Raw genomic sequence first — 71,941 nt, 5'->3', positions numbered from 1 at the left:
CCCACAACGGCAAAGATCCAGGCGTCTTGGATGTTCTTAGTTGTGGGCCCTTGTTTCGCCTGGGTCGTCTAGGCCATGTCGGGGTCCAAGGGTCTAGTGTCAAAAGGCTACTGCTGTGATGTGATGAGGAGGGTGTGCTTCGAGAAGAGCAGTTTAGAAGAGATTTTTTTTATATGTTTACAAAAATCAACAAGTGCTCGCAAATATGACGTCTGGATGCTTTAATAGGGTTGATCAGGCCGAGATGTCTAGCAAGAGATTATCGCTACATTTTAAAATTCCAATCAATTGGTCAGTCATTATTTTTGGCAAGCCGCCCACCCCACAAGGCGGCAGTGTTGTAGTCTGGCTGCTCTTCCGGTGGCGAGGGTACGCTCTTCCTTTAACAATATCGATATGTCGCAGCCTCTCAGTAACACCGCTGGTGATGGAGATGAAGGACTATAGATAGCATGGACTAGTCGCATTGGTCATTGACTAGTGTTTACTAGAAATGCCTCAAGTCGAAGGATCATGAAGATTCATGACGCGGTGCCTCAAGTTGAAGGAAGGGGATTGAGACCATCGTTAGCCACTTCAGTCAGGAGGGTCGGTTGGTTTCCAGAAACGTCGCCGACTTCAGACCCCAGAACACGGTGGGGAAGTTCCCTTTCTTACGTCGCAGCCGCCGTTCCGCCCTGGGGAAAACGTTCTTTCTCAAATGCTTGGTTATCTAAACGTGGTAGCGCAACGCAGCGTCTGGCTGACCAAAGTGATTCGTTGGCGAACCATTTCTACAGTAAATATAGGAAGATATCTCCGCGGCGACACCGCACTGACGGCTTTTAGAGTGGAGTCTGCTGGCAGCGCAAGGGAGGCCTCGCGTGAAAATTCCTCTTCACTTGGTTGTCTCCGTTCTGAACAATGCGCACGCCTATAGGTTGGTAAATGTTAAATTGCTGCAATCGGGTTTCGCACTCCTAGATGCTAAATCGCGGAGTCTTCGATGAAAGGTTTCAATGGTAACATTTTTGGCTTAGAATATTCAAGAATTTTAAGTAATAATTCTGTGTTTTATCTGTAAATAGTGCCAAGGGGATCACATTTTGTATCGGTGTAATACAATTTGCATTATGTTTTTCTTAAAAAACAAATAGAAAGACAGTTCCTACAGCCTGCTATAATTGAATGGAGTAGCTTTGACCAAATCACTACCAACTACTCGTTATTATGTCCCTCTGCAGCCCTCGTAGAAATCCTGTTACGTATGAAATAATGAAACAATAGCCTTCGAGTGTTCTGGGAAATGAGCACATCTTCCAGACAGCTAGACATGATGTTCATTGTCAGCATATATTTATACCAGGGCACCTCTTCCCGACTTTGTTGTATTCTATTGCACTCATGTTGTTGACTATGCTGAGTCCTTGACATCCAGTGTTTGTTTTCTGTTCCTCACTTGCTTTTTTATTAGAATTGTTCAACTTATGCTCTTCCTGTTGTAATCTCCTATGAGATTGACAGTATATACAAATTAATTGATATACAACTCACCAATATACAGAGTTATATAGGCGCATAAAGGGCAAACAGCTGCAACAGGCCAGAAAGGAAGTATATTTTCTCTGTTTCCCGACGTCAAATAGCCTCCACCTATGCTGCAGGGTCAAATCAGATAAATGAAGCGTAATTTTACCTCCTCCCGACCCGCAGCACGACCGAGTGTTTTCAGACGGAGAAATGCCGGCAGGCTTCATTCCAACTACGGGTCTCTGTACGGGACTCTGCAATTAAATTCCGAATAGCTCAAGGCGTGTGCGCAGCAGCTAGCTTTCATGAACTTTGGGTAGCGACCGTGCGCGAACACCTTCTCACACCCCCTGCCACGTGAGCAGTAAACACCGTATCGGGTAAAGTGAAATAATCCACGAAACTCTCAGCCATAATTGCAGCATGTCTTTCTTTCCACCGCGCATCTGTTCGCTGGCAGAAAATTAGACAGTATAGAGCTGTGTTGAGTTTGGTGGCACATGAGCGGTGGGATATCATGCGGGTGGAAAGCTTCTAACTTGTCGCATGTGAATACGTTTCCTATCAAAATTACATTTTCATTCTTAATTTCATGCACATTTCCTCTTCTTTTAAAAGAAGGCTGTGATGTGGGATGCAATTACTGGATGTCAATAAGAGTGAAAATGAGTTTGACTCTCCTTTGAGTTGAAGGGAGGCTGGATTTTAATTACGCACGATCGAGTGTTTTGAGACAAAGACACACATTTAGCCATTATTGAAACTGCCGCGTGTTTGTCGCGGGACTCTGTAATTGAGCGCCGACAGCATGAACGCGTTACCGCCAGAGTAAGCACGCATGAACGTCCGGTAGGGAGAGTGGCAGACCAAAGTCCCAGCACTGCTGTCTCGTCAGCCCTAAATGCAGTGGCAGATAAATTCGAACACTGTACGAAATTAATCCTCAGCCAGAATTACAGCGTTGCTTGTGTTGCACAGAGGAAGCGTTCGCTGGCAGACAACTATGAAGTGGAAGGTGTCTATTTAAAGCGCTAAAATGAGTTTCCGCTCGTAATTTTAGTTTCTGATTGTAGCAAGAGTATATTACGTTGAATCGACCCTAATGCTTCGAACTAAAGCTAAGCTATAGAATGTAATTAGGGAAGATTCATAGAACTGAAGAATGAGCCGCAGTCGCCTCGATTAAGCAGGACGGCCGACTTTTAATTAAATAGTGCACGGAATTTCGTACACCGCCAGGAGTAAGTGTACCTTTAATTAACGTGTGTCTCTGCTTAAATATTCTGCATTAGCGCTGCGACAGAACCGCGGCCGTTCACAGGGTCGGTGAGTTAACCCGACAGGCACACAGAAAACACGTGTATGATATTTGCGAGTTTACAAGATGGTAAAATATTACCCCGGAAGTAACTAGTATGAGCGAGACAATCTCTATAGATATGGACACGAGGGCTCCGCTGTGCACTCCAAGCAAGGGCAGTTGCAAGAGTTTCGTGTGTAAGCAAACAAAAGCTGATGGCAGCTTAACGACGGTAACCATGACACAATAAAAATAAAACTTATTCTCAAGTTAACCCGCATTTATCGCATGATGCAGACTTACTGTGTATTTCCCACTCGTTCTAGGGAGCTACTCATGATAATTTTTTTCTTGTGGGCTACGAATAAAGTGAAACGAAACAGGTACGAAAAAAAAGAACCAGAGGATAAAACTAGCAGGAAGGCTCTAGTCTTGCCTGCATGATTTAGAGTGAAGAATTGGGGTGTTTCCTAACAAGCAGAATAAATGCGTTTGGGGAGTATCTGAAAGGAATACCGCAGAATGTCCGCCAGAGCAAGACCCGCAGCAAGGCCTGCCAGAAATAACGGAGGAAGACCCTGCATTAAAGTGGCAAGAAGCGACAGTGCAAATATGAAGCCAGGAAGATGACGATTAGTAAATACAACTAATCCTGAGTCCGCTTTGATCGCGTGTCTACTCTTGTGGCTACCCACTACACACCCAAAGAAATCATTTGCATTGCCTTGTCGGCGTTTACTTCCGTCTATGTGCAAAGCGAATTTCTGCTCTTAATACCTTTCCCACGTGTATACTTACTCCATTCAAAGGAATAGTTTGGATTAGTTAGGACAATAACCAAATAGCGTACTCTTTCCCGACCATCCTCGAGCCAATCGTCATGAGGGATTGAAAAAGAATCATGTTCTCTGCATTCCAAATTAAAGTGTTTGTTTCACGTCGTCTTCAACCACTCAACTGAAAAAGGATATATCATGATGTGAAATATCTGTGAGCGAAAGAGTAACGATAGTTCCCCGACAAGAATTTGGAAATAGAAGGTAGCGTTTCAGCGTTTCGACTGCTTTAGAATATGTTGAAGAAAAAAGAGATAAAGGTTTTTTCTCAGAGCGAGTGGTTTTGTGCTATAAACGCTCCTCGAAAATGGTTCTTTCCGTAGTGAAGCAGAAACGTCCTTCACCCTGCAATACATCAATTCTGGGCACGCCGGTAACCTCTACTTCTCTATGTTGCGCTCACCGACAAGTGGCTTTACTGTGGCGCTTCACCCGACATTCGTGGTGTGGGAGATGTCATGCACAGGTGCCCAGTGACGGCTTTTGAGGGAAATACTCCTGCGGTGGAAGCGCAAATGTTTGTATGAAAAGTGTATCTCGCACAATCGCTGCATGCGCAACCTTTGCGGCAACCACATTAAGTCAGTTAAATAGAATTCAGCGCAAAATAAACACGGACAAGGGACGAAGTAAGGGACACAGAGACGTTCACGAGCGTTTAGCGCTCGTGAACGTCTCTGTGTCCCTTACTTCGTCCCTTGTCCGTCTTTTTTGCGCTGAATTCTATTTAACATGCTTCACCAACTAGCCCTGCAGCTTGCTCTCCTGAACATTAAGTCAGGCCTTCATTTCATCTATTTCCTACCAACTACCTCTTCTTCCTGCAATCTCTTCATTATTGCTGAACCTATGCCTCGTGGCCCATTTCGCGAAAAACAAAGTATGTGCCTCTTAGTGCCCTCACATCCTCTGTCGTGCTCACGTGCGCAACACACATAGCGCGAAAATTTGCGAGAAACAAGGATGACGCAGTGCTTAGAAGGCTATGAAGAACGTTTGTTTTTGTTTCAGAATTAAATGTGATCCAAGCGCATCCAGAACCACCTCTTTGAAAACATTCATTATTGGATGCACGGGTCATGTGCTCCAAAATATTGATAGCTGCGAAGTAAGATTCTTCAACTTGGCAGTTGGAACACAGATTTCAGGCTTACAGTTCTCATGTATGCTTGGCACTCTAAGTCGTACTTCAAATCTTTTAGCTTCCGTAATATTGACCAACATACCAACACAGGAACCACCTTCTAAAACTCCTGTTCAGTAATGTGGGCTTACTCGGTTTTGGCGCGCCTTTCTAGGCACTTGTCATCTCTTACATATAAAGCACAGAGGACGATGTTCTTTTATTCTTTAGATCGCAGCAGATCTAGCACGCTGTTTGAGCGCTTCACACTGATAGCGCATTCAGCCAGAATATTGCTTGTTAGACCAGCTACGCACAAGAGAGCGTTAATTACTTTTCTTAGAAGATTTTCGCGTCAGCGCCGCAGCGGCATCATTAGCTACATTTCAGATGGAGAAAGAATGTGAAATGACTTTAAATGAATAATTAGTTGTGAGGCAAAGTAAACTTTTTCTGGAAGATTCGCAAATTTGTGTCACCTGGCTTTCTTTGTCGTTCTGCTACTTGTGTTGTTGACTTTTAAAAGGCGAATTTGCTCTAAATAGGGCAATTTTGTCCGTGCACGGAGCTGAAACGCATCAATTTGTGAGGCCTGCAGCAGCACCTCTTGGCCGGCTGTGTTTTGTTGGAGTCACAAGTGCGACCATAGTGGCATTCTCACAGAGAAAATTACATTAGAAGAGAAGAAAAGGTTACTAATTGTCGTATGTTTTCCTGATGACGCAAGAAAAAACGTGTAATCATTTTACATACAAGTAATTTAAAAGAACGCTGATGAAAGAATGCCGATTAATGCCCCATGTAATGCGTGGGAGCGGAATCAAAGACATTGGCTTATCGCGTACCTTGCTGCGTCGTCTGAGGTGCCGTAATGAATACTAACAAAGCAGTGGGACTATATCTAAGGCGGCTGTGAGGAGTCATTTCACCCCCGAGCCTCGTAACGTATCTTTCAGCAGCATAAATTGTTGAATTCTTGATACCGACACAGCTACAGGTTGAAAATATTTTCCTCTTGAACCACATCGACAAGTTCTGAACCATTTTTTTAATTGCCCTTTTATATTCTTGACATTTTATTGCAAACAAAGGTCTGCTAAGCATTGTAAAATGTTGAGCAGAATTTAGTAATGCATAGCTTGCAATCATTAGGACTTTGACCACGAACTTCAAAACATGCGAATAATTTGATTTAAATATATTTATTTTATACGTAGATTTTAGTATCCGTTATTCCCGACAAATTATTTCACTCTGCGCTAAGACGTACTTCGGCGTCGGACAGAGTTGCGTACGGTATGATACCTCTAGTCTACCGCAAAAAATGACCTCCTCTCGAAGAAGAGCAAACGAAGAATAACTACTGCCGACTAGCCATATCTATATGCTTGGACTCAGCAACATAAAAATAAAATGCAAAAGCAGTGTTTATTACCAGAAAGAAAATGAAATATGTTAATCCTCACCAGGATCATTGCGCAACAGTTGGCGCGAAATCACATTTCATACTAGTGTTCGTGCAAATTTCTGATATCAATGTCTCACAAAACTACAAGAAAAAGCTGAAAAGCTTCTCTTGTGAAAATGGACTGGTGAAATATTTGATACGCGCGTTCAAAAATCTTAATCATCTTGCGGATTGTATTTTATGAACGTCAGATAAGCTTGGCGAGTTGTTCAAAAGCCGGAGAAATGGTTATCCGAAGCTTGTCCTGAGGGACTTCATTCGTAAGGACGGCAAGGCAAGGAAATTGGAGAGGAGGCGTTGTTTCAAAGATAACTTCTTTCCTTGCGTTCTGGCTGTTTTCGTGCTCGTGATAAATTCCTGCCTTTGTTTACCCTTTGAAACAGAGCTTATGAGCCTACAGTACGTGATATGTATACTGTCATTATTGATATCACTTAACCTTGGCCCTTTCCGAGGCATGCCACCCGAAGCGCATGCCCGGCCTCTGGTTCTATACGAGATTCCGCCTCCTGCAGTACAGTCACGTTCAGTGATCAAGGCACCAGTCTGGCGCACGAGAAGTACGGACAATAAGCTGCGTCTTAGCGGCTGTTTACGACATTGCCTGGCTTTCAGAGGCACAGCAAAAGGAGTGATAGTCCTTGGTAGCATCACCATGCTCTCATTTGGTCAACCAGAAAAAACTGCGAGGCCGGAACTGATCTTCGGCTATAGGGAACTCTAAAGTTCAACCGATAAGCAAGATTTGCGTACTCGAACCACCTACATACCACTAGAGTTCACTGAGGAAAAAAAGAATGTAGTGAGTGGGAAAACTCTGCGTTCCACATTTTTCACGATGGACGGGTGCATTAGGGACACTGTGAAAACTAGGCTTTTCATGAACTAATATTCTCTGCTTGGATGCGCAGGGTTTTGCGGAAGCACCGAGATGTTCATTGCTGCATTAACGCAGAGATGTAAGTCTTTGCTTACTCTCTGTAGTGTCTGGTTCATAAGGCGGTCACACGTCGAACCTGGCTAGGAAATATTAAATGTGACGTATTACGCATGGTTTTACAACGAACAATCACACTTTGGTGTTTTACAATTTCTGAGGGGAGTGGAGTCGGTCCAGCAGATAGATGTTAAGAACGCTTTACCTGATCTTGAAACGTTGCTTCCTATCATTTTATTATAACTGCATGCTTCTTCGCTGCTGCCACTCATATCCGAGGGACCGAGCACAGCTTTATGAACTTCGTGTTACTTCCCCGAGGTATATGATTTGAATAGTTGCCTGCTTTCGTTTCGCCTCTTTTCGTCATTTCTTATTTTATTGTGGTCATAACTCTTGATAACATATTTCACCCGCTTTAATAATATATTTAGCTACTTATGCAGGGTAGCCTCAAAAGAAAGAACATAACTATCTCTTCCTTGGAGAACCTGCAACAATGTATGCACCAGCTCCAAGGCGTGCCTCTGTCTTTGCTCGTACCGTACTAATTTTTTAGCAGTTATCACCTATCTTCTAAACAATCGCGCATTCTGCAGTGGGATGCGCTTCTTAGCTTGGCGGTTCTGGGCACCTTTTGCTGAACACACAGTCACTTACTTATTGGTCATTAGTGCTTTTATACCAGTATATATTGCTGTAACTCATGCTGCTTCTATTCCACTGCTGGTTCGGACCTTAGTATTTCTTAGACTAACACACTCTTTCCTTCAATCCTTTTAATCTTTTTCATACGTAAAACAGAGGGTTCTACAATCTCCGTAGTGCTTCGATGAGAGCCACACCACTCACATTTTTATTTTTGTGCTGTCACCGGATCCAGTATGGAGCACGCATTAGAGCTAAATGAAAAAAGTTCAAAGTCAAGACAAGACATAGGCGCGGCTGCGTTTCACGTTCGCTTACCGTTCGCTTACCGCAAATCCGAAACCATTGCCATCTGGGCATGCTGGAAGGACTGCATGAAAATGTAATGTCGGAAGAAAAGCACAAAATCAGCGCTGACTTGTAGCTGAATATTTTACAGAAAAGTGCAGAATAAACGTAACAAAACCATCGGAAAACAATCATTACTCGTTCACACTCGGGAGGTTATTTGGCTGGCGTCGAAAAACGTTTCCTCGATGTGTGTCTGCAGTGATGCCGTTGGAATGCCAGTTGTGACCACAACCGGTTTTTGTAGTGCAAACAGCTAGAAGAGGGGAATTTAGCATGCCACTGTATTTTTCAAAAGCGCTAGCTTTTAAACGGAGAGAGAACATGGTGGCAGGAACTGAAACTATCTGGACGAAATGCTTAGGCAGTTCCCGCTTTTGTCACGCGGCTGAGCTAATTGGCTAAGCCGATCTGTAGACATTTTCTATTTATACACTCTAAGATAAATGTTGTAGACATATTTTATTTCCAGCCATTATTGCATTCATTCAAAAATGCTTCGTTTGCCAAACAGGCAATGCGCTTTTTCTTTCTGGAAAATGTCCTCCTCATCCACCGATATGCGAGCGCTGTGGGGACGCTTTACATCAACTGTGCACTTACAGCCCTATGACATCCTACTTTTAAACCTTAATGCTAGAAATTGCTGAGACCATATTTTTCTTAGTCTCTTCAAGAATGCCAGCAATTCTGAAGGATTTTGAACCTTTTGAGTTTCTGAAAATATGTTGCTGAAAGCATTTCTTGCGTATGATTCGAACTAGGTATGTGCTATTGCGACCACCTTGGCCCACATGGCAGGAAGACTCGCCTCGAGGTGTAAAAAGTGCGGTTGCGCTTGCTCCCTCTCGTGTCATAAGAAAAGTGGAAGGGGATAAGCAACTGAAAAATTTTTGTGACAGCAAGAGTCGCCGCGGAAGATACAGAGGCGACCGAAAATGTCAAGGCGTGGTCGAAATGCCGCGTCAACTTTGTCCGTCTTGCGACCACCGGGTTTCACTTTTTTTTTTTGTGAAAAGCTGGCAAACAAAGAAATAAGAAAACACACAGAAAAATTCTACTCGGTATTCCATCGCCTTCACGTCTGGCCCCATTCCACTTTCCAATTGGATCAGCCTCCGGACACTCTGGATGTATTGTTTTTGGGGCGTCATACTTTCGCCGGTGCGACACGGAATAGATTAGGAGTTGCTATGAACGCCGATAACATTTGCATGCCCAGTTGGACAAGGTGAAAAAGATCCTGTGTTAAGTGTGACCCTTTTTACTGGCAAAGATTGCGTTCTATGTCAATAGCCAGCGGGGCTGAATGTACGATCATGTAAGGAAAGAGCTCAAGCAATGGCATTCGCTCGGCAGCTACAAAATCAAGCATGGAGTAAAACATTAGAGAATACCAGACCCATTTACAAGCAAGCACAGTGGGGGTGCTCTTACAATCAGTTTAGCATCCGTCAGCGCCGCAGAGCTGCTAAGGCAAGCACACAGCATTCAGTTCAATCAGTTTTCTCTCGCGTGAGGGTAACTTACGAAATATAACAGTTATTCTTTACAGATAAAAAGGTCCTGATGCTCTCCTGTTTAGCCTATAATTGTTTTAAAAAGGTAGCTGTGCCCGTACACTCAACTGCAGGCTCTAGGCTAAAAACCACGCCTGCGAATTGTGCGCTACGTGGAGAGCCATCTGCTTTCTCTCCTGTTTCCATTTCATTCTCTTCTTATTTCTTACTTTCTTTTCCGTCTTCTATGCCTCCTTGTTTCATTATTCGTCTCGATCTTTGCCCGAGATTTTATTTCTTTTTGCCTTCAATCTCGCATTGAAAGTTTCCTTTTGTCCTTCAATTTTTCTTTATTTTTTCGTTCTTTTTTCATATTTATCTTTGTTTCTTCTTTCGATCACTTCCGGTTTTATCCCTTCCTTCGCCTCCTTTCCCGTCTTTTAATTTGCCTCGGAATTGCTTAGATGTATTCATACCGTTTTTATTTCGCACAAAAATGCCATTCTTTTCCGATTCGCGAAGTGTTCCCTGACAGCGCACTTCGTCGCCTAACTTTTTATGCATTTTATAACGGGTCACCGCAAATCACTGTTTTTTGGGCTGCCTCCCTTATACAGAGCCTCTGTTGCTTTGTGCAAACTAATCGGACATACTACCATGACAGTACTTCACACCAAATGGAGGCCAAAATTCTGTCAACTTTCCACTGCATTTCTTGTGCTCGTACCTTCACCGTACCTGTGTCTAACTACCTACGGGCGTTGTTTTATTTCTATTGTAAGAAGCCACCAAAACTAATAACTAAGCTACAAGTGTTAGCTGTTTGTGAGGTGCTTATATAAACGCTTAGAGCTTTTGACATCTTTTTGCATAATCATTCGTCCTCGACGTGCATCAACTTTTGTTTTTCTTGCTCTTAGTGCCTCAACACTTTTCTGAGTGCAGTTTATATTATTGGGCACATCGTGAGCACAGTAGCTGAGATGATTGTTAGGTAGTCATTCGCCCGCGCACCAAGAACGGCTTAGAAAATTTGGATCGAAGCAGCCTGTGATGAATTTAACCTAAGCGAAGTCTTGCCTGTGGAAGTTAAATTTATTTTTGACCACACATGTCGGGCTTTCAAAGAATTGCGGTCCTCAGCGTAGCGATGCAAAAAAGAGCATCCAAAGAGAATTCACGAGCTGGATATCACCGGAAAAGTGGCCGTCGGCAAGGAAAAATTGTTAATTTTACACGTTCGGAGCAAAGAAGCTTTCGGGTGAACTGACACCGTTCGGCTCTCCAGGCAGCTTATTAGTCGGGCATGGGTAAGCTGTTAAGCGTTCCGAAAATTTATTTCACGCATCAAAGTCTAGCGCGTCGAAGCTGTACGTTGGTTGCGCCCTCGGTTTAGGGTCCGCGCTTTCATATTCGTCGCGGAGGCCAATGTCCAGCCAACCGTGCGTGTAACAAGTTTTAGCTCTGCTAGACTGCCTCCAGGCCAACATGCTGGCAAACACGAGGGTCGCTTTGTTTCGTTTTTAATAACAAAGCACTGGTAAATCAGGCAGCAGCGTTGCAAACTGATTCAAATAACAGCACTCCTAAAAAGAGCTAGAAGTGTATTGTAGGCAATCTTGTAGCGGCGTGATTTATGTGTTCTCATAAATGCTGCGCTGGTTAGTTTTACACGGACAAAGAAACTGGATAAACGCTGAGGTTAAGCGCAATCTACCAATTAAAGTTTTATTCCTTCAGTTGGTAGATTGCGCTTAACCTCAGCGTTTGTCTAGTTTCTTTGTCCGTGTACATCTAAGCAGGGCAGCATTTATGAGAAGATGTTCCAACTAGCCCAGTCGCAAGCACTTCTTGATTTATGTGTGTTTGTCTCACTGAGAACTTAAAGAGATCAGAAAAGTACAACCTTTTACGTAGGGATGGTGCAATTGCTATACCTCAAAACGCAGTGCTGGAAATATGAATCTAGTTGTTTTCTTGATCTGTTTATGCCATTATGTCAAAAAGCGAGAGTAAAACAGATTGCTTCGTCCTTTTCTCATTTTAGCCCCGCGTTTCCGAATAAATTATGTCTCTTCTTCAGGGGTGAGTGGTAGGAACGAAGCAGCTTCAAAAAGCGACATTCGCTCTCTCTTTAGTGTCACGTGGCAATGATCATTAACATACACGGAAAGGAGTGTTCGCCGAGTCTGTAAGCAGTTAAAAGGCGACTTCTGAGAGGATTCTGGGAACGCTTCCTTTGCGTATGTTACATGCAATAATAAGGTAAAAGGGAAGGCCGTTCCCTGCTGCTGCTTGCCCGGTCCTAAGTCACCCCTGAAGACAAAATCCAGCTGGTACCGGTGCGTTGGGCTGATATTAATCCGTTCTTGTATTTCTGAACTTTTAACGCAGTATGCTTCCGCCTAATTGAGCTCCAATTTGAGCCTCGCGTAAACGTGCACGCCCAAATGCATCGGTGTGCTAATCAACTAAAGTGGCAGAGTTAGACAAGAGCAAGCATTTTTATCCTTTCCCCGAAGGGTTGACAACTATACCTGTGCCAAACCTCTCACCCTTCCCCCTTTCTGGTACTAGTGTGAGTCTGTTGTAGTAAGCGCTCTCCCGGACACTCGTAGTACAGTGCTGGTCAGTCCTTTTCATGTAGGTGGTTTTCCGTAGTAAGGCTGAAAACCCTAAGCTGCTGTTTTGGTTAATTTTTACATTTATGCGCGTACAGTTCGTCGCAAACAACCAATTTTTTTTCGAACATCATGTTGGTACAGTAATTAATTCTCATTAACACTGTTCATATATTTTTTTTTATTCTAGGCATTCAAGTGAGACGGGTTTATGTAGCCCGTGGCGCCGAGATGTGCGCTCAGCGAGAAACTTCTTCCCGTATAGTTGTTACCGCGTCATGTAGCACGCACTCCGCAGATGCTGCGCAAGATGCCAAAAGAACGTCACGAAAGGAAATGAGAGCTAGCTCGGCTTCATATTCGCTTCCGGGAAATTACGCGAAGCTGTTAATTTGGGGAGTACGCCGTCAATTCAGGTGAGTGCTCAAAGGATGGAGAACACTGGAATAGAAAAGCGCTTCAAACAAGGAGGCAGTATGGGCCGCTGCACGTGTCGGCTTTTCAATTAGAATGTGCTGAGATATTTTTTTCGCTCACTGTAACATCCGTTCTTAAAAAGAGTGCGTGCGTATAGAGGAGTATTGAGTCTCGCTTCTGACTCACTTTCAGGGAACTCAGATATCGCGGGAATGTTAGGAGAAACACGCTAAGCTTGGTTGAAATTGCAATCCAGTTCCAGGCTTGTCAGGTTAGCGTGCTACAGCATGATGGCACGTGGCTGGCATTCATGAACTTTGATCTTAAAATGTGGAAAACGAACGCTCGAAGCGACATCCTGTGCCGCTCTTGAACCTCAGTTGCTAAGCCCCATGCATGCTATTTCCGGTGTCTGTCAAGGGTTGCTGGCTAGATGAGAAATTTGTTTAGGAAAAACATGCGGTCTGCAGTTTCAACACACTTGAAGAATGCGAAATGAGTTCCATGGTAGTCAAACTTAAAAAGTGTCAAAAACATCGACTGAATGGTGTAACAACAGCGTGAAAGATGAGACGCCGAGAAGAAAGGTACAAGTTTTTTTAAGAAAGGCCTAAAGGGAACGCTCAGAGGAGAACCACCATCACTCCTTCATGCGCACGATATTAGTAAAGTCGCGTCGGCAAACGTTCTCTGTTCATGTCTCTGCAGTCATACAGCTAGGCTGTAGGTTGTGGTGAAGGCTACAGCTGGGAGCCTACGAATGGACGCTGCACCCGACGCCGCCGTGGTACTGAGACAGTTCGGGTATTTCACGCACAGAGGAGCTGATTGGCTGAATTGATCAGAACAAAACTACACCAGCAGGAACTTAACACATATATTTGCCTGGTATCTCTTTAACAACACTCAAGGATGGGTTCTCTGTTGAAAAAACACTTCATTGAAAACCTGCTCTGCACTAGCAAAGCGGTGAGTGCTGCCACGACACTATACAAAATATGTTCCTACACTGCCCTCATGCCACCCAACGCATATAAAGCTTATTGATTCAAAGTTGAGTCGTTTTGCGTTACAAACACATATCTACAGTTTGCAGTGATGTAAGCAGCATATTGTTCAGTCATGCATGCTAGGCTTTATATGTGAAAACAGTTATGGCCGAACAGCTAAAACCGTTATGAACGTGGTCGTTAAGGCATACGGGCTTAATAAAAACGTTCGCATAATGGTGCGAGAACCACAGAATGAGCGGGTAGTGACGTGAAAAGCGTAAAAACCATTAAAGACACTTTGGCGTACCTTGATATAAAAAATGAGGATGGTGCCAGGGTGTCACTGCTGCAGACATTAATGTTCCGCGTAGTGCGGCGAACTTTATATTCCGTTTCATTTCGCTCTTCATGAAGTGCAAGACAGTCTTACGAAACCATAACGATAAACTACCGAAAAGGTTTAACTTATTACTCAGTTCTAAGTAAAGCAAATTATTTGAGCCAAAAAGTTTGGTCACAACGAACTTCTTCTACGAACTGGATTTCGAATTTAAAAAACCCGAAGGCGGGCAACAGTTTCGTCCTAAGAGTGTAACGCGGTAGGGTTAATATGTAACTTGAGTGGCATAAAATCCTCTTCTCGTATCATTTTTCATAGGTTTCACCAACAGTCCAAATATGCGGAAATTGTTATTCGGTACTTTAAATTCATAGAATGCGAGGAGTCCTCATACCACTCCTGGCGCAGTGGTGCAGCCGTTAAGCGACGCCCAAGCAGCACTGGTAATGGGCCCAGTATTGGAAATGGGTGGCTTCCCTGTGATTCTATGTAGGACTCGCCTTTCCCAACACTACGTTTCCAAAATTGGGCTGATTACCGCTGCTGATTGGGCCGCCGCTCCCTCAGAAGGCGGTGGAGCTTGTGAGAGCCAGGTTGCCCTTAAAGAGCAACCTCTCGCGACAAATCATTAACTTCCACCTGTAAAGGTCGAAATCAAAACAAAAAAATGGGCTTGGGCAGGGCATGTAATGCGAAGGCAAGATAACCGCTGGTCCTTAAGGGTAACGGAGTGGATTCCAAGAGAACTTAAGCGTATCGGGGGTGCAGAAGAAAAGTGAGCGGATGAGGTCTGAGATCAAGAAGATCGTGAGGACATGTTTGAGGCAGCTGGCAAAGGACAGGGTTAATTGTAGAGGCATGGCAGAGGCCTTTCCCCTGCAGTGGGCGTAGTCAGGCTGCTGTTGCTGATGAAGATGATGCAATAATGTTCCATTTCCTAACAAACCGTTAAGCAGGCAGCCACCTGTCGGGATGGCCGCGTTTTGATGATATCATAGGGTCGCGTGACATAGGTGGAAAGATGCGTCAGTTACTTTTTCGGTCATAACTCCATCACACGAGATGATTTCGGATTTTGTGGAGGACGGGAGGCTTCATTCAATCGCGTTAACAAATTACTGCAAAAGGCATCTTTTGCGAGAACTTATTTTTGAATACCTATAAAATTCAGAGGGCGGCTATTTCACTCCCATCAGCACAGAGAAGAAATGAAGGTGCGGCTTAAATCATCACCAGAGTGTTCTTTCACTTCGCGTGGCCTCAATCGAAACTGGGCAATAAAGATAGTTCGTAGCTGGAAGCCGTTCTTTTCGACTTGGGCCGCCGACAACCATTCAGTAGAAACGTAGAGAAGCTGAAGCTTTGCAGAAGCTGAGTGGGTTCGGTGTTAATTCCCAGCAGTATATAGTCCCCCAAATTCATTAAAAAACGAAAAGACCATGCACGCTACAGTGGCGGTGACTGCCGCGCGTTCTGTGTTGAATTGCTTTTAAGTCTACCTCTTGGCTTTGTTTTATGAAGTCTCAACATTGATCGAACAGCATTTGTGTGTCCTCTCGTGTCAGCGAATCTACACAATTTCGATTCTAGTGGCTTTGTCGAAATACGCACTTTTCAAGTACTTTTTTTGCAATGCTTTGAGGGGATTGCGCTATTAAAAAAAATATCTATATCTGCCTAGCGAGCATCAACCACCCAAACTATTCTAAAGAAAATTGGCCTAGACGATAGAACGATGCCCGTTGAGGCGGTCAAAATTCGGTCATGCTCGGTTTCGGAACACTCGTCCGACAAGAATCGCAGAGAATGCTTTCAGTCGAAACTCTGATATGACAGCAAGGGACGCCTGGAGAGACATCCAAACGGTCGAAAATGTTACGGTCTGGCGAAAATGCAACGTCAACTTGTCGTCTTCCGACCACCCGGTTTCAAATTCGATGCCGATGTTCTTGAAAAATAAAAATGAACGCAAATCAATTCACCCCAGTATTCCGTCGCCTTCTTCCGTGGTGACATTCCGCCAACGACTTGGATCAGCCAGCGTGCATTCCTATCGTATTGCTTTTGGAGCTCCCTGCGTTCAACGGTGCGTATTCGAATCGAAGAAGGCTGAGTATGGCCGCCTAGAATGGGAGGGAAGGAGATGGGGGCGAGGGGCTTCTCTTCAGGCAAGGCAACGGCGTATCATCGAGTATATGCCTCTTTGCGGACGACTGCGTTCTTTATCGCCTCATTTCAACCAACTCTGACCAGTCTTTGCTCCAGCACGATTTAAGTCTCATTGAATCATGGTATTGAAAATGGCTCATGCAACTTAATGTTTCAAAGTGCAAGTATCTGCGTGTTTCTCGAAAGCAGCAAAACCTAAGCTACCCGTACTCTTTAAATTCGACAGCCCTCTCCGAAACCCCGTCCTTTATTTACCTCGGCGTCACTATCAACAACAAACAAACCTGGTCAGACAACATTCAAAAACGTAGTGCAGACGCTTGTAAATCATTCGGTTTCGTCAGAACATCCCTCTCCGCTTCCCCTGCTTTCGTTCGAAAACTCGCCTGTGAAACTCAACCGTACCAAACTCGAATACGCATCGGCAATCTGGAGCCCCTATCAAGCATATCTAATTAATACTTTGGAATCCATTCAGAATCATGCGGCCCGTTTGATCTCATCCCGGTACGACACTCGCCTCAGCATAACTAGTATCAAAGCCTCCCTTGATCTTCACCCACTGGAAATATTCACCCACTGGAAAAATTGCACAACTTTGTTTCACAAACTATACTATCATTTTCCCCATCGACCAAACTCTCTCTTACAGCCGCCGCCACGAAGTTCTCGCCGCCATTTTAATTCAATGAGTCTTCGGCGTCTGCATGGTCACACTGATGCTTGCAACAGGTCCTTTTTTTCCCAGCACAATTGCAGCATGGAATGAACTACCCGAATCAATAGCCTCCGAGCACGACGCACTTAAATTTAGGACTAAACTTGCTACCCATCTCAACAAATAACAACATCTGTTTGATTTTTGCGTGATTTCTTATTTTTGCAGTATTATGTGATTGTGGTCCGTGTTGCGTTTTTTTATAATATTGTACTTATACTCCTTTTAGGAGTTTTTGAATTTTGCTTAGTTACAATATATGGTATCCTTGCATTGTCATTGTATTAATGTATTGTAGCGCCTGTTCTCGCTTTTCTGTTACTGACCATTAATACATATGTTATCGATCCTCCCCCCCCCCCCCCGCCCCCCACTCATGTAATACCCCCCTTAGGTGCCGTTAAGGCATAATAAATGATGATAAATGATGATATCTAGAAAGTTTGTCGTCAGCTTCAAGTTCAGCATGCGTGAGAGCGGCGAGCATTCTCTTCGACGACCGCCGAGCTCGCTTGTTGGTATTGCCGGCACCATATCATGCAGTTTATTGTGGGCGCGACTCTGCTCAATAAACAGTTTCTTTAGGAAGCCGTTTTCACTGCCTTCCTGACAGCCGCAGTGCCATAACGCCTACGAGAGATTATAGCATTTACAGCCTCCAGCAGCCTCCCTGCGGGTTCGAACAGAAACTGCTTGTGATCGGCGTACGAAAAAAAAGGACCTTTTATGCACTGAAAGTGATAGATAATAAAGGACAAGGTGTATGCATGCTGTAGTGTTGAAGTCGTGCGATTAGGGGTTTTTCTCTGAATGCAGACTGTGTATTACTGACCTTCTTGACCTTTACGAAGTTGGTTCCTTCCTGTTCACCTCGACCTCGAAAGCGTACTGCTATATTGGCTTTAGGTCCTACGGTGCGTACTCCCTCTGCATTTGCACTCAGCTTGGTACTTCCGCTTTGACGTCGACTGCGGATAACTTATATATTCTTTTCTGCGGTCTTCCGGATGCCATTACTTAGGCTTTCAACACACAGAAAGAACAAAAGGCAATCACTCACGAGATCTTGACCTTTTAAGGACTACGCCTATCACGTATTAAGGAGCGACACTTTCCGTCAAGAAAAGAGCTTGTTTTGCTTAAGCTGCGGCGTTGACCTTTGAGTTTTTACGGAAAGAACCAGAAGCTGAGGAATATTAGAGAAAGCAATTGGCTTGTATTATCTGTTATTTTTTGTTTTCTGTTTCAATACCCTGATGTATTGTTTTCCATGGAATTTCCAAGTCACTTGGTCTTCCATGCACACAAAACATTAAAAAAAAGAATATTTAGTTCTCGATGTCGGCACACTCCGAGACACATTGTTATCTGCAGTTTACTTTATCATAACTTACAGAGAGGTTGTCTTTCTCCAGTCCCTTTAAAGGTCGTAAGTTTCAATAGGGTGGGTGTAAGAAGCCGGCCATTTTCGACCATTGTTTGCAGCTGAGAGTACCTAATGAAAACTATAAGTATTGAGTAAGCAGGAAGTTACCACTGTCCTTCAACGTCAACTAAAATTCATTATCGTGTAATGATCACTAAGCCAGAGTGTACTTTAACCGATTGCGTTCTCGGTACAAGCGACTCCGTTCCTCACAGCGCGTCGAACCGGAAACAAGCCGACTGGAACGCAGCTGTAGAAATTATTTAGCAATGCAGCCCGTCAAATTAGAGTACTCAAATTCATCTACAGGAAACGTCTATGCTGCAACAAAACGTCATTTGGAACAGGAAAACATGAGCATCGTTGGTCACCGTGGATAAAGGCTGCTACCGCTAAAACAGAACTGAGTCAAGCTGGAACTCCGTCGTACTTGGATCTCTTATAAGCAGAGGTCCCCTCACTGCCTGATCGTTTGGCGCCGAAAAAAGAACGGCAGTGTTTCAAGTTCGCATTCACTTTAGCAGCTTCTGTTGCGAAGTGACCAGTTCGTTAAACCTAGGACAGGTAAAAGGATTTGCCATACCTAACAGGGGTTAATTGAATTCATGTGGAAATATAATTGCTTCCAGGTTCTCCTGCAATAGAGAAGTGATTCGAGAAGAAGATGGCTTCTCTCCATGGAAGCCGCACCTTTCGTTTTGTATCGTTCCTTCGTGGCACCCAGACAGTGTAATTGGAGAACGTCAGGCTGCCAGTTTCCTGGCCTGCATGTAATAGTCTTTGGAGGTTTTCGAAAGATTGTAATAAACAAGACCATTTCAGGTAACTGCCACTAGAGGACGTGTGACCGGTGTTTTTCTAGTGCAATCTGCACCTGAAACCGTAGTACAGTTGGAGCTACACGTGTTAATTGCATGTTTTTCATTCCACTTGAATCTGCTGCCCACAATGTCTTTTTCTGTTATATCTGGTTATAATTTCTACTCGTTATCTGGTCAGGTAGAGCTCACTTCAGCTTGTTTTGCTGAGGGATGGGCCATCTGCCAACGTTACAGATCTTTTCTTTTCCACCGCTCGCTCACCCTTTTCTTACTTTGTATTCACGATTGGTTTTATCCCTAAAAACATCGGACTTCATTATTTGTACTGTTATACTATTCTAGGACTTGTAGGAATGCTTTATTAATACTATTATAAGGAGCCACAGCAGTTAATAAAGTGTTACTTGCTTCGTTGGACGGGTTTCTCCTAGTCGCCAGCGTCCGGCTGCATGTCAGTCACAAGCAGGCACACAGCACAGACGACCAAGCAAAGAGTAGTTGTTCGAAGAAGAGGGGGAGATGGGGAAGGAAGAAAGGGGGAGAGAACACCGGAAGGCGCATGTCGAGAGTGGTTGCTCGCGCGCGCGCCCGAGATACGGCGCTCCCGAGGTACTATGCTTGCTCATCCACCGGGTCCTGGTGCGGTGGCGCAACTACTGACTAGAAGCCTTGCCTGGGCGCATGCGCCGTATTGGCCGCCTAAGGGCTGATATAACCACTCTCGCTGGCGCGCCAAACCTCTTGCTTTCCGTAGATGCGTTTGATGCAGCCGTGCACGGGACACAGCAGCAGCAGGCGGGAGGACAAAGCATGGAAACGTGAGGTAGGTGGTGTAGATGAAGAACGCTCCGAGCGCTGGCCGTAAATTTGCTGCTTGGAAAGATTCTTAGGGCCGTAGCGGCGGATTTTTAAGACCAGAAAAACCACTAGAAAGATTCTCACGTACGTAGCGACGGATTTCTAAAACCGAACAGCACTGGCTGTAACGCTTCGCCGTATCTTTGCGCCTAGTGTCATAGGTCGCGAAGCCGCTAACGCTGATCACTAGCCCGACATTTGGGGCAAGCCCTTGTTAACGTTTGAATACCCTCTTTAAACTTCAGGAATAGAGAACGCAAAGGTTATTTAGAAAGAAGCATTAGTACGTAATTATTTCCGGCTGCCTAGCAATCGCAACCATGTAGGGGGTTTCAGCGCGCCAGATTCAGAATAAATGGGTGGTGAATGTTTGAGGAAATAAATACAATTTCTTAGCTGCCCGAATTACAGATCGTGCCTTGTAGTGGTCAGCTTGTCAGCATTGATGGAAATAAACGCAGGAAGCTGTGAATTCTGTATAATGCTACCACAGGAGCACGTGTGACAATCCTGAGTGAATAGAATCCTACTCTAGTACCCACTCCAACGACAGGGGACGCAACGCACTTTGAACCCTGGCATTAAAGCTTAATACAAAGCCTAGGCGTCTTACCGTAGACATTATATCTTCGAAAGAAAACAAAAGTAGTTTTGGAGAAGGTAATGAACCTGCTTGGTGAAACTAACTATCTCGCGGCTACCCGCCATCAGAGCAAGGCCAGAGTACTTACTGATTTTATTTGAATTTTTCAATCCGCGATTAGCCATTGGTTCAAGGTTCGCATGCTCTCCTTATAAGCCAGGTTAGCCACTTTGCTTGGAAGGCGACAAGGTTTAACTAGAATCAAATAAATATGCAATAATAGAGTTGTTGACAAGCATCTGCAGCCACCAAGGTGCTTTGTACACATTTTTATTAATGATATAGATAATATTAATAATATTAATCGTTTTATTTTCCATCGCCGTACGTTGATGAAGAGGGTGGGAGTACAGAACCTTATAATAAGGGAGTAATTACTCATTGGCATCCACCCGAGCGCAGCCATACGGCTACAAAGGAAAGCTATACAGCTTTCTCAGAAACTTCGCAGTTAAAGAAAAATTCGTCCTGGTCCGGGGTTCGAACCCAGGACCACCGCTACACCGGAGCAGTCGCTCTACCAATTGAGCTAACCAGGACGGCAAGCTCATGGTAGGGCGAGAGCTCTGAATACCCTCCATGAGCTTGCCGTCCTGGTTAGCTCAATTGGTAGAAGACTGCTCCGGTGTAGCGGTGGTCCTGGGTTCGAACCCCGGACCAGGACGAATTTTTCTTTAACTGCGAAGTTTCTGAGAAAGCTGTATAGCTTTCCTTTGTAGCCGTATGGCTGCGCTCGTGTGGATGCCAATGAGTAATAACTCCCTTATTACAAATCTACTCCACCTTGGGGGATTCCCCTAAACATTTGACCAGTACAGAACCTTGTAAACAAAGTAGTGGAGGTCTCTCACTGCAAAACGATTTCAGTAGCTTTTTTTCTAGACGTCCATGGAGGAATAAAGAGGAAATTGTTCCCATGGAAATCGTGGCTAGATGAGTAAATGAAGTGCAAGCTACGAAGCTACCTCTGTGCTAAGTGCATGTAGTAGTAAAAGATATTTGTCCTACTTACTACAGAAGCCGGTGATTACCGGTTTTATATTCCGAAACCAATTTGGCCATAGCGTCTAGGACGCTGGCGAAGAACAATGAAGCTTTATTAGACAATAAAGTGCCTCACCACGGTCAGCATTCAGAGAATTGTCAACAAAGTACTTGTCAAGCGAATCAAAGCGCAAGAAACACTTTAAATGCAGTCTTCACTTGGGGTCCTCACACGATGAGCTGTGTTGTTTCTGCTGGCTCTATATTCTAAAATTCGTTCGCAGAACTAGGGGACATAACAACTGAAGAATTTAATTTAACAATAACCTAATAGTTGATTTCAAACATCCTTATTTGGGAACACTAATGTTTACTTTCGTTCTCGTGCGAGCAGCTTCCTGCAATAAACCTAATTTGCATAAGCTGTTCCTCGACCGGCAGGACGCTAAAGTCTTGCTTGTGTTGCCAAAGACCAGAGGGCGATAAGCCTTGACGACTTAGGAGTCTGGCGCTTTGCTCTTCGGTGGTGGCCGCCCTCACAAGCTAAATATAAAATCGGCTGCTGGAAAGTGGGAAAACAAGACTTTTAGTTTTATTTTAATTCTCAGTCGCTTCTCGAAGGCCGGGATTAATTCCGGGCCTTGAAGACGGCTATAAACATGTTTTTTTTTTTTTCGGAAGGAACAGAAAAACCATTTGTTGCTCTCTTTTCTTTAGAAACTGAGCTCCTCCTTGAAACTTTTCACAACACGGAACTGTCTTGGCATTCTCAAGAAAAGCGGACGCTTGGAAAAAGCTTCATTCTTTGAGCAATAAATATTAAAATTCAAAATGGGAATAACTTCTCTTATTTGTTTTGCTGTTTTTCCTGAATGCGATGCTCTTCTGCAAGCTTTACTTTAAATCCGCGGGATTTTTGAAGTTAGTCTGTAAAGAAAAAGCCAGTAATCATTTTATGAGGGACGCTAAAATGCGATAAGATTTACACTTGAGGTTCACACATCGGAATCTTGTCAGCAAGTTTCTAAAAAAGGTTTTTGTTCATGACCGAGGCTACTGTGGGTCTGGCTTTTTAACGGAAAGGTGAAATAACCTCAACCGCTCATGGGCTTCCTATATTAGCCTTAAGTGTTGGTATATATGTATCAACAATATCAGCTGCCTAGAACGCGTGCTATTCGTGAGTTGTGGGATACTCAAAATGAGAAAAAAACTAATCCTTAACAGCTTCGAAAGGGCCGCCCATTGTCGTTTAATTGGTAAAAAGGCAGAGATACGAATTCCAGGCTGATAAAGGACCGGGTCTGTTTCCTCAGTGTAAGGAGATACCTTCTTGGAAATTGATATGGCTGGCGTTGAGTGGATCACAGCATAGGATTATAAACGGCCTGCAAGCCGTTTCGACATTCCAATTTGTAAAAGTTCGACGTCGAATAAACATAATGAGAAACACCAGAAATATTGTGACATCTTAGAACCAGTCTGCAACAGCCGCTGTCGGAAGCGCTCTTTACCGGTCACTCCCACATAGATGACCTGCTAGTGTACTACGAAGGTCCCGTCCCCAACGAATCGACTCTTCACACTAGGTAGGCGCATACGCCACATGAACCACAACCATCTATTGCCATAGTGACAAAGGTTTTCAATCATGCTACGAGGACGGAATTTCTCTGCGGATCGTCGCTCGAGCAGTCCTGAGCTGATCATTAGAGAGCGAAAATTTAACGTCGCGGAGACGTCGTGAACAGCAAATAAAGAAAGAATTCCACTGTGTGCCTTCCCCCTTGAAGAGTCAGTACTTACGACATTCTTGAATTTCTGCCAACGCCTGCCGCATTGCGCTATGAGTAGTCCATGGGAGTCCACAGCCATCGCCTCTCCTATAGATAAGCGATTCGAGACAGCGAATTGACCAGTTTAGCCGATCGAAAATGGGAACCGAGAAACAGTGAACTAAAATTAATGGTTTGTTCGTCGCACGACGCCCACTGAATTATCGCGAAGCGCAGGCAAGTTATATAGACGACTTGATTCAGTCTGCTAAGCAATGCAAATGCGGCCGACAGCCCAATAATCAGTCCAATATCGGAAATGAATGGCTTCACGGTGGTCTTTTGTAAGTGTGGCCTTTGCGAGTATGTTCCCAATATTGGGCCGATTACCTGTGCTGCTTTGGAAGTTAAGTCGTCATAATGTACTCAAGCTGTGGCCCAACGTAATTTCTGACAAGGGTTTTTAAAGCAATGCTTCGATCGTGTAGCACAATTCACATAAAACTAGCGCCAAGCACCAGTCCTATGCACATTCGACGGGCTGCACAGCACGGCTGTAAATCACTTTTTAGTCTGCTGATCGCATATATCGGCGCTTCCTGCAGGGTTTTTGCCGCATGTAAGCAAGTAAAACTGCAGCTGATGCGCATTACAAGAGGTTATTTCGCACAACTAAAGAAGAGCTTTATTGTGTTTCATTCCATGCAAACGAGTAATAGTTGTCTGCAAGCAGCTATGTAGAGAAGAGTATCACTGATCTGCAGTTGGGTGCAGCCGTCATCATCGCCGTTTTCTTGAAGACAATATCGCGCTGCTGCTATAAATACCGAATCTTGCAGTATAATATTTAGGCAAATATTTAAAGAATACAACTGAGTTTTCGTGAGCAAGTGCGAGAAAAAGTTAGCAGCCGGGATAGAAATAAGCGACCATGCAAATTCCAGGAGATTTTCTGTATCGTTATGGTTTTGGGGGGAGGCGCAGCGGACAGCGACGGCTATTTGTCGGAATCCCTGAAAAACTCAAATTCCGGTCGCGGCCTGTCTGAACGCTTCATTTGAGTCGCTATTGCTCTGCAGGGGATGAAATTTTGGTAAGGGATGAATGACTGGTTTTCCGTTCCGGCCTTCCGGTGCAAGGGGCACTGATATAGCCGTGACTATTTAAGTGAATTATTTGCGCTTTATGTTGGACTTCCAAGCTGACGATAGGTCATTAGGTCCATGCAGCGCGTGTGCAGGGGAAAGATATTGAAACAAACTGGAAGAAACTCGAAAGGGGTCATTGGTGGAAGTAACAAAACTAAGGATGTGAAATTAATGAACGGCTGGAAACGCCATGGCGATATATGAAACACTAATGTTAATGGGGAGGGGGGGGGATTGAAGTTAAGAATGCTCGAGGTACTAATATATATACGGAACTTTATAAGGCATACCACCAGCCGAAATTCCTGCAGCGCGTCTTCTCTTTCGTAAAGCCGGCGAACGTATACGAGGTCTGTTAGAAAAGTATCCGACTTTTGGCCGAAGAAAAAAAACGCATAACTGGAGCGTTGGAAACCTAATCACTTTCAAATTAGTCTCCTTGGGACTCTACACAAATCTCCCAGCGGTGCTGCCATGGTTGGAAGCATTCCCAAAAGCCCTCTCTCAGAATGGAGTTTAGCTCAGCTGTTCTTGCCGCCACAATGTCCTCTCTTGTCTGAATTCGAGCTCCTTTCAATGGCCTCTTGATTTTGAGAAACAGCCAAAAGTCGCAGGGGGCCATATCAGGGAAGTAAGGAGCCTGCTGAGCTACAGGAGTCTGTTTTTCCGCCAAAAAAGTCTGAATCAAGTGCGAGGAATGTGCAAGAGCATTGTGGTGATGGATGCACCAATTTCCTGTTGAATAAAACTCCGGTCTCTTGCGCCGCACAGCATCACGTAGGCGACGGAGGACATCCCTGTAGTGCTCTATGGTCATTGTTTGACCCTGTGGTGCGTACTCGTGGTGTACCACACAGCGGCAGTCAAAGAACGCAGTGAGCATAACTTTGACATTGCTGCGCACTTGGCAGGTCTTCTTTGGTCTTTGTGACGTGGAATGCTTCCACTGTGACGATTGGGATTTGGTTTCCGGATCGCACCCGTACACCCAAGACTCTGACCAGTGATCACCATATTCATGAAATCGGGGTCACTGTTTGTGGAATCCTTCATGTCCTGTGAGATTTCAACACGAAGCTGCTTTTGCTCCACCGTGAGCAGCTTCGGCACGAATTTCGCTGCAACTCACTTCATGGCCAAATCTTCGGTGATAATTGAGCCTGCAGAAGAAGTGCTGATGTCCACCTCTCCCGTAATTTCTCGGATAGTCACACGACGGTCCCGCATCACCACAGCGTTCACTTCGGCAGTGACCTGGACATTTCGTAATGTTGATGGCCTATCGAAGCATGGCTCGCTCTCCACCAATGCACGGCCATCTTTAAACCAGTTCTACTACTGCTTAATCTGTGTGCTGCTCATAGCATCGTCACCGAAAGCAGTCTGAACATTCCGAATGGTTTCCACTTGCCTGTGGCCCAGTTTCTAGCAAAATTTGATGCAGTACCGCTGCTCCAGTCGCTCCGCCATTTCCCTTGCAATAAAAACCGACGAGAGCACTGCGCACTACCCTACTCAAATGCTCCGTCCCAGCGACTGACGCTATCAGCAGGCAGCGAAAAATTGGTGCATGCGCACGAAGGTTCAAGGTCGGCAGATGCCAGCGCGCTTGCTTCATATCCATTAGGTGTTCGCAAAAAAAGTAAGGTCGGATACTTTTCTAACAGACCTCGTATACGAAAGGCCCCTGGATGGTTGAACAGGTAAGAGTTGCACACCTGAGTTTAAAGGTGCCATAAAGCAAAATTACACACTAATCCTGGCTTCCATTTTGTGCAGAGGTAAGGCCTTTGGAGCTCCGCAATCCGAAAAGCACGCTTTTGTACTTTCTCATAAACGTAAGGCGGAATGCAGAGAACCTATCTTATGGCCCTACAGAATTGTACTTCGGCCCTATGCGTTGCGTCTGGTGTTTTTGAAAAGTTAAAAAAAATTATTAGATGCAGACGGCACGCTAAAATTATATTTCTTTTGTGCGCACTTTTTCGCGCCGAAATAGTGAGGAGATGTCAACCGAAGCAAATAAACAGAAATTAAGTATTTGGCTCCAGCGCCATGTTGTCATGCGAAGCGCGACATACGACTCGATTACGCATGAAGCGAAAGCGCTGCTTCCACACTGAAACACAAGGATGCTGTCCGTATATAGCCTATGGATTCCCTCTACCATTTTCCCGGTAATACCCAGTTTGAACTTTTCTCACTACTTTCTGAACTCTGACTATCCCCTTTCCCCCAAATTATATGCAAACATTGTCCTCTCCTCGCCGGCTTGCAACTTGCCAGGATGCGCAGTGTCGTCTCTCGGAGGGTGAAACGGTGCGTACAGCCGGAAGATTTTCTGGCTGAAAACACCGAACTGCCATTCGCAGAACTGTGCGCATCTGTTCGAAGCCGGGACCTTGATTAAGGATGCGGAAATAATGCATGCGTTAGGCTACTGCTCATAGTGCAAGCTGCTTGCATACTGCTGAATCAGTTTACGACAAAGTAGTCGACTAAAAACAAGCGGCATAAAAATAGCGTCCGCTGAAAAGTCATTTTATGAACCAACCCTCTTGAACTAATATTTCAGGGATCTATGCCAGGGATCTATGAATCTCCATTACAAAACGACAAATTCTGCAAATATAGGCATAACACATTACGCTATCACGTGATGCACTTAAGGCGGAATTAAAATGTCCCCTGAAATTTTTTCCTTGCTTGGTTGATTTTTCTTTCTACCGTTGTTTCTTTCGGTTTTTCTTTCTCCCTTTCCTGTTCTCTCTTTCTCTCATTCTTTCTTCTTTTCCTACTTATTTTGTTCCTTTCTTTGCATTCTTTTTTTTACTTATTACCGGTACCCCTTTGCGTTAGGTGAAAAGTTTCTTAGGCGCTATACTAGCCCCAGACGGTGCTTGAACAAACATCGCCGTTAACTATCCTGTACCGCCTGCGGCACCTGCATTTGGCCTTCTCTACCGCGGTATCGAGATAGTCCACGCGACCATTTTACGTCATAACTGTAAACTTGCAACCAGGGTGCTCGCTTTCTTCCCGGTGGAGGGGTGGAGGTCAATTAGTGTAAGTTTTATGCGTCAACGTTAAGTTTGCCTGTTTATATTCATCATTATCCCCCGTCTAGGTCGCAAATGCCGTTCCTGCTGGAGGCAATAAAGCCTGCTCCGGGCGTTCTCATGTTCACAGTTCATACTCCCTGACAAAGTATGAGGCATTTCAGAGACGTGAGAACAGGTATGGAGTGAAAGATAAACGGTATCGCTGACTGTGGTTTCTCCTGCCACTTCTGCATTCGCTCCATTCCATTTTCCGCAAGACACGTTTGCTGCGTTGAGTGAGTACCCTGAATTGCCCTTTTTTCTTGTTCAGATAAATTCTGTAACTTGAAAACAAATGCTTATTCATCTGGAGAGGCAATAAATTCTATAATGCACGAACTCAAAATTTAACCAGCATAACAAGCTACCATGAAACTAAAGCAGCACGTCAATACCGCCTATTGGAGCTGCATTAGTAAACATTTTCATATAAAATTTCCTAACCAAGAACGAAGATAGTCCTTGGCATCTACTGTTCTTTTTCCAATGGTGCCGTGCTGCAAACCTGCTGTCATACCCGTAGCTGGCATTTAGCGCCTAATGGCAGTACTGCAGATTCAAAACCTGAGGTAGCTGATACTTGTTTTTACTACTCTTCCTGCCATTCTGTGTTCAGTTGGCTCTTTTATTTGTCAGGTATTAAGCTATTTTATTGATTTTACATGGGTTGAGATATACTCAAAACAGAAATCTATAATCATTTAGAGTAGTTTTACGGGTTGCAAGATGCGCGTCCATAAGGACTGCTTATGTGCTATCGTTAGTGGTATGCGGCCTTTCAGTGCGAATGAAAGTATCAGGACGCAAAGAAAGCAACATTAACGGTCTCTTAAAATGGGTAGCATATTTAATATATATATGTTTCCAATTTTTTTCATGCAAGTAAAGTTCAAATCTTTAAAAAAATAAATTCTATGGCTCTAAGTAAGTATACGTGAAAGGTGAAACAGAGCTGAACAAAGAATGATAGCATTGCGATGATCTTCATCGACTGAGACGGTGCGAGAGGAGGTAAATGAAATGCGTTCGCTGGGCTCAAAGGTGATTAACCAGCCGACTGGTCGACGTTATTGATTGATTGCTGAATTGAAAAATTGATAGAGATATTCCACTTCATAGAAGGTGACTACAGGTTGGGATGAAAGTCGCAATGGGTGGCTCATTTGGAACTCTCGCGGTACTTTTTGTGTGCCAAATTTTCAAAACACACGTATTTTTTCACTTTGGTACTCTTAAAATTTAGTCCTCAAGGTTGAGATGAGGCCGCACACGCCGCTCTGCACGGTACTGCAACTGTCACTTAGCCGACGCGAGATGTTCAGCTAAGCTAGATTGTGGATTTTCACCTTTTGATCTGTTTCTTATTTTATTTCTCTCAACGCAAGAAGTTATTTCTGAACAAGTTCACCGCCGGCGATTTTACAAAGATGCGGACGAAACTTCTATACTTGCGAACATGATTAACAATTGAGAAAGCCCACGTATGTTTGAACAGAAACACCGACTCTAACGCAATAAATGAATGATCTTAACTGAAGTAAACTCAAGCGCTCCGTGTTTTCGTTCTCCTAGTTCCTGTGCTTTGTCTCTTTATGCGCTGAATCCTGTGGGCTGTAGTGGACCCTCCTTGCGCTAAGCCAAAGCTCTCAATGAAAGTCATTGGCCTTAATTTATATTACATTAGTTGCAGCTGATCCCTGTCTTGCAGCGAGTGACTTCAGGAAGAAGGTAGGGATAACTTTATTATATTCTAATGATTTTTCTTATGGTTTTGGGGCATCGTCAGAGACTTCCTCTCTTTGGTTGTATCCCCAGGAGGTTTCCTGTAGACGTCGTCCACATCTAATCAAAGGTCGGTTGCCCTAAGTACAGGGCTCCACTAGCCACTGCCGCCCGTTGAGCTCGCTGTACCAGACCTCATTGGTCTTCAAAGCCATCACCGGTCAGAAAACCACGAAATGGTAGCTTTGATAACAAATACGGCACGTGGAGACACGAGTGAGCTACAGTAATGCACTCAATTATGCCCACAGAAAGCTCGAAAATCTTGCCTCTTTAGAGCACTCAAACTCACTATATACCACTGGTCTCCTTCGCGATTCTGAGCACGTTCGCACAAAAGCCTTTCTGATCAACAACATGGAAAAAATATTGAGGCTAAAAGAAGTAAGTTAACGTCTCCCTGACACAGCGATGTTTTCAGCTGCTGGAGCGCACGTCCAAGAAAACCTTTATTGCCAATAACTGAACTCAGACGGCTTGCGCAGTCATTCCGTATGATTCATTAAGGTGTCACTGAAAGTAACTTTGAATTTATTTACAAATTCATGGTTTCTTATAGTGCACAGACAGCTATTCGGGCCCGTGGATTGGAAGAGTTAAAATATACAAAATACGCTTGGCAATGAGAAAAGAAAGAAATGGTATCATGGAGTATGTCATGGTTTTCGACTCCAAAGACAGCCAAGAATATAAAAGATTAGACTCTGCTGTCAAAAAACCGTAGAGCTGAGATGAAACTGGAGACGGACATAGTAGTACGACGCAGCGAAGACAATGATTGGAACTAAGGAAATTACACCATGAAAAGCCCCTACGTGTTGTTTCACTAGTATAAAATACCTCTGTTCTTAAATACCACCACAGCAGCCAAGAATTTATCGTGTATAAAAGTCAAGGGGCACTTTACCAGTTTACCACCTTAATAATGTTTTATTAATCTCCATACATATAAATCCAACCGTCTGTAGTGTCCTTAACAATCTTACCTGGAGCGGTTACATCACATATATAAGCAGAAATGCTAACCTAATTTTTGGAATATTACGGTCGTGAAAACCACACCCTCAAAGAAACTGCTACTTTTGAAGAAATAGCGTATATATATTGGGGACCACGGTCATATACCTAATAGAGTAAGTAAAAATCGCGTCCATACCAATTACGCGCGATTTATCGTATCTTACTAAAGTACTACAGGAATCGTACTTATACAAGGTTAATCTAGCCTTTCCAACTCTTGCATTTAATTATAAACTCATTCGTTTTTGTTCTCTTCAAAAAATTCTTTACGTCATTCGCTGCGTCAGAAAGTTTTTACCTCTAGTGTATATTGCACCCCGAATAGCTCAACCTTTCAATGTTGGCATCCACACATGCAAATTAAATGGTATCTTGCAGCAGCTTTTATTTCAAGCACCCGTAGAGGGGAAGCGCCTTCCACCCAAATTGCTACAATTCGTGTCTAAAACGATTATAAAAACATTGTAACTCTATTGGTAATATAATAAAAGACTGCTTTTGTTTTCTTTATTTTTACTGCAACTGTAAACTTTGTTTTTTTAATGAAAATAGCCTTGAAGGTGTGAAACAATCGGAAAATTAAGCAACCATGTGGGGGCTTTAAAACTGCGTGAGAAAGTCATTGATGTTGACGAAAAAATATCACTTGCTTTCATATCTAAATATATTATGGCAGCCGTAAGGTAAATAGATTTCATTCTGGGGGCATTGAAGTGAACAAAAGGAGTTAGTAATAGAACACAAACTTTTCAACCTCCTAATATAAATGCCGAAGAACGACAAATAACTGATGAACAAAGAGCATTACAAGTTTGGTAACAGCAGAAAAAATCCGTCCAGAAATTTCAGTGTTCTTACATCGCAGCTATCTCCGTCGCAGTGCTCATCCAAAGCTATACTTTGTCTCACAAGATGTTGGCAGCACTACGGAAGGCAGAGATCTCTCGTCTAACCAGGACTTAGGCACGCAAAAAATAGTGCCTGGAATATTTTAGCTTTGTGTGACTATTAATCAAGCAATAAGCACAGCAATTGGAAACATGGTATAGACTGGTAGATTTAGGTGGTAAAGAGTACTTCAAGCACTGGTGAAATTAGCACACAAAGCCCGCACCGACACAGCTCTGCGGAGGCCTGCTGCGAGGTAGTGATGCGTAGCCAATTTCCAACATGGCGTCGGCGGAGTCGGTTGAGTCGCCTGTGTGCCTTACACCAATAGTGCACTGCTTTCCCATGCAGGCGATCGCAGTTGGCTTCTCGAAGTGCTTCACGTCAAGAGTGGGGCCAGGTCAAGTACGAATGCACTCACGAAGAGCGCACACGGGTGCGTGAGCGAACGCTTTACCAGCGGACAACGCAGACGTTGAAGGCGATCCGAATGTTGTCCCCGAAGAATCTGGCAGCGTTACAATGATGGACAACGTGCCATATCATTTTGTGAAGCAGGATAAAGTGCGACGGATGAGTAGCCTCAAAAAAAGACATACCTGAACTTGGCTATAAGGGAAAGGTGTCACCTGGAGCAGCGACGTGCATGGGGAAGGCCGACCTCATGAAGCTTGTCAACAACGTAAAGACAGGTTGGGACCGATATCGTGTGGACTGCATCCCCGAAGCTGCCGGCCACCTCGATGTGCTCCTGCCACCCTACCACTGCCAACTGAACCCGATAGAGCTTGTTTGGAGTGATGTCAAGGGTTTCATGGCCAGTCAAAACAAGACGTTTAAGATCCAAGACGTGGCGCCTCTGGTTTTGCAAGGCATCATTCAAGTGACTGTCGAGAAATAGAAGAATTATGTGAAACATGTTATTCGTGAGGAAGATGTGATGAGGAGACTGGACCACGTCATCGACGATGTTGTTGACCAAGTGCCGGCTATAGTTGTCAACCTGGAGGACGACACAACCAGCAGTGCTGAATGGAGTTGTGATGAGGACGATGAGATGAGCCCCGTTAACGTGCTAACATGCGCACAAAAGTCGGGACCATTCAGTACTGTCGCAATGAGAGTAACGAAAATGAGAACGACATCGTCCTCTCATGAGATATGGCAGACGGTGTAGTGGAGGGCTGCGGACTAATTTTGACTGCTTGTGCCTTCACTTTCGCGCAGCGCATGGACTCGGTTTGCATTTTGGCCCCATCGACATTCGGCTGCCCTGGCCTGCATTCGATCCAGCTTAATAGTGTAGTGACCACTATGGAATAAATAAATTTATATGCACATGACAGGAAGACTGAAAATAACTGTCACGTGACAACAGAGGAACTGATACGAACAAGTGGCGACACAAAAAAGAAAAAGTGGGGCCAGTACAGAAACAAACAGATAAAAGAATAAAAAGACATCAAGCGCCCCTGTTAGAGGTAGAAAGAAGCTAACTGCTGGTACACCTTCTTTAACATAGATCGAGCCACCTGTCGGTAATTGGCGGGGCGACAGGCGCGTAGGCAACACACTAAAGTAGTGCCCGTCATTCTTATTGGACGAAAGAGCTCTACCTTTCATAGTGCTGCAAACATCTTGTGAGGGGGTGTATAGTTACAATGCGAATGCATACTTCAAGACCTTACAGCACGAGGTAAATTTCCAACCGCTTCAACCACGTAGATGCTTCTTAAAGCACCACATATATCCTTCTTTTATGCGAGTCTCACCTGCATGCCACTTTGACATGCCAACCGGTGAAGATGACGCTACGCGTATTGTTTGCCTCTCGCACTTCGGAGACTGAGTGCCCAGTTTCACTCGAGGCATTTTCTTCTGTACGGAAGCGTACTTTGGGACTTGAACGACACATTGTCACCAGCTTTCGCGTCCCTACTAAGGAACTCACATTTAAAGGAATAGTTCCAGGCTCTCCTCCAAAATTAAAATTAGTACCGATACATTCGCAGGCACTGTCGTGTCCTTAACCATGCGGAACACAAATAAGCGCTTGAACAGGAAGGTTTACTACATTAACGGGAAGGTTTACTTTCACGGGTGTTCAGGGGCACAGAGACTTCGTTCATTGCCGCTGGCGTCGACGAATTCCACCCTTCTAACCTAAAATAGGATACTTTTGCAGGAAATGGAGTAGATGTGAGACAGGAAATGTCGAAAATGAAAATTTACGCATCACTATCACTGGTTGATTAAGGTGTAAACAGGAGATGGCAGACGAAATATTTTCCTCGCTCCCCACAGGCTTAGCTTCACCGGTATTTTCTTCCGAACACCGGTCACATTGCCTTGTGTGATGTAGAAGTCATGAGTTTGGTTCGATTGATGTGAAAGTAGTTGTATGAAATTTGCTCGGAAAATAATGCTTCGTTTACTTCCAAAAACTAAATTTTGTCAGAGAGCGTCATAGAATCGATCTTGACTACTACTGAAAACTAGACGTACTTTTCTACATTGTCCCTTTAAAAACACTGCTGAGAACTTCTTGCCGCTTGTGATCAGCTTACCGTCTCTTGCCTATAAGACACTTACTAAGGTAATCGTGAATAGAGTACAACATTACACTTCAATCAACCAAATGATAAGACAGACTTTTACAAATTATACTCGACAAGAGACCCTATTGAAACTATCAATCAGGTGATCAGTAAGGTGATATAAAAATGTGCACAATATTAACAACCCCAATATATAGCCTTCATAGGATACGAGAAAAGAATCTGCCTAATTAGAAGCCTAAGTAGTCATGCAGACTTTGCGGAATCAGGCTGCAGAAGAGCCTTATGAACAAATACTGGAAGATATCTAAAACGGCTGCACAGCTACCGTAGTCCTCCATAAAGTCAGCAGTAAAATTCCAATAAGGAAAGGCGTCGGGCAGGGCGGCACAATCTTGGCAATACTCTTCACCGCCTCTTTACAGGAGGCATTCAGAGGCCTGGACTGGGAAAAGTGGGCGATAAGAGTTAATCGAGAATACCTTAATACTCAGTGATTCGCTGACCACATTGCTTTGCTAAGTCACTCAGGAGATGAGCTGCAAAGCATGATCATTGAGCTAGGCAGGTAGAATAGAATGGCTGATCTAAAATATTACGAAGAATTCCAATGTAATCTTCAACAGTGTCAGGAGTTGAAAGCAGTTACCATTTGGTAGCGAGGTGCTGGAAGTTGTAAAAGAATTAATCTACTTAGTGCAGGTAGTGACCACACACCAGTATCACGAGAGATAAGTAACTCGAAGAATAAAAATGCCGTGGTCCGCGTTTGGCACGTTCCGTCAGGCCATAAATGACAGTTCACTATTATCCTTTCTTATCCCAGTTCACCAAAGTACATAACAGCTGATTGTTAGCGGTACTCAGTTATGGGGCAGAAACTGGGAGGATAAAGAAAAAGGTTCAACTTAAGTTAAGGAGAGCGCAGGGGGCAACGAAACGGATAATGATAGGTGTAAAGTTAAGGGATAGGAAGAGGGCTGAGTAGATGAAGGAACAAACGTGGGTTAGTGTCATCCCAGTCGAAATCAAAAGGAATGCGCTTAGGAAGGGCATGTAAGCGAAGGCAAGATAACCGCTTGTCCTTAAGGGTAACGGAGAGGATCCCAAGAGAAGGCAAGCGCAGCAGGAGGCGGCATAGGATGGCGAATGAGACTAATGGTGAATTCCAATGGCAGATCGGGATCAAGTTTTTCTGCTCGGTTTGGATCAGTCGTATTCCAATGGTAAAATGGGAGCGCGAGTTGTATGTTCCAATGGCAGATCGGGATCAGGCGGAAATCCCGGATCGCTCCGTGGAGCAGCGATTCTTGATCTGCCGAAATCGGCGGATTTGACCGGAACCTCGCGTGACGTTTTCTTTTCCGCCGCGTCTGCTTCCGGTCGCGACCGGCAGCAGCCGCTTCGTTCCTGTCGTCGCTACGTGGCGAGCCGGGCGAGCCGGGACAGACGGGCACTTTTCAGTCAACAGTGGACGGCAATGATCTTGCTTCGAGCCGTGCGGCACTAATTTTGCTTCATATAAGTGACAGTTCCGACTCGGGCACTGAAAGCTCAGAGTCCAGCAGTGAAGATTCGTCTGAAACGGACAGAGAGTGTGAAGCTGCCGGCCTGTATATGCGTGCCGCCGGCGTCAGAAAAATGCGCTAATATTCTTTGTTCGCGTTCATAACAAGCCCTGGAGTAGAGGAATGTAACAAATGAATCATTTTTGAGGATCGTTGGCCAATACCGAGTTGCTGGTAGAAGTGATAACTGCGATACAAGCAAATTTCTTCCTGATGCCCAGTGCGGCTGGCCTGCTGTCTGCTAGCTCCGCTGTTGGAGGCGTCGCAGAAATCGATCATGTCTTTATTTTATTATGAGACGAGGAACACAGTAAAACGGTGACGCGAGTAGCACCTTTACTACAGCGCTGGCCAATTCCGAAGCGCCCTCAGCTGCGGCATCGATGAAAAACAGTTAGGCTTAGCGACGACTACGGCAGCCAGGGAGAAACGTTGGCCGGGGGGCAGCGCAGTTAGTCGCTCGGCGTGTCCGCGGGCGGCGTCGTTGCCGAAAGCTCGACTGTCTCGCTGATTGGTTCAGCGGCTTGCGTCTCGCAGTCGCAAGGCAGGAAAATCGAGCAGCGAGCAAATTGCCTGCGCGTCGTCCGCCACTTCTTTCGTGAACGGTAGGGACAGGCTCACCGGCTCTCCGAAGACCGCGGCCGCATACTCGCGTGTTCACGGAGAGTGGACCATCCTGTACATACGCTTTGGTTTTGGTTTTACATTACGGCCTTCGTACTACCTCCTCTTTGTTTCGCCGAGACGGCGTCTGTCAACGCGGAGAACGCGCCTCGCGCAACTCCTGTCGCACTCGAACACGAAGCTAGCAGGGCGTCCGCTCGCGTATTGCCAAACCATATCCCGTTGACGCACTCGAGCAGACGACGCCCAGGAGTGCGATCACGTGACATCACGCCACTTCCGTCGGCTGAAGCAGCGCTGGCGGCGCCTAGCGTTTGCAAAGCGACTCTAGAGAAGTTTCGGTTTTGGTTTCATGCAGGTACTCGATTCACGCGCACTGCCTCGGCCCTCGTCGCATTTTTTTGTTTTTGTCGTTGCGCGAGGGTGCGCCCAGCTTTTTTTTTCCTCTTTGCGTGCAACGCGGCGCTTTGTACTCGATTCAAACGCACTGCCTGGGTTCTCGTCGCGTTTTTTTTTGTTTGTTGTTCTCTTTACGCAGGCGTGGGCGCGACGTCATTGCACAGCTTTTTTCTCTTTTTGCGAGCAGCTCGAGCGAGCTCAGGCTCAGCACAGAGGAAAACCACATCCGCTGGTGTCCGTGCAACGTATACCAGTGGATGCAGTGATACGTACAGGTGCCGTCAAAAGTAAATGGAAGGCAATATTAACGAAAAATTTAATAATTACGCCCCCCCCCCCTTAATTCATGCATCCTTGAATACATATGTGCAGACTAATTGTGGTTGCGCGAATTGCACTGTCCACCAACAAACATGGACCATTATGCTTTAGATTTAAAGAAATTAATTTTTTTGACAAAGTCGCCTTCCATTTACTTTTAACGGCGACTGTACATACCTTTTCTTTTCCGCAGGCTTTCTAGGGGGCATGAGGTCGGCGCCGATAGTCAAGCGAGATGTTGTCAACTCTCTTTGATGAATATAAACGCTGTTAAAGTAGTTAGCTTGTTTTTTCCGGGCATCACGCGTCTGATATTTGCTCCTATAGCGCCCGTTGTGCAGCATGTGCTACTATTTAGTTTTTTGCTGCCTTCAGTCAGCGCCTGAACTCTGTAGTGCTTTAGCACAATGAAAATGAACGTGTAACCCTGTTTTTATAACATGCACATGTTGAACCCTTTTTCTGGAAACATGCACCAACTAGCCACCTGTTGGAGACGGAGGGGTCCTGGAGTTGACTGACTCGTTCAGCCCCGCAGGTCCCAGCTCCGAAGAACGATGTCGAACTCCGATATGGAGGAAACTGTACATAAGGTTTATTGTACATATTTACAGACGAGATGGGAGTGTGGTGGTTACAAAACAACACCCCATTAAATGCCCTTCGTATTCCCGAGATCTCTGACTAGGGAATAAAGTTCGGAAAACGTTCTCCAGTCAGGTGGACAGTTGTGGGCGCTGGCGGTACCACCCACGTCAAGGGGCGGTGCTGAACTCTCCCGCAGCTCGGTCGATGGGAAAGGGGAAAGCCAGCAGACCTCGAACACTGTCGTGTCGAATTGGCAGGTGCAGCACCTCCGTGGGAAAGGAAGGCCACGCCGTTTCCCAGCCGGTGGACAGGGGGAAAGACACGTCATCGAAGGCTGTCGTGTCGATTCAGCACTGTGTTGAGATCGGTGCCCCCTGGGAAAGTAAGTGCGCTGCATTTCCCAGCAGGTGAATGAGGGGCCTTGTACGCCCCCGCCTGATGTCCGAAACGCAGGACCTCAGTCAATGTAGCAGTCGCCTTTCAAGTAAAATCAACAGCGTGACCTTTCACGGCATCACTCCGTCCGGCGACCCGTGGGCAGACTTGGCCACCTGACGCCGCCGCCGTCGCCGCTGTTCCCCGCCGCACCTTTGTTGCATGACTCACGTCTTACTGGAATTCCTCCCAGGCCTGTGTTCGCCGATCTTAACATACCCAACAAGTATCACTAAGGTAATAATAGTTGAGAAGCTAGCTGCACAAGACTTCATTTTCGAAGAATGCCTGACATGCAGTGCGAAAAGAAACGACTGAACGCACGAATGAGCTGAAAACTGGAAAGCGTTAAGTTTAGTACGCATATGTCGATCAAATGATATGTCGCCAGTCGGATTATGCAAGCAGTAGAATGTTCTGCAGTCTTGCGCACTGTTTTCCAGAGAAATTCGCAACTACACGCCTACCAGGTGGACTTCACCACATAATGCATGCACCCTTGTAGGGTAGATTCACCGCATGGCAGCAGTGTCGTGAGGAAAGTGGGCACGTCAGAATGACAAGACCATGACTCATTTTATCACCAGGAAATGTTAAGCAAATCAGTGTACTACGTGGTATCTTATTTCATGATTGCCCCGACAAAAGGGGGAAGGGGTACTGCTCAGCTTCTTGCGAACTTCTGACCTGCATGACAGGCTGTGACTTCAACGAACGCTGACTTTCCCTGTGACTTCAATTTTCTGTTACCCTCCTTTCTCTTTCATTTTCCTTAACCCTCACCCCCTTCCCCCCGTGTAGGGTAGCAAACCGATTATTCTTTGGTTAACCTCCCTGCCTTTCCTCTTCTACCTCCTCCTCCTACGCATTTCGCACTGCCCTCCACCCGCGCACTGTACTTTCGTGGCCGTTTTCTAGGTACAGTCTTTGTCAAAAGTAACCACGGTGGTGCTGGTGGCAACAATGGCTGGTGCTGTGCCAATAGCGGTGCTACTTCACAATGAGCAGAGCACAGAAGGCTACATGGCTGCATTTCAACTTCTAAAAGACACTCATCCTTTCTGCTTCGGAGGTCAGGCCGTAAGTAGGAAAAACAATAACACTGCCTTTAATTTGTGCATTGCAGAAGCTAACTTTAAGAAAATATGCCTTCATGTTTCCTTCCCCATTACTTCATCACCATAAAATGTGGTTGTCTGCCAAGCATTGCAAGAGGTTGTAGGTCAGTGTTAGAGATGCAATTCTAGGCTGCCATATTGTTCACGAAAGCACCTCATAATGAAAAATGTAAGAGCGATATTTCAACACTGTGCTAGACAAAACCCATAACTTCGCCATATGCACTCAGTGAGGGTGCAGTTACGGCTCAAGTTTGAGTGAAGAATAGAGGGGAACAGAATGTTGCAGTTTACTAAAATGTCTGCGGCACGAAAGGGAATGATATCAGTTCCTGTAAAATTGCAATGGTCATACAAACATGCGAACAGCCATTTCTCTAAAGGTAAAAAAATTGTTGTACAGACTAGAAAGAAAGCATACGTAACTTTTTGGGCCTACAGTATAAAAGCAAAAATGCTGAAATGTTCACATTACTGGCTACTTGCGTTCTTCAGAGCACACTCAATTCTCTCCATATTAAAATTCCTTATGACGGCTACCTTGCACTTATTGATTAGCTATTCCGTATTGATTCTATTCCGTACCAGTGGTTAGAGGCTTTCATGCTTCAGCGTTTCTGAATCAAATATTCCGTCTCCTCAGAGAGCTTGGCAGTAAGCAGTCTACCATCCTACCTTCTACTTCTACTGAACACTACGTAATGATAGATGTGAGACTATCGTCCAATGCCTGAACATTAAGGTCGTCGCCCTTGATTACAGCCGAATATCTGTTCTGCAGTGAGACCTTTACTTTCCCTCTTACCGCTAACGCGTTAATGGGCTTCCGTCTCACTGTTTTTTCCCATCCCTTCAAGCATAGGCTAAATCGAGACCTTACCATCCTGTGGCCGCTACAACGCACCTTTCTGAGAACTCCACATCCTGCACGATACCAGGATGAGCGCACAGTATGAAGTCTATTTCATTTCAGAAGGAATATGATCCATAAATTATTCCTCTCTGCAAACTCTACTCATAACTCCCCCCCTGCTGTTCCTAGAGCCTATACCATAGTCGCCTACTGCCTGGTCTCCTTTCCTACCTTGGCATTGAAGTCAGCTATCAGTACACTGCAGTGTGTTTTTATTTCGTTCTCTGCAGATTCCTCGTTTTCATAGCAGCTTTCAGTGATCTGGTCATCATGGCTAAATGCGGGTGCATACGTTTGTACCACCTTCAGTTAGCACTTAAGGTTATTTACGATAGCTGCCACCCTCTTGTTAATAATATAAATTCCTCTATGTTGCCAGCTATATTCTGACTGATAAGGAACTCCACACCTAGTTCTGCTATCTCCACTAATCCACGATAGCATAGTATGTGCCCTCTTTTAGGACTGTATATGCCTTATCTGTCCTAACCTCGCTATGCCCCACGACATCTCATTTAATGCCTGCTAGTTCCTCAAAAAGCTTTGCAAGACTAGCCTCATTGGATAAGGCTAGAGTTAACAGTCACCAGGTTCAGTTTCCAGCGGCGGTCTGTCCAGAGCAAGAGATTCTTGGCACCCTCTGTTGTGTCACAGGCCTGGCTGCTGCCTTGGTCAGTTGCTGAGCTGCCGCTGGAGACAGGGTTAACTAGTGTATTAATACAGGAGGTTTTGACCAAGTACTACACCAGGGCGGCCAAATCCTGCTCTGGTGAGGAAGTGCACTGTCGGTTCTGGTCACCGATATCGGACCTAACCCCAGGCCTGGTTATGCAGTTCCATCGACAAGCAGATTGGGTTATTTCTACTTAACAGCAAGCTAGCCATGGCATCCATGCCATGGATACTGACCTTTTTCTTTTTTTTTTTTTGGTTTCAACCGAAAAGTCCAACCCCTACTAGTAAGCCAGGGTCCAGAGTATGCATACGCTGTCACTTCTGCATAGTGATATGCTTTAAACTGCGGCAGAATTTTCTTGTCTGTGATCCTCATTACAACAGTCCTCTGAAAGCAGCGGATATCCGCCAGGATTCACACTATGTGCAAATGTTTGGCAACAGATGATGTAAAGTCAGATTTCTAGAAGAAAGCTAGCCACAATATTGTTAATCAAAAAACAAAGATCCAAGGATGAATCCTTGCAGGTCACGTGAAGAACAAACACTAAAAGCTATCAATTGTTCTTGGCTTGATAGGCGTGCTGAAATCGGCTATTGTTCTCGCTGCAGGCACCACACGTATTTATGACAGACAACTCCAGTGCAGAGAAGGCTACACTGCAGGAAACATGGCCTACAGCCAGGCAGCTTCTGTGCCATTTTCATGTGGCCCAGGCAGAGTGGCGCTGGCTGACAGCTGCCCACAACCATGTTGGCAAGGACCAGAGACGGCAACTAATGTCAACATTCCAGGAGCAAGTTTTGTCCAAATGTAGTCCTTTTTTAAAGAGGGGGACTGTGCGAAATTACAGGCACAGCGTAAATGTGCATATGTGTATGTGAAAGGCACTGGCACATTTCTCACTGAAGGATTCCAAACTCCAACTACAGGTCATGTATGCTGACACAGAAGAGAAGCTGGAAGCTGCGAAAGCCAGGCTTGGGTCTGAATCCCACCAGGGCTACGTAGAACGGGTGAAGGCATTCCTCAAAAGGGAAGAGGAGTGGGTGCTCCTTTTTCGTGCAAACATCACCACACGGGGGCACAACACAAATAATTTCTCTGAGGCCACCATCCGTATCCTAAAAGACATCGTGCTCAGCAGAGCAGAGGCCTTCAACGCCGTTGCACTAGTGGATGCAGTGGCCGTGGTGTGGGAGAGATACTTCGAGAGCCGCATCCTCCGCCATGCTAACAGCCGTGTTGCCAGTCATCACCTGGCTTACAAATGGCTCCTTTCCCGGATGCCATCAGGAGCTGCTGACACCATACGACTAACAGGACACAACCTCTATGCAGTGCCCAGTGCCACACGCCAAGACACAATATATGAAGTGTCAGCAGATTTTGGAATGTGCAGCTGCGCAGCAGGAAAACAAGGTGCTTTTTGCAAGCACCAGGCGCTTGTCCATGAAACTTTTGGGGGATTGTTTCCCAATGCTCCGCCCCTGAACACAGGAGACCGGCATCAATTGGGCAAGCTGGCCTTAGGCAACAAGTGCCCCCCTCTGGATTTATTTATGCCCTTCCTTGAAGGAGAGCAGCCTCAAGAAGAGCCCGACCAGGCAAGCTGCAGTTACAAAAACCCACAGGCTTGTGAAGCAAGCCACATGCAAGACGACTGCCAGCCCTCCACATCAAGACAGCTGTCACCTACTGCGCAAGACTGTGATCAACCCCAGCTTGCCCAGGTGCATATTCCCTGTAAATTTCCTTCTCATCCTAAATCCTTCTTTCCTCAGCAATGCCAGTGCAGGTAAAGACAACGAACATTTTTTCTGGTTGATCTTTGCAAACTTGTAGAAAAGACACTTTCTAGAGTTCATGCTGAAAGTAACACTAGTGTAGAAATACAAATTCTAGAATTCTGTGCGATACATATTACCTTGCCGATGTTAGTTGCACATTCAAGTCTGCAGCTTTCCATTCAGATGAAAGGCTATACCAGGCAAGAATGAATAAATGAGCCACAGTTTTGTCTGTAAATGCTGAGAACATTTGCAACGGACCTATATATCAAGAATGTTAAACTCAGATTGTTCCACTGACCAGGTCTTTACCGCATATGCATGAAGAGGTATGCCTTGCTACAGTGAAGTTTCATGTCCAGCAAATGAATATTCTGATTCAGCTCAGAGCTTACTGCAAAGATAGCAATAGGGTGCCACGGTCATAATTGACTACTTGTAACAATTTCAGACAAGTTTAGTTTAGTTTATGAGGATTTAATGTCCCGAATCAACTCAGGCTATGAGGGACGTCGTTGTGAAGGGCTCCGGAAATTTTGACCACCTGGGGTTCTTTAATGTGCACTGACATCGCACAGCACATGGGCTTCTTAGAATTTCGCCTCCATCGAAATTTGACTGCCGCAGCTGGAATTGAACCAACGTCTTTCGGGTCAGCAGCCAAACACCATAACCATTGAGCCACCGCGGCGGCTAATTTCAAAGAAGTGTGCATGCAAATAATGAGAATGCTAATATATAAAAAGAAAGAAAACCAACATGGCAATCCTCAGCTGCTGTAGCCCAGCCTGCAACTAGAACTTCCATCACAGGGTAGATGATAGCTACAGAGCTTTGAACATTCGAAACGCTCAAAGTAGACAGAATCTAGTCATTCAGTTCCACAACCTTTCATGCAGGAAAGAGAAGATGTGTACCGGAGCTTGGAGTCCCAGCTGCGCCGCCTGCATGACATGAATGAGCACAACCTTGCTTATCTAGAAATCCTGCGGTGTCTTGGGCATGAGCTGGACCGCGTGCCCAATGGAAATGACGCAGCTGGGCTTATGCTTGCCTTCAAGGCAACTGCAGCAGCACGGAGGCACCGGGGACGTCAAATCCGGGTGCAGCCTACAAGTATTGCGAGACGCCGGCCGGGGTTGACAAGGGGCTCCAAAAGGGTGCCAGCTGGACGCCCACCAGGTCAACCCTGTTCCAAGAGGCCAAAAAAAAGGCCCCACTCCCTTCGGGGTAATGTGCTAGAAAATGTCCGAAGTGCAAAATTGCACTGAGGACATTTCTCGAGAAGATCAAATACAACATGTCTATTCTTGATAACACACTTGATTTTGAGGGGCGTGTCATGTACCGCACGCAACACTGTGCACTTGCTTGTGATGTCAGGTTTGTGCTGCGAGCTGGACACGCATGCATTTTAAGAAGGAATTTTGCACCACACGATTGATGCTCATGAATAATTCAGTAAAAGTACGGTGCATAGTGCCCCTGACAGTGGCCTTATCCTTAAGTCTTCCTATTCCAAAATCTGATGTGAGTTCTCATGTGTGCTGTTCTCAGAATTCTTGATTTTTTGGTTTGGTATGGTTTATTAGGGTTTAAAGTCCCAAAGCGACTCGGGCTATGAGGGACGCCGTAGTGAAATTCCGACCACCTGGGGGTTCTTTAACGTGCACTGACATCGCATCTCGGGCCTGTAGAATTTCATCTCCATCCAAAATTCGGCCACCGCGGCCGGGATCGCACCCGCGTCTTTTGGGTCAGCAGCCGAGCGCCATAACCACTGAGCCACCGCGGTGGGGCCTTGATTTTTTGATCGTCTTTTAACAGTCCGGCAGACTGCTGCAAATTGCACTGTTTGGTCATAGCTATGCTCTTTTCTGCTTGAAAAGAGTAGCATAGCTCTCTAACACTCCAAAGGTGACCACAGCTCTGAGTCTGCAATTCTGCTGGGTGTTCTTGTGCATGTTTGTCTTTCCTTGGCATTTTTCCTGACACTATGGTGCACTCCAATGCATCACAGGCTTTTGTACACTGCAACATATGTTTGGTTTTTTGCACTGCTTTGCCAGTTTCTTTTTAAAGACACACGGTGTTTTCAAGATCCTTAAGACAGCCTTCAGCGACCACCTCTCTGATTTAACCACTTCCCCGCTGGCCATGACACAATCAAGCAGCAGGTCTTCCGTTACAGTGCTGAAGTTGCACTGGTTAACTTGCAACCTTGCAGCTGCCAGTCTAAACTTTTCACCTTTCCCCTCCTTCATACTGTAAAGTTTTACTGCCCATCGCATGGCCAAGTTTTGTTGAACACTGTAAGGTGAACTTTGCTTTGAGGCTTTCTTCTACATTTTGTGCATTGCCTCAGCTTTAAGCCTGCTCGGAAACACAAACACGGCTATTTGCCCTTCAAGTGGGATCTATGACAGCTGCACGGCTCTATATCATATGTACAATCGAAGCCACTGTTACCACATTTTCCTGTAGTTGACAGATTGAGAGGATTTGGCTGTGTAACTACGATTGCTTTTGCGTAAAATGTTTACTTGGTGTTTCTTGTGCACTTGCTAAATGGCAGAGGTGCTGCCTCACTAAGTGTAGGAGCAGTGTGCATAAACAACTCTCCAAAACTGCTAATTCCTCCACATGGTTTCATCGAGGGGTCTCACTAAGAGTAGTTTTGTATCTTATGAGCAATGATGTTAGTCAACTGTGTGTGGCATTTGCTGATGACTTTAAAAAGCTGTTTTGAAATGTTCGATCACTATCTGTCCGGACTATTCTGGAATTTCTACAATGCGTTCTGGGCGTTCTACAATGTTTCACCTAATTCAGATGCTTTTGAAGTAGCTGTGAAATAATTTGTGATTGGAGTTAGTCAAGGTCATTCCAAGAAACATAAAAAGTTATCATGAAAGCATCTCACTGTGGGAAGCCATCACTTATTTATTTTGTTCACTGTTGTCTTCAATTCCACCATTCCATGTGAGCATATTAAAAAGTGTCCCGGACTTAATTTAAACACTCTTGTCTCATCTTATGATGACACCTGCGTAACACATGAATCACATACCTATGAAATCATCAAATACAAAAAAAAAAACGTGCCACCGTCTCCGCTTAAAAGGAGTGCCTAACGTAGGGCCGACATGACGACCGCAAATTCACCACAGTGCTCTCAAACGGCCGGCGTGGCTACTTGTTACAGATTGCACAAAACAGCCCACTGATCTCGGAATCAAGTTTCACAATCCCGAGCCTCTCGCTTAGTGAACACACAAACCGATAGTTCAGAGCGGTTGCTGTTGTGAACAGCGCGTCACAATAAAGGGTGCGGTCGCAAAACGAAAGCATGTTTTCACACTATAAGGTCCGTTACAGCTACTTCGTTAAACTGCGTGTAATAAATGCGCTTCCACTTGGCCAGCCTTCACAAAACAAGTTTGTAAACAAGTTCCATGTACACCATTTGACAACGCTAGTCCCCAAGGCTGGAGGGTGTTTCGCGATCGCAAGTGCTCTGTGAAATGTTTATGCAGTAACCTTTCGCAGCCGTGACTTCACATAACTGCTTGCTGTAACTCAGCCAACATTACGCCCCGGCTTTCGCAACAGTGCCACTGTGGTCCCTAAAAATACTTGCAACCCTAGTATCACCTCGAACGGCAAGCAACCGAGCAAATGTTCCAATATTACACACTACTAGCTAATTGACAAACTGCAAGAAAAGGCGTACCCAGCATCCAACGGCACTGCTTGCATAGATCCTTGGCATCACATAGGTATTTAGAACGGCATTTGTTTGCAAACCAATGTCTTCTGGCAGGCTGGCTGGTGCACTTTGTTCATTTTTAAACTGTGCAAAACAACGAGGACCGAATAAGGTAAGGAGGACATACGCTCACAGCGCAGAAAAAACTCTGGTCCACTTGTCACCACCGAGCTCAAAAAACGCCATCTTTGCAAACAAATAAACAACATAGTGACGTCACTTCCGGCGACTGTAGCGCTGCCTAGCGTTCGTGAACTGTCGTGGAAGTTTTGGTTTCGCTTCACGCGGGACTAGGAGGTATGTCGTGTCTGGTCGTGTGTTTGTGTGTATGTGCGCGTGCGTGCGTGATCACGTGATATAACGAAGGACGAAGACAAGTCGCAGCTTTCTTTTACAACCTCTGTGTCGATCGTCGACGTTCAACTTTTTTTTTTTTGTCAAGCAGCTCTGCGCATTGTTAGCTACCTCATCGGCAAAGTGCGTGTCTGGGCAGCACGAGCTCCGGCGGTGGAAAGATACCAAAATTTCCACCTTTTGCTGATCGCATAAGCAACAATATAAATCCGATGTGGACAACGACGCGCTGTTTTGCGCGAGCTCAAAATCAAGGGAAACTACACCTGCGGGTGCTTGTGCTGTGCAGACCTGCCTGCAATAACATATGTCGTACTTAGATTTGTTTTCCAGGGCTTTCCATGGGGCATGAGGTCGGTGAAGATAGTTAATGAAGTGATGTTGTCAACTCTCTCTGATGATTTGAAACACTGTACAACGTATTTTAAATTACTTTCTTTTTCTAGGCATCACACAGCTGGAATGTTCGCTTCTCGCGCCCGTTGTGCAGCACGTACTGCTACTGCTTTGCCTGAACTCTGTGGTGCTTTCATGCACTGGAAAAGAACGTGTAACTCTGTACTTATGATTAGTATATGTTGAGTGTGGAAAGTAAGAGTTGAGAAAGCAAGCTGCACAGGACCCATCCATATTCAAAGACCAGGAAGCCTGTCAGGCATGAGAAACGAAATGACTGAGCACACGAATAGCAGATGAGAGCATTAAATTTCGTTCAGTGTGCATATGTCGCTCAAATGATATGTCGCCAGCAGAACCATGTAGGTAGTGGAACATTTTGCAGCCTTGCGCAGCCTTCTGCAGGAAAATTTGCGACTATGTATACACGCCTGCCAAATGGACATCACCACATAACAGCAATGTCAGGATGGTCATTTGGGCCCTTCCTGAACCCATCTCGCTCTTCCAAAGGGCTCCTCAACTTTCAGGGGCCCTCCTAGGGTGCAAGAAATATTTTATTGTTATTCCTTTTTATGGATAAAGTTTACTCCTTCCTTCCTCTTTTAGGGTGATTTACCACATGATAGCAGTGCCGTGAGGAAAATGGGCGCGCTGGATAGACAAGACGATGACTATTTCACATTATAACCAGGAAACGTTACCAAGAATAAGTAAATTAATGCACTAGCTGCCATCTTATTTACTGGTTTTGACATATTAAGTATAGCTGTGCATGGACTTTTCTTGAACAAATTTGCTAACCTGCTTGAGTTCCTCTTGAGGTTGTGGAGTGCAGCATGTATCTTTGCGTATTAGTGTCACCCATACATCATGTTCACGACATTCAGGGATAGAAGAAATGTTGCACTAGTATAACCCTTGTATATGAACTTCATAAGTTATAAAAGAGCACTTGGCTGATTGAAAATGCTTGCAATCATATGCACGCATAACGTACACACTGCCACAATTCTTCAGAAAATTGTTACGTATCACGCATGGAGGTGCACTTCCCAAACCTTATTCACTCCCGAATTCCAATATGTGCTCAGGGCAATAAACTTAAAAGAATGAGGTATACAAATTAGTGGGGAGTACCTCGGCAACCTCTAGTTTGCTAATGACATTACATTGTTGAGTAACTTTGGAGACTTGCGGCAAATATTTGAGGAGCTTATGAGGCACTGCAGACAGATAGGTTTGAAAATTACAACATGTATAAAGTAACTGTACTAAAGGTAAGGTAGTGGCTGGTAAATAATTTCCTCAAAAGTGGGAAAACACTCGAAGCAGCCCTTGTGTGCAATTACATGGCCAAGTATTCATTGGGGACACGAATAATGAAGGATTAGATAATAAATAAGAATAAGCTAAAGCATATCTGGTAGATATTCCGACATGATGAACAGTAGCTTGTTAATATCAGAAAATACCATTCTGTCAGAGCTCACTTAAGAAGTGCAGACTTCAAAATAAACAAAGTATCTGGAATTGAAACTGTGAATACTGGAACAAGTGGTGGGAAAAAGATCAATAAATGTAATTTTAACAGGTAGGGAAAAAGAAACCTAGATCAGTGGTCATATATTAAACTTAAGGAAAAGAAGTGGAGTAGGGCACATCATGCAATGTGTACAACAGATAACCAGCTTCCAGTTTGAGCCACAGAATGTATATCAAGAAAGGGAGAATATAGTAACAGCCAGCAGAGGTTAGCTACAGCCATGATATAAGGAAATTCACACAAGACAGGGGTAACTGGAGAACACTGGGAGAGTGGGTTTAATCCAGCTGGAGATGATCACACATCCATTACAGGCCAAGCACAGTCATGAGCAACCCAGTGCCCCTTATCATTTCAGATAACGTTACTAAGAGCAATGTAGTAAAACCTCGTTGATGCGTTTTTTTTTTCTAATTACGGAGAAAACTCTATTATCCGGGAAAACGCATGATCCAAACCGCCTAATTCTGAGATATATACCTGTTGAATAAGGTAAAAAACATGTACTGACAATTTCACTTTATAAAAATGTCGATTGCCATTTCTTGGCACAAGAGCTGAACAGACCCTATTCCAGTGCTCGCTGAGTTCAGTCCGCGTTCGTGCTGTCTTTAACACAGAAGGAAATTCTCAACACATCAGCTCCGTCGTCGGCAATGACGAAAGTAACCAAAATCTGTTCCGTGTCATTGTTGGATGCTTCTCCCGTTTGCACCTAAGTACCGTGGGGAAGCCACCCGATTGTCGAAGTGTTTTTGCTTTTTAAGCTGCGTTTCCCAGACCCGGAAAAAACTTCTCCTTGCCCTTATGCACCGCGATGAAACTTCAGCGCTTCTGCTCTTCACATCACGCACTCGCAGGAAAGGCCATCGCGAATGCTAATGCGTCGTTTTTATTTTTTTGTTTTGTTTTTGATGGTGGTGCTTCGCCTCATAGCAAGTAGGCACTGCAAAGACGTCACCACTCCGCAAAAAAAAAATGTTTGCACATGTACGGTTGGTCAATATACGAATTATACGACCACAAATTGTCGAAATTCTAAACGTAGTAGCCAGGAAATCGAGTTTTCCTGGAATGTATACATTTGTAAATAATAATAATAATAATGTGTTTAAGAAAAATAGTGTAACTCAATGGGACATTTTAATGTCTGCGATTTTCTTCCTTTCTTTTATTGATGTCCATTTTTACAAAATGGAGGAGGCCAAGGTAAAAGCTGCGACAGTGCAGCTTGAGAGGCCCTCGACCCCCTTTACACGTGGCAGCGCGGAGAAGCACAACACGCAAAACATAACATACACAGGTAACCTGTGTACGAACCCAGAAACCGTATAAACCATGAATGTATCAACGAGGTTTTGCGGTTAATGTCAACAGCACTGACCTAGGCTTGCTTATACACTGAGGGCATTTTCTCGCGTGCATCAATTTTATGGATAGGAAGGCCAAGGTAGTACGCAATACTCCTTTCAGACTTCAGCTGTGTATTTAAAAGAAAGCAATTTGTGAAGACATAGTGCTGTAACTGCAATGAAAATTCAGAAATATTTACGGTTCTGGCCATATTCAAAGCACTCAGTGCAGCAAATGGATAGAAGATTGAAAAAGGTGCAATTAATCTGGTGCTTAGCGTGATGCTGTAAATCTAAACTGTGTCTCTAAAAGAAAGGGCTGTTGCTGACAATGTACAACTGAGCTAATGGAAGAAAATGCACGTTTTGATATGAAGAGCTGTGCTACAGACATCTTTTTATCATATATTATTGCATATAGGCTTTCAAAAGCTGATAACGTAAACAAAATCAGTTAATTACACTAACAACTGGCAAGGTTATGAGCACACAAATAATGAAACTAACACCAGGGGAGAAGAAAGCAGAAGTTGGAACATTACATTAACATTCAGTACCCCACAGATTTGCGTACCTCATTCTTTTCATTCTATTGCTCTTAACACGTACTGAAATGCTGCAGTGATTAAGATTTAAGAGGTACGTGTCTCCCTACGTGATTAGTATTTTAGTTTTCTAAAGCAAGAATGGGTAGACTGAGATCAAGTACAAAAAGGTGGCCTCTCCTACACCAATGCTGTATTGTGTGCAGGAGATAAGAGAGAGAGAGAAATACTTAAACAGGTTAAATCAAGGCCTTATACGTGCTCTAAGAGCCAACTGGGCAACTTGGCCGCCAAGGCCAGCCATGCCGACCAGCAGGAAGGAGGGGCTTGGGGCGGTGCAGAGAACGGATGGACATCTCCTTTTCACTTGCGCTTAGAAGCTTGACACAAGAGAGGTGATACAAGGAACATAAGACTTCAACAACTGAGCATTTATTCCACACATAGTGAAATTTAAGGAACCAATGAAGAAACAATCTTTTGAAACTGCTGCAAAATAGTTTGGACCTGAGTTTGGTCATGGCCATTCTAAGAAGCACAAGTAGGAAGTTATCAGCTTATTATGAAAGCACCTCATTGTTGGAAGCCAGCACATTTTTTGCTCAATCTGAAATGCACCATCCCATGTAAGCATACTAAAAATATATGCCTGCACAATAAAGTATGCATCTTTGTTCCTTCTTAAGGTATGACGCCACACTTGAAGGAAAAATGTTTTTGATGGGAAAATATTTATTTTGGTATTTTCCAATATTACGCATCCCAGGTTACTGTCATTAGCACGTAATCAGCTTAAAAAAACTTTTTAAATATGACTTACTCTGAAACGTGCTAAATTTTCCTCTCATGTCAACAGAGATAACTCGTAAAGTAAGTAATGTACAGTCTGCATCACCCTCATGTCGAGCACTAAACCAGTGGCCAGCAGGCAATAAAAATTCATACTAGACAGCAGCCCATGATACCTGGCCAAAGCTGTAGTGCCCACATTGCTTGTGGGTCTGCGAGGCTCAACTGACATGGAATCATTTCCTCTATAATCTAGCAGGTACGACGAGGTGTCACTTTATTTGCAGAGAAGTGTGCCGGCTGAGCGCTCTACACAAGGGTGAGGCAGGCTGTACACCATAATGATTTGGCACTAATGAAGGTCTACCTGTTAGATGAGAAGTGAACTACAATAGTCTGTGATGGATATGCAGGCAATCATTACAACAACTGAAAGCATACATAAAAAACTGCCTTTCTGCAAGCATGGATAATTTATCATGGCGCCTGACCAGCACACCGATCACATGCCTATGGATTTACGAAATACACAAAAGATAAACTAGCATCTTCTCTGCTTAAAGGTTGTGCCTAGCGTCGGGCCGGCATCCCCGACTGCCCACTCGGCACAGTGTTCTTATTACCCCTCACTTTGAGAAATAGCGGTTTGGCAATCCAAATTTATGCTATCGCACCAAGGACACCGTTACCACCAGTCCGGAAAAACGGCTACAGTAAGTGCACTTTCATTGGGCCACACTCGTCAAAACAAGTTTGACGCAAGTTCTGAGGAGTCTAGCCTTGGGGACAAAACGCGCACACCGTTGTTGCTCGAAAGAGCACCGCGAGCGCAAGTGCGCTGGTGAAAAGTGAGTTTTAGTGAGCAAAACTTCTGCAGACGCGACTTCACACAACCGACTGCCGAAACCACTTCTGCGTTAAGGCCAGCTTCCGCAAGAGCTATATATCGCGAACCAACGCTGTCACGAACGGCGAGCATCGATAGAAAATTACACACGGGCAGAGGGGCAGGCTGCGAGTCCGACGATACAGGCCCCGAGGGGCAGGCTGCGAGACCGACGATGCGTTTTCCAGCGTAGAACAGCGGCACGGCGCGGCTTGCATAGCTCCTTGGAATCTACGCACTTTAAGCATTCGGAGCCAAGTATCCACGATCCAACGAGGCGGCTTGCATAAAACTGCGTAAAACCGCTCGCGTGAAACTGCAACCCGCACGTAGGGTCCCTACCGCACGCATACGCAAGGCGCCATTTTTTTTATGAAGGCGGAAGTTGCGTCGGGGTCACGTGATAGCACTCCTGGGCGTCGTCTGCTCGAATGCGTGTACAGGCTATGTTTTGGCAATACGCCGTCCGCTCCGCCGGCGCGCCTAGTTTCCGCGGTCGCCGCTGCGGCGCTGGCGTCGCGCTCCCGAGGGATCACTGGCATTCCAATCGCAAACTGGGAGGTGGCAAATCTACGCGCTCCGACGCGCTCCGTACGCGATCCGACGGAGCGGTCTCGATCTGCCATTGGAATTCAGCATAAGAAGTTTGCGGGAATACGGTGGCCCCAGTTGCCAAAAAACGGCGGTGCTTGGAAAGACATGGGAGAAGCCTTTGCCCTGCACTGTACATGGCCAAGTTGATGTTGAATGATTATGCTGACACCGATTCTCAGTATGCAGGCGTCTTCAGTTCCGCTCTCCATATATTTAGTACTGGTCTCTTTCCTATTCTGATAACTGAAACAATGGAACCTATTACACTCATGAGAAAAGACAGTAACCTTTATGGAGATCAAGGGCTTAGCGGAGGCCGCTGTTGGAGGAATAAACTGCTACAGTCCGTTTTTAATGCAAGCTTATCGTGTGCACAGAATGTTCCTATAAATAAGCCAAACATCTTTATGGCAACGCTGTACACTTTAGTCTTTGTAATCGCAAAAGTGATTTTGTTGGGCTGCCGAAGAGTATATATTTTTTTAAATTCAGCATTTTCCCAATGTGTGCTCTGTCATATTGCCGGGATTACCAGCCCTGAGCAGAAGCAAACGCAGAAGATTTTCCGAATACGTGCTCAGTCACATTGCAAAGATTTCGAATCCTGAACAGAAGCAAGCAAGAAAGATAGCATGCGAAAGTAAGGTAGCAACGTTGTTCATAGCGCCACTGCGGCACACGAAACAATTTGCTCGCCCAAAGCTTTTGTTCCGTAATAGTGCGCCAGCCTGATATGGTGCGGAAAAAATTGTTTTATTACGAAGCAATCATCAGGGAACAGCTCGTTGCTTTTTTCTACTTTTTTGGGCTTTTTGTTCGCGTCTATCACTTCCACTGCTAATCCAGGTGATTAAAACTTTGTAACCTATCATTTATATTTATTACTTATTTCTTCTTGCCTCACTCCTACAGCACTGTGCTAACACCTCTGTATTGTTCTACTTGCCTTATTCAGCTTATTTTATTATGATTCTTCAACAGTTTATGTCCTTCCTGCTATAATTCAATATGAGGTACAGTGTGCACAAGAAATATTTTTATTTATTTTCAGTTTTCCATACCTCAATTTCACGTGTGTCTGGTTTCAAACAAATTAAAGCAAGAGCGCCTCGGTATCACCACATTCCACTAATTGTTTACCGGTGTCCTCTGCGCGAGTTCAGCAAGGAATGAGCTATGTTTATCTGATCGGCTTCTTATTACAGCTTGGCTGAATGCTCTTTTCTTTATTTTATTTTATCCTGAATAAAGTTAGCACACAGGATTACGCTTTATATACGAGGATTACCTTTCCTCATGACGCACACGAAAAACACTTGCTCGTCAAAGTTTTCGTTTAATGTTGCTGGACCAAGCTGATATGCAAGATTTTACTTACAATGAATCAACGTTCGGGGAAGATATATTTACTCATTTTTACCTTTTTTTTCTACCTTTCTCTTCAGACTTACCATTTCCACTTTCACTCTAGGTGATCGAAAGTTTTCAACCAATCGCTTTTATTTATCAGTTCATTCCTTTTAACTTGCACAGCGCTGTGTGAACAGCTTTGTTCCTTGCTACCTTGCCTTATTTTGCTTACTTTGTTAGGGTTGGTAATCAACTCATGCCCTTCCTGTTATAATCTCATATGATAGTGACAGTATCAGCAATAATTGATTACACATTAGTTATTAAATTAACGCATACTTTCGTTTTCCGGGTAGATCGTTTAAACAGATTACAGCAAGCGCTCTTTGGCTTGACCACCTTTTACTAATTGTTTAGTGGCGTCCTCTCCACCCGCTCATTAAGGTGTAAGCTACTTTCTCGGATCGATCGACATGTAATTATATTTCCGGCAACGCTTTTTCTTGCTTGTATGTTGCCCTGAACAAATACAAGTGAAGTTTGAGTGGTAATATAGGTGGCCAGCTGTTTTCATGGTGGCATTAGAGCGGGGAACAAAACTTTATCTTACGTTTTTGTTCCAGGCAAGCACACGAGCCTAATATGATGTAGAAAGAATTTCCTTATAATGAAGCAACCGTCGGTTACTGATATATAGTCTTTTTTTGCCGCAATATCTTTTCTCTGAAGATCATTTCAAGATTTTCGAGGATTCACTCAAGGAAAGTAAAATAAAAGAAAAACAAAGCATGCCTCGTTTTCTGACAACGATTCGCTGACGACGGATACCGAGCGTAATATTTTAGAGCCGCTCGGTAAAGCGCATCCCCAGTCACTATGATGACTGTTGAAGTCCCACTAAAATTCATGCCTGGGAAGCTCCTCAAGCACGTTGTGTTAGCGAGACTGACAAGGCACACGGCGGACAACAATTTATACCCGCATAGCATGGTGGGTTTCTCTTCCAGCTATACGCACAGTACTCCATGCTGCAACTCACACATGACTTTCCGACCCGCCTCTTCCCAGGTCACACGGAGGCAGTCTTAGCTTTGGATCTCTCTAAAGCTCTCTCTAAAACTTCTCTCTAAAACATCAGGCGATCATGACTTCCCTATCACCACTGAATGTGGGTGCGCGCGCGTATATGAACACAAACATTCCTCGCTGACCGCAGTGCTCAAGTACACTTCAGCCTCCTCTCTTTCCCCTCCTAAATATTTACCACTGAATATGGGTGCACGCACATACACGAACATTCAAACATTCCTCACTGACCGCACTACTCAAGTACACTTCGGCCCTCTCTGATCGCCGTCCTGCACACTTCAGAGTATCGGAACCCCTTAACGGCCCGTTAACTCCCACTTCCTGTTTAACACCACCCTCATGCCCCTCGCCCGAAAATCGGCACCCATTCCCCACGGAGCACATTCCCTCCGAGCACATTCTTTATACCGACGACATGACATTGTGGGTCACACACGGCCATGATGGCGGCATAGAGAACAGCTTACAAGAAGCAGCCACCCTCACCCGAAATTACGCACGCAGCATCGGACTGTCTTACTCCCTAGAGAAGTCCGAACTTCTCCACATCCGGCCTAAGAACCGCCGCTCCCCCTCTTCCCAGTCCAATTGAACTTAATGGGGACCCAGTACTGGAGGTTTACACCCTCCGTATATTAGGCCTAAACATCTAGAACGATGGCAAGAACACCACAACCCTGAAGAAAATCAAGAAGGTTACAGGGGCCATATCGCACCTCATCCGAAGACTTCCAGCCCACCATAGGGGCATGAAGGATGCTTCGTGCTCAGCCGTGTGCTGTACATTACCCCATACCTACAACTATCCAAAACACGACATATATGCTTTGGATGCCTTGATCAGCAAGGCATTCAAGTGCTCACTTAATATTCCCCTCAACACACCCACAGAGAGATTACTAGGTCTGGGCTTCCACAACACGATCGACGAACTGGTGGAGGCCCACTGACAGGCCCAATACACCAGGCTCACACAAACCTCCACAGGCCCGTATATTCTGGACTCACTCGGAATCAGAATACCGGCCAACGATCCAAGCCTCCTCACTATCCCACGACCCCTTCACCTGGAGCTCCTCATCAAGCCGCTCCCGAGGAATATGCACCCGTCCCACCGTGAGCAGCGCCGCAGAGCCCGTGCGAAGGCACTCCATCAAGCGTACGGCTCCGAGCCAGACGCCGTATGGGTTGATTCTGCCTGCACTGGTGATGAAGTGACAGCAGCTGTGGTGGACTCCTCTTCATCCGCCCTCCTCACACTACCTCTGCCTCCAGACACCTCCCCAGAGGCTGCAGAGGAAGCCGCCATTGCACTTGCTATCACCCGCACGGAAGCCCGATACATTGTTACTGGCTCCGAAACTGCGATTATAAATTTTACACGAGGCCAAGTACATGTCCCTGCTTTTGGCATACTGGGCTCAGGAGGTGCACCCCAACCCCGCCAAGTGGAGCTGATATGGGTGCCTGCGCACTCCGGGAATCCTGGAAACGAGGCCGCCAAACATTTAGCACGATGTTCTTTACACGGGGATCAGTTGGCCTCGGATCGGGGATTCACGAACGAGCGCATGCACTCATTCAGCGAGCTGACGCATGCCTCCTGAGCCTCGCGCCAGCTGCGCCCCCCACTCCACCCTTCCCTAGATAACAAATACCCAACACTATGGCGCAGAATACAGACACACACTTTTTCCTCACCCCTTACCGGATGCAGATGTTTCAGTTTGTATTAAAAACAAGAAAGGTTAGCGAATATTTTGTGGTTTCTTAGAGCGATAGCGGTGTCAGAAAGGGAATTTTATCTCTAAGCCTGCTCTACCTAGAATAATCTCAGATTTTATTTCACATTTATTGGCCTTCTGGCCAGTAATCACTGAATGCTTTCTACTGTTCAAGACAAGCACAAGTCTAAATCTTCTTATTTCTTGTGCTGTGTTTCTCGGAAAGCACTTTTTTTTTTCAGTGTAAACACGTTTTCTTATAAACTTGTTTCGACTATATAAAGCCTATTCACTATTTATATTCAAGCTGTCTGCCATCGTAAAGATTATGAAACGTTTAAGTAGAACGCCCTTGAACAGTGTCAGTAACATGCGTAGAACGTTTGGTGCGAATTACCAAGCCCTGCTCTATCTCTCCCTCTCCGTCGAAACAGAAGATAACGAAAGGAGTTTCTAGCTTCTTCACCCCAGAGTATGGTTGTAAGGCTGATATATCCCAGAAGCGAGCCATGCTTGGACTTATATAAAAGAGTGAAGGCGCACTGTGGATTTGTGAAATGAAATCGCGGTGAAATTCAATGGGCAAAACTAAATTTAAAAAAGCCTGACGCGAACAAAATTCAGGCCATGGCGAGCCACTTGTCCAATAACGATGGGGTGGGCCAATTCTCGTTAGTGTAGCTGCTGAGTTCGTTGCCCTCATTCGCTCGCGAAAGCCAGTTATTAAGGGACTTAGAGCGGTCGAAATCCCGTCCACCGTACCATTCCCGCCGTCTAATTCGAGCGTGACCATCTGCGACTCGGTTATAACCAGGATTATGGCGCGCAGCTTCAGCCGATAAGCTTTGTGCATTAGTAGACTATAGCGCAGTGTGGCAAGGCTAGGAATACCAATGAAAAATATTTCTATCTCATAAAGCTGCGTTCCGTCAATGTTTTCTTTTGTGCTTCGATAATAATAATCTCTGGTTTTTGCGAGCACCGTAGAAAATTTTTCATCAGGTAATCGGTTAGGTACAGCATCATTTTGTGTTTTACACTTCAAAAATAGCTTAAAATAGCTGAGCATGGTTAAATTTGATTATAAGTCTTTCGGGATGGCCATTTTATCTAAATGATGCTTACAACCAGCAAACGAGCCTTGGAAGGCAGCAGGGTCAGAAAACCTCAGCAATATGCATCTTCATTGGGTACCATAAGTCTGTACCGCCCTTCTGCGCACTGAGCTGCGAGCAACCTTCCCTAGGTGGCCCACCTGCCACATTGGTGTCCACTCTGGGTGACAGGTGTCCCACCTATCTCACGTTACCTTTCGAACGTTAACTGCTTTTAAGTAATCTTGCAGTGAAGCACTCTATTACTCTTTGTGCGAAATGACCGACCACAGTGGTTTGTTTTTATAAAGAAGCTTCATGTCCTGAGCAGTCTAAATCGAGGTAAAGACAAAAACATAAGTATTTATAACAACGGTAATACCCCAGTATTTAAATGAGGCATAACTGGCTGATGTGTAATTGGGACACCAGACGCGTCTGTGGGCTCCTTGGCTTCAAGTGGTTCGGTCAGCATGAGAATATACTGTATTTGGTAACATTGCTTTTATTAATAATTGCTGAATTTCATAGACCAGTCGAATTTTTTTTTGTTTTATCTGAAAGAAATATTTCCTTCCTTTCAAAAAGAAATGGTGGTCTTCGCATAATGACTGCTGAAGCGATACTGGCGAGCAACCTTTATATCAGCTATGCATATTTCAGACGCAGTACCTCGACAACTGATGAGCACCGCCCATCTCAATGCTGCAGAAGAGGAGCGCAAAACTGCATGTTTAAAAGAAACAGCTGAGAGGAATGCCCGTACGTTGGCGTACTGCCAGTGCCATGAAAAAACTGCTAAGTATAAATACGTAAACGTCACTTTAAACAACTTTATACGATCAGCTCCTAGTAAGTTCTGGCGCTACCTAAACCCACGCAAGCCCAGACAGAGTGACACACCTGAAATAGAATCGTTACAAAAAGCGAACAGGTTCTCTCATTACTTTAAATCCGTTTTTACGGTGGATAATAGCATAAGGCCTCAATTTTCAAGCCGGCAAAATGGTAACAGTCATTTAGGCGAATTGTTGATAACTGAACCAGGCATACTGTCTTTACTTGATGGAAAGAAATCTAGTGGCCCCGACAATATCCCCAACCAGTTCCTGAAAAGGTACGCAGAGTGGATGTCCAAATATCTTCTCCTTCTCTACAATAAATCCTTGGATACTGGCGATGTACCCAGTGAATGGAAAGTTGCAAAAGTAATTCCAATTCATAAAACTGGAGACGTTAATAGCCCTGCAAATTACCGCCCAATTTCCCTTACCTGTACAGTATGCAAAATCCTAGAGCATATTATACTTAAACACATTGTAACCTATTGTGAACAGAATGAATTACTGAACAATAACCAGCATGGCTTCAGAAAGGGTCTGTCCACAACAACGCAGCTATTGGAAACCATACATGACTTGGCATCGACAATTGACATGCGCGGACAAATCGATATGCTTTTCCTCGACTTTTCAAAGGCTTTTGATCGCGTGTCCCGTCCCAAACTCATCTACAAAATCGAAAACGTTCTCGGTACTAATACGACTACTGACTGGATAACAGCATATCTTTCTGACCGCAAACAGTTTGTTCAGTTCGAAGGATGTTCATCTGAGTGCGTAAAAGTTACTTCAGGGGTCCCGCAAGGCACGGTATTAGCGCCGATTCTATTCCTAATATATATAAATGACATAACAAATGGTATTGACGCTACTGTTCGCATGTTTGCGGATGATTGCATAATATATAAAAACATTAACAGTAAAGAAGACCAGATCACATTAAACGCCGATCTCGAAGTAATATCAAAGTGGTGCCAGGAATGGCAGATGGCACTAAATCTAGAAAAAACAGTTGGGATGACCGTGTCAAGGAAAAAAAGAACACTCACTTTCCCGTATAAAATTGGAGATAACATAGTAACATTTGTCGATAAATATAAGTACCTTGGCATAATCATTTCTTCAGACTTAAAATGGGACAAGCATATAGCATACGTAACATCCAAAGCATTTTCCGCTCTTTGCTCATTAAGGCGCTCCATCAATTTCGCCTCACCCGACACAAAATTGCTTGCTTATATATCCCTCGTGCGACCAATTTTAGAATACAGCATAATATGCTGCTTCCCACACACAAATAATTTAATTACCAAATTAGAAAACATACAACGCAAGGCAGTTAGGTTCATCTATAACAAATATCGCCGCCACGAGTCACCATCCGAACTTCTCACCCAGGCTGGTCTCAGCACTATTAGTAGTCGCGCCAAGCATACACGCATCAAATATATGTATCTTCTCTTGTCTGGAGCCTTTAAGATCAACAGTGAGAGTTACATCTCCCGCTCAGCTCACCGCAGCACTAGAACACAACACTCCAAGCATTTAATCGAATTCCGGGCACACAGCAACACTTTTAAGTACTCATTTTTCCCCCACGCAGTCCGTGAATGGAGTGCCTTACCTGATGACGTGGTCAAGAGCCCGTCCCTGGAAAGTTTTATTTCAAAGCTGTCAACTGTGCCCTGACTGCAGAATGTTGTCGATTCGTACTTTTGCCCTCCTGCAATGTGTTTTTTTTTGTGACTTATGATCTCTGACTGTAGTTTTTTTTTCTTTGTTCCACTGTGCCAACTAGAACTGTATAACAATAATTTAAGTGTACTTTTCTTACTGTTGTTTTCTCCCTTTGTATCATATGCCCCAACCCTGCAACAGCCTCAGCATGAGGCTAGCAGTATGTACTAAATAAAAAAAAAATACAAATATAAAGCTGTGCATCTGTGAGGAATCCGTTTCAGGAGCAGAGTAGACGGTTAAACCTATCCTTATTGACACCTACCGAACAAAACTTGTGAAACGCTTAAATATTGCTGTTTTGAGAATTCAGTATAACGACTTAAGGCTTGAAAATGAGAAGTTCACGAAGCGTGTCGCGCAAAATAGCTTGCACACGTTCCCCGTTTAGCATCAAAGCTATGTGCACTAAGCTTCTGCCGTTTTTTATTGGCCGTTTACGTGCGAACTGCTAGTGGATTGAAACAAAAACTCGAGGAGAGACACCAGGGATAAAGGAAAATTTAATTTTGTTTCAATACTCACAAGAAGCTAGTGAGCGAGAGTGCGTGCCTTTGTGAAGGAAAGAAAAACTGTCTGCATACTGCGATTTTGCTGACGCAAGGGTCAGGTTGATTGTGATGAGACCCGCACACATGTCAACTTTTAACTGGGAGAGTTGTGTCTGTTTTTATTCCCTCTCCACTGTTCTTGTTGTTTGTTTCTCAGACAATTTCTTGCATAAAATTACTTCTAGTTCTCCTAATTTTGGCAGCCATAAGTATGCTTGAAAATCAATAAAGAAGATACCTCTTTTGAGCTGAAACTTTGGCCCACGTTTAAGCAGCACACTTGGTCGAATTCGGTGAGGAGTCGTCAGTTTTACTGCCGATGCTCACAAGGCGCATCTTCATTAGGTTTCAGCCCGGATGTTATGAAAACTGCTTCATTGCACACGGGTGCACATATATAGCTCATTTCTTCCTTCTCTGCAGCAGAAACAAGAAGTTCAAGTGTTTTGTGGCACCGTCAAAACATTCTGCTGTCAATTCACATTTCTCTTTCACACGTCACCAGTGAGAATCAAGCGTACTCTGAACCGATCATTTGTGAAACTAACGCCTGTCGAGCGATAGTAATAAACCCTTGCAGAAGCTTCGATCGTGAAGTTCTTGTAGAAGTCCTGCACTCGAGCGAGTTACCAGCGTGATGGTCCTGGCTTTTGTGAGTAATTAATTGGACGTGCGGCACAGCTTTTGCTGTACATGAGGAAATGCTAGCTGAACGAACTGTCCGGTCAAGATTTCTAATAGTGTTTTCTCTAATCATTAGTGCGCCAACTGCAGAAAATTCGTACCAAAGTACGAACAGGAGGCTGATCACAAAAACGCATGAATCTTTGCAATAACATTGAAACGTGCCTGTCAGGTAAATTCTCGCGTATTGGCAACACATAAATGTTACTCTACAGCTTCTCTGTCTTCTGTAATTAGAACTTCGTCATACGTGGCACCCTCACCTGTGGCCATTGGGATTCAAAAGGTTGTGCTTGGGGGCGAAAACTTTTTTGTTACGAGTTGTGCCAAGATGAATAATAGTTTACATGGAGGTGCTTGCACACTGCATTTTTCTACGTCCCCGCTATAATAGGTGCTGAGCTGGACAGAGTACTTGTGGTTTCTATTTTTGGCTTATAAATTGCGGTTGAAAAACACCTGCTCCTGTATCCCTTTAATTTAACTAAAACGTTTGTATTACCCTCTGAATCAGACAATCGCCGGTCGCTGGCACCTTCAAAACAGCACCCCAGAAACACAATTACGTTCAGCATTGCTCTTCACAGACACTTTTGCCCCACAGAAGTTATTACTTGCTATATCTACGTAAGTTGCCCTGCTGGTGACATCCTCAACAAGTGATGATTTGCCTCACAGACTCCCTATCTCATTCATCATCGACCGCCAACTCTCCACTGCTTTCTTTTCCAAAATCATGTATCCCGAAATGATGCAGTGGGCGTAGTTAGTCTACGTCCGAACACAGCACAGATGCCATCGGGTTATTTTCCTGTTGCTGCGGGGTATCCGCCCATTTATTACACGCGTTATTTCTGCTCCATTACTCGCGTTTGCGTGAACTGAATTCCCGAGAACCAGCCAAGCCACAGCCGTCAAATATTTTTGTTTCACCACGAGTCGACCAGCTGGTTTACCAGATGTCACTGCTTGCAGCGGATTCACCGTCGTAGTAGCACTGGCTGCAGTCTCTCCACCATTATAGCAAATGAACCTTTCATTAATGAAACTTCACGTCCGTTCCCTTCCGCCTACGAGCGGGCTGGCGGTGATTAATAGGACTCGAGACCGTCGGATTAGATAGCGTTCCAGCTGGAATGCACGAGGCCTCCTAGTTTATGTTGGAGTCAGCGCGGAACTTTCGAGGAAGAAAAATGATGCGAATGTAAAGGAAAGGAACTGTCGCTCGCAGAACAATAGAGTGTTTTGGCTGACCTTTAATTAACAAGATCCTTTTGTTGTAATGCTGTTTCTCATGATTCGTGCAGCGTTTCGTCCACCTCAAGCTCGCAACCATTATTTTTCACTTCAGTTAGCGAAGTAGGTGCTCTAAAGTATGCTCAAAACAATCTTTTCGCGCATTTATTAAGTCAGAAAGAGCATTAGCATTCACTGGCGTTGGCTGCCATATGGGGTGCTTTCATGCGGAATAAAAACTCACTATTATGTCTGGTATCATGCCTAGTTTTCATCTATAAAATCTTGTAGAGTTGTAGACTTATCGTTTTTTCGTCTCGTATTTAGCACAAATGGCTCAGAAGATATGATCGGAATTAGAATTTCCTCGACAGACCTTTGCCGGGTGAGGTTGCTATCGCTAAACTGATGTTACGAGGACCGTGACGAGCTTTTGTCCATTCTTTTAAGTATTGCTTGTCTCATAATCAAATGCTCGATTTAGTCATATAATTGAGCAGCAGAAAGTGGTACAAAGGCGTTAAAGAAACATACAGACGAGGACGACGCTGAACGGCGACAACTGGTTTTTTTATGCGAAGCATATTATTGGAGCTACACTACAGCCCGTCGAGCGCGGCGGTGGAGCTACCATTGACCTTTAGCGTGACCACGTGACACCACGTGACAACATGACGTCACAGCAGAGGAGAGATGGGCTGCCGGCTCGCGCGGTCGGCCGCGGCGGTGGAGGCTCCACATCAGAGGCGCGGCGGCTGACCACGTGACAACATGACGTCACAGCAGAGAAGAGATGGGCTTCCGGCTCGCGCGGTCGGCCGCGGCGGTGGATGCTCTACATCAGAGGCGCTGCAGCTGACCACGTGACGCTACAGCAGCGGTATAAAGCTGAGCTTGCCTCGCTCTCTGGGCACTTACGAGGCGGCCAGGTGTTGGGATGCCGCCTAGAAGCAGGGCTGATTTGAACGAGAAGCGAAAGCTTCAGCGTGCCGCAGAGACCGATGAAGAGCGGGATGAACGTCTGGCTAAGCGGCGTGCTCAATCCTTGCTACACTTCTAGTGGTTGTATTAAAATGACCAAGTATTCAACCAAGGAAAGCCATGTATTACCAAGCCTAGCCATCAATATGCTTCGCATCTGACTAGGCTTAACCTTAGCTAAGCCTCAGCCATTTTCTAGTTAGGACACGCGTTTTCTGCTTCTCAATGCATGCTCAATGCAAAAACGTGTACATGCGCAATACTGTCGAAACCATTGTTCGTCCGAAGCTCTCACCTTGAGGAATTCAAGATCAGCAGTGTTATGTAAATTATAACTATAACTACTTATTTATTTTATGCGCAGTACAAGTAATCAAGTTACCATACAACGTTCTGTTAGGTGAAGACCTTGATTCATTCATACATAACAGAAATAAAGCACTAATTAAGCGGCAGTTTTTTGAGCGCACATACGAATCCTAGAAGTAGGTATGCCTCAAAGATCATGTTGCACCACTGGCACTTTTTTCTATGCAAGAAAGTGACTGAGTGGTTTACGAGAGTCTTAACAGGTGCTGAAGGCGTTCTTAATATGTATAATATGATAAGGTTCTGTTTACAAGACGCATGTCGAACTTATTTCATTTAGTTAGGCCTAGAAACGGCTGCCATGAGACTCAATTCAACGTAAATTCAGCAGAAATTACTCAACAATTAATGTGTTGAATACGTTAAACAAAAACTTTCTTTAGCGGATGTTAAGTAGGCCCAACATGGGTTCATGTTGGTTTCCAGTTGATTCAACAAGAGCACAAAAAGGCGTTAACAGAAGCTCAAAAGTCATTTTTGTAAGGGTGTGATGAGAAAACTGCAACGTCCGCCGCGGTGGTTCAGTAGTTGTGGTGCTCGGCTGCTGACCCGAAAGACGCCGGTTTGATCGCGGTCGCGGCGGTCTAATTTCGATATAGGCGGAATTCTAAGAGGCCCGTGTTCTGTGCGATGTCAGTGCACGTTAAAAATCCCCAGTTGATCGTAATTATTCCGGAGCTATGGCGTCTCTCATAGCCTGAGTCGCTTCGGGACGTTAAATCCTATAAACCATAAACCAACAAGAAAACTGCAACGCTTGCCCGGGCGTGCGAGGCGGCAACCGCGAGTAAAAAGCGGAGGAACGCCTCCGTAACGAGTGCACTCTTTACGTGGCGAACGGACACAGGCGCGAAAGCAATCAAAGCGAGCCGTGGACCAGCTATCGTCAGCCGCAGTAAACATACCTTGAGCATTATCTGGCACCCGATGACTATCGCTTCGTGGCGCTGTCGGCGGTCCCACGTTTTCCGTCATTCGTGATAAGTCGGTGGGCCCGTGTACCTGAACGCTTGCGAGTTGAGTAACGAGAATTTTCGGAGCCCTGACGGCGATGCGGTTCTTCCGCTGCAACTGATTCTACCTCCTAGAGTCACTACGGCAAATGCGAAAGTGATGATGATGATGAAATTTTTACGGTGAAAGAGCATCTGTGGCCGAAGAGAGCAATGACCCAAGGTTTTGTTCTTCTACTCAAGATGGCATCAAAAACCCATTTCCCAAGCATTTCACCCTAAAGAAGCCGAGCACCAGGAAGGGGAAAGCTTGTACCTATATTGTATCCCCGCTGGGTTCCCAGCGGTACTGGGGGTCGAACCGCGCATCTTCCGCATGCGAGGCCGATGCTGATACGACTAGGTCACCGGTGCAGTGGTTACAATGGCAAGCCACGCTCCCAACAATTATAAACGCAGTCTTGGCTACTAAAGTTAGTTGTTGGCTGTGCGCTTGGGATATGGTCGCGCAAGCGGCGTTGTGAAAGTGCCTCGATCTCAGAATAACGTTCTTCCTGCACTTTCTTGGCCACGGGTTTCGGCGATCTGGTCAGAATTGAGTCCTCTAGCACAGATGCCGTCTTATTAATGCGAGAGCATTATAATGCTCTGTCGCGTCCGCAAAAAGTCTGCACGATTTTGTCCGCAGAATTACGTCATTATCTGAAATAAATGTGTGAAAGTGTGATTGGGACAGATAGCGCATGATAAAATGTTGCCGTGGGGAAACTTTGGCTGATTAAGTGTAATTAGTTCATTAATTAAACGCGAAAAAACACGAAAAAATACACTTAGTCAAAATAGCCATGGACATCGATATAGTACATGGACGTCAGAACACCCACGGACGTAGATATAGTATGTGGACGTTTTGATTTCGCAATGCTCCAATGCGGGTCACCGCAGTGATCGCATGTTTTGGCTACCTCAAAGCTGGAAGCAGCGTTTCGAGATTGATGTTAGTACTTGCCTTTGCCATGTTAGTGCAAGTTAAAGAACCCCAGGTGGCTAAATTTCCGGAGCCCTTCACTACGGCGTCTGTCATAGCCTGAGTCGCTTTGGGACGTTAAACCCCATAAAGCAAACCAAACCTCTAAAAAAGTGTTTGCCCTCTCCTCCTCTTTACTGGCAATAAGCTGCCGCATTCTTGGCAGCACCCGTCAGTCCGCTGTACGCAATCGCACAGGGACATTCCGATGTCTTTACATTTAAAACACCACTACTGCATCGTCTGGCAGCGCTGTTGCTGCTTTCGCATCCTTATCCGAGCCATTTCAAACTCACATTAAACTACGACGCAAAACATAGCAATATTTTTCGTATGGCGCATCAAATTCTATTCGAAAGTGTTGTTCATAGGCACAGCTTTCGTGCATGGTTCAGCTTCTAAGATGCGGCATCAGCTCAGTCCCGTTCTGTAACCTTCTCAGTAGCACTTATGGCGAAAAATCGAAAGCAGTGAACTTCTTCGTTGGGAGGAAAGAGAACTGCTCGCTTGGCTGCTGGGTGCACTTTTTTTCATCACAACGCCCTATGTGTGCCCATAGCTTCTTAAATTCATCCATGTACCCATTTGAGCCACACAGCGTTCCTTCCATGGAACGCGTCAGAAAGAACTTTGAGGTACCGAGGTTTATTCCCGGTTTCGGTATTACGATTAAAAGCACAGCGTCAAACATCTGATCCTTCGGCTTACTTCATTAATTCCACAGTGGCTTCTCAGTGCAATATTCTGCGTCGCGCTTGATATTGTCACGGACGCCGGTAGGACGTTCTATCCCTGGCAGAACAGTACCTGGCGAGCACACTGGGCAGAGCGCAGCCGGCAGGCACTAGCACCGAGCAGAAGAGGACGAAGTCCGGCGCGCGACAAAGGTCGAAGACAGACCGCACGGGGGCGCCGGTAGAGTGATGGCTAAACTAAGTGCGGCATTGCCCCTCCCCTCGAAAAGGCATCGACTCGATGCCTGAAAGTGAGGGGGAGCCACGTGTGGGTGTTAACAGAATCCCAGGCACCGAACGTGGTGAGAGTTGTCCTAGCGGGCATGGTATGGCTTGAGTCTTGCGACGTGCACAATTTCGGATGTCGGCGGGCGTCTGGAAGAACGAACACTCCCTTGTGGGCGCACTTCATACGTAACGTCGCTGAGTTTGCGGAGGACCTCGTAGGGGCCGAAGTAACGGCGTAAAAGCTTCTCGGAGCGACCGCGCAGACGGATGGGGCTCCAAACCCACACTTGATCGCCAGGCTTGAAAATGACTTCGCGGTGACGGAGGTTATAGCGGTGAGCATCGACTTCTTGCCGCACGCAGGTTCGTTGCCGAGCCAGCCGGCGGGCAGCCTCTGCATGGCGAACGAATGCATCAGCGTCGGCAACGGGTGGGCGTGCAATATCGGGCAACAACATCGTGTCCAACATAGTCACGACTTCACGACCGTGTACCAAACGAAATGGCGTGAACCCCGTCGTCTCTTGAAGGGCAGTGTTGTTGGCAAACGTGACGTACGGAAGGATTTCGTCCCAGTTCTTATGGTCATCGTCGACGTACATAGAAATCATATCAGCGATAGTCTTATTGAGGCGCTCGGTTAGGCCGTTGGTTTGAGGATGGTAAGCAGTGGTCTTACGATGACTTGTGCCACTGAGCCGCATAACTTCCTGAGTAAGCGTGGACGTGAACGCTGTGCCTCGGTCAGTTAAAACAACATAAGGGGCGCCATGGCGGAGGACTATGCTGATGATGAAAAAGTCAGCAATTTCAGCAGCAGTGCCGCGGGGAAGGGCTTTCGTCTCACAGTACCGGGTGAGGTAGTCGGTGGCAACCACATAATACCGGTTACCCAATGATGACGTGGGAAATGGGCCCAGTAAGTCCATGCCGACTTGGTGGAAAGGAATTCTCGGCGGAGCAATGGGTTGGAGCAAGCCAGCCGGCTTGAAAGGTGGTTTCTTCCGACGTTGACACTCGCGGCAAGTGCGTACATAACGCTTGACAGCCGCAGAAAGCCTGGGCCAGTAATAACGGTGACGAACTCGTGCCATCGTTCGAGAAAATCCGAGGTGGCCGGAAGGAAGCTCGTCGTGGCATGCCTGCAAAACGTCAGTGCGGAGCGTCGTTGGAACCACGAGCAGGTAACCAGAGTCCGTCGGGCCGTAATTTCGTTTGTAGAGGACGCCATCTCGCAAGCAAAACGACGACAAGCCACGCACAAATAGACGAGGCGGTAACGAGGCGGTACCCTCAAGATAATCGATGAGTGGCCGCAAATCCGTGTCGTCCCTCTGTTGTTGAGCGAGGGCGGACGTGGTCAGAGCACCAATAAAGAGAGGGTCATCTTCGAGGTCATCAGAGCTGGACGGGATAGGAGCACGGGACAAGCAGTCTGCATCGCTGTGTTTGTTTCCCGACTTGTAGACAACTGTTACATCAAATTCTTGCAAGCGAAGGCTCCAACGAGCTAGCCGGCCCGAGGGGTCTTTAAGATTCGCGAGCCAACACAGTGAGTGGTGGTCACTCACGACCCGAAACGGGCGACCATACAAGTAGGGCCGGAACTTCGTTATCGCCCACACAACAGCTAGGCACTCCTTTTCAGTGGTTGAGTAATTGGCCTCGGACCGAAACAGCGTACGGCTGCCGTAAGCAATCACGCGCTCAACACCATCTTGACACTGGACGAGGACAGCACCGAGGCCAATGTTGCTGGCATCGGTGTGAAGTTCTGTATCCGCCTCCTCGTCGAAATGGGCAAGAATGGGCGTTGTTTGTAGGCGTTTGCGGAGCTTTTCGAAGGCGTCCTGCTGTTCCTGTGCCCAGACGAAAGGCTGATCGTCTTTTGTCAGCCGTGTGAGAGGCTCAGCCAGCCTGGAGAAGTCTTGCACAAAGCGTCTGTAATATGCGCAGAGGCCAAGAAACCGGCGCACAGCTCGCTTATCAGTGGGAGTCGGAAACGCAGCTACAGCGGCCTTCTTGTCGGGGTCGGGGCTGACACCCTCAGGTGTCACAACATGGCCCAAAAACTTCAGCCGTTGGTACGCGAAGTGGCATTTTTCGGGTTTTAGAGAGACCGGCTGATCGGATGGCCGTCAATACTGCACTCAAGCGTTTGAGATGGTCTTCGTAGGTCGCAGCGAAAATAACCACATCATCAAGATAGACGAGACACGACTGCCATTTGAGGCCAACCAGGACAGTGTCCATCATTCGTTGAAAGGTGGCAGGAGCGGTACACAGGCCAAAGGGGAGCACCTTGAACTCGTACAAGCCGTCGGGGGTTATGAACGCGGTCTTTTCACGGTCACGTTCATCGACTTCGATCTGCCAGTACCCACTGCGTAGATCAAGAGAGGAAAAGTATCGGGCATGACGCAGGCGATCGAACGAGTCATCAATTCGGGGCAACGGATAAACGTCCTTTTTAGTAATCTTGTTGAGGCGACGATAGTCGACGCAGAATCGGAGAGTGCCATCCTTCTTGGCGACCAGCACAACGGGCGAAGCCCACGGGCTTGTTGACGGCTGGATAACCTCGTCGCGGAGCATTTCCTCCACCTGCCTCCGAATCACATCCCGTTCTTTCGCAGACACTCGATAGGGGTGGTGTTGTATAGGCCTCTCGCCTTCATCCACTACAATGCGGTGTTTAGCGACCGATGTTTGCCGAACTTTAGAAATGGTCGCAAAGCAGTCACGAAAAGAGTCGAGGATCACGTGGAGGCGGTGTTTCTGATCGGCGGTTAGGTCGGGGTTCACGTCAGTCATAACGGGGGCGTCAGACGTCGATGCATGGGTATCGTTGAGGGACAAGGCGCAGTGGGAGACTGAGTCACTAATTTCATCGAAATAGGCTATGGCGGTTGCTTGCGGCAAGTGGCGGTATTCGGCGCTAAAGTTCGTAACAAAAAGCTGCGTTCGCAGTCCGCGGAGGGAAGTAACACCCCGCGCAACGCAGACTTGTTGACTCAGCAGTAACGACAGGTTACCTTCCGCAACCCCGTGAGGAGTGCGTGGGTTGGAGCACTCCACCGTAATAAACAAACTGGAGCGGGGAGGTAGCGTGGCATTGTCATCACACACGCGAAAAACAGGCCTGTCGGGCTCGCTGCTGTCGGCTATGGCACAATGAGGTGAGAACGTCACGACAAGTTCGCGGAGGTTGATTATCGCACCGTGTTCCCGAAGAAAATCTAACCCGAGGATGAGGTCCTTCGAGCAATGAGCCAACACAGCGAAGCAGGCAGTGAAGGTGACACCACGAATCTCCATTCTAGCGGTGCAGACGCCAAGCGGTGTCACCAGATGGCCTCCAGCTGTCCGGATGTGCGTTCCAGGCCAAGGTGTCAGTACTTTCCTCAGGACAAGCGTCAGACCACGACTCATGACGGAGAAATCGGCGCCGGTATCTACGAGAGCAGTCACGCGGCGGCCATCAACGATGACCGGGATTTCAGCCGAAGCTTGGTCACCTTCGGAAAAACGCTGTGTGAGGGAGGTCGTACTAGGGGATCGTTCTCGCGGTCGGGTTGGGGCGTCAAGCGGAGGCGTCTCCGTTCGTCGAAAAGTCGACGGACTTAAGGGTCGTTCAGATTGTCCAATTGAGGCGTCAAGCGAAGGCGTCTCTGGGCGTCGAAAGGTCGTCGCGGCGTGGGGTCGGAGGTCGGGTCGCATGCTAACGTCGGTGAGCGGAGGATGTTCGTCATTATGTCCGATGACGGCGGCCCTACCTCCGGGGGTCGCCGTCCTCAGTTTTCCCGGCGCGGGCTGGAGGACTGCCGGACGTAGGACTGGCGGGCTGGTGAAGAAAACCGTCGAGGCGACGGTGACCTGGACTGACGTTGGACAGTGGGTGCAGGTGGGACGTTGGCCGCCAGGTACTGATCGATCTCGCGGGGTCGCTCACCATAGCGTGGCAGGGGTGCGTCGGGCGAAAAGCCGCGCAGGCCAATCCGGCGGTACGGGCAGTGACGACGGATGTGGCCTGCTTCGCCGCAGTGGAAGCACAGGGGCCTGTTGTTCGGCGTTCGCCACATGTTTGCCTTCGTGACGGGTGGGCGGTCGTCTGGCAGCGCTGTCGTATGCGGGAATCGGTAGGACGGCGCGGTAGGGGCAGGAGAGTAGAACGCCGGCGGTGGTGGCGCAGGACTTCGCAATGCCTCGCTGTATGTCATCACATAGGGCGCTGGCGGTTGAGGAGGTGGAGTGGGCTGCACCGTGCGGCGTATCTCGTCACGGACAGCCTCCGAGATGGCGGTGACACTAGGAGGCTGCTCCACAGAGCGAAGCTTCTGCAGCTCTTCGCGAACGATGCTCCTGATGAGCTCTCGGAGGGAGGTGTTCTCATCCCCGGGCCTCGGCATGTGGCACTCCACAGCAGTGATGTTTGACGGACGGCCGTAGTGCGCAAACCGCTGCTGCCCCTTAGCGAAAAGAGGATGTGCTAAAAATGCATTTCAAACGTATTGTATTAATTTCATATTTATTTCGCATTTTTTTGTCCCTATGCTTAAACTGCAATACGAATGCTTTCTAAGTATACTAGGAATAATATTTTAAACGTTCTTAAAAATACGTGAAAAGTACATTTTTGCCCGCTTAGCATATTTATAATGCATTAAAAATATAATAAAAATATACATTAGAAATATACTAAAAATATACATTTAATACATTAAAAATGTGTTTACTCGGGCTTAAAAAA

General features: G+C 45.6%; 2 protein-coding genes across 10 annotated transcripts; one reads left to right on the top strand and one right to left on the bottom strand.

Moving 5' to 3' along the window:
• Positions 1 to 37,414: 37,414 nt before the first annotated feature.
• Positions 37,415 to 47,170, bottom strand: LOC149366319 (uncharacterized). Of its 9 annotated transcripts, none has more exons than XR_016283694.1 (4): positions 46,095 to 47,170; positions 43,279 to 43,550; positions 40,483 to 40,585; positions 37,415 to 37,820 (listed from the first exon to the last, which is right to left on the bottom strand). XR_016283694.1 is itself a non-coding variant. In XM_089550135.1 (4 exons), the coding sequence occupies exons 2-4, from the start codon at positions 43,314 to 43,316 to the stop codon at positions 37,777 to 37,779; spliced, it is 168 nt and encodes a 55-aa protein (XP_089406261.1). In that variant the 5' UTR covers positions 43,317 to 43,550; positions 46,095 to 47,170; the 3' UTR covers positions 37,415 to 37,776. The 9 variants fall into 9 exon arrangements, 2 of the variants coding, with proteins under 2 accessions (XP_089406261.1, XP_089406253.1); XM_089550135.1 differs by having other exon boundaries at positions 37,415 to 37,803; XR_016283695.1 differs by lacking the exon at positions 40,483 to 40,585.
• On the top strand, positions 41,186 to 43,632 carry LOC149366320 (uncharacterized). The gene is made up of 3 exons (XM_089550170.1): positions 41,186 to 41,371; positions 41,504 to 42,304; positions 43,261 to 43,632. The coding sequence occupies exons 1-3, from the start codon at positions 41,198 to 41,200 to the stop codon at positions 43,630 to 43,632; spliced, it is 1,347 nt and encodes a 448-aa protein (XP_089406296.1). The 5' UTR covers positions 41,186 to 41,197.
• Positions 47,171 to 71,941: the final 24,771 nt, after the last annotated feature.

This window comes from Amblyomma mixtum, chromosome 1, assembly GCF_055824585.1.
Source record: "Amblyomma mixtum isolate Tamu chromosome 1, ASM5582458v1, whole genome shotgun sequence".
NCBI lineage: Eukaryota > Metazoa > Arthropoda > Arachnida > Ixodida > Ixodidae > Amblyomma > Amblyomma mixtum.
The sequence above is the reverse complement of the archived record's forward strand: the minus strand, read 5'-3'. Positions and strand labels throughout refer to the sequence as shown.

Bases quoted from the DNA above. Each gene is read 5' to 3' on its own strand.
- LOC149366320 (XM_089550170.1), top strand. From the start codon at position 41,198: ATGACAGACAACTCCAGTGCAGAGAAGGCTACACTGCAGGAAACATGG. The intron at 41,372-41,503 runs GTTTTGTCCAAA...CTCCAACTACAG, and splicing joins TGTCAACATTCCAGGAGCAA to GTCATGTATGCTGACACAGA. The intron at 42,305-43,260 runs GTGCATATTCCC...CCTTTCATGCAG, and splicing joins ATCAACCCCAGCTTGCCCAG to GAAAGAGAAGATGTGTACCG.
- LOC149366319 (XM_089550127.1), bottom strand. From the start codon at position 46,120: ATGCAAGCAGTGCCGTTGGATGCTGG. The intron at 40,586-46,094 runs GTACGCCTTTTC...CCCTGTCTCCAG, and splicing joins GCAGTGCCGTTGGATGCTGG to CGGCAGCTCAGCAACTGACC. The intron at 37,821-40,482 runs GTGACTGTTAAC...TGGGAAATGCAG, and splicing joins GCCGCTGGAAACTGAACCTG to CGCACTTACTTTCCCAGGGG.